The 72,089-nt window shown below is 42.3% G+C and overlaps 2 protein-coding genes and 1 pseudogene across 3 annotated transcripts in view; all 3 read right to left on the bottom strand.

The window, feature by feature from the left end:
- The window catches only part of LOC309569089 (angiopoietin-related protein 5-like), a gene marked incomplete at both ends in the record, with an annotated part of 15,890 nt that extends 12,238 nt beyond the window's left edge, over positions 1-3,652 (bottom strand). The window contains one exon of the mRNA XM_082274853.1: positions 3,596-3,652. Within this exon, the coding sequence (XP_082130979.1) occupies positions 3,596-3,652 (57 nt within the window). The remainder of the gene's footprint in view (positions 1-3,595) is intronic.
- Positions 3,653-9,630: 5,978 nt separating this feature from the next.
- On the bottom strand, positions 9,631-22,416 carry LOC309569944 (angiopoietin-related protein 5-like; the record flags this gene model as incomplete). Its single annotated transcript, XM_082275939.1, has 6 exons — positions 9,631-9,926; positions 12,515-12,700; positions 16,256-16,376; positions 17,343-17,434; positions 22,028-22,043; positions 22,351-22,416. The coding sequence occupies 6 exons, from the start codon at positions 22,414-22,416 to the stop codon at positions 9,631-9,633; spliced, it is 777 nt and encodes a 258-aa protein (XP_082132065.1).
- A 19,436-nt stretch (positions 22,417-41,852) lies between these two features.
- Positions 41,853-50,153, bottom strand: LOC309543453 (fibrinogen-like protein 1; annotated as a pseudogene). Its single transcript has 5 exons — positions 50,081-50,153; positions 47,340-47,431; positions 45,785-45,905; positions 44,747-44,932; positions 41,853-42,148 (listed from the first exon to the last, which is right to left on the bottom strand). The product of its transcript is annotated as a fibrinogen-like protein 1 (transcript).
- Positions 50,154-72,089: the final 21,936 nt, after the last annotated feature.

Below are 72,089 nucleotides of genomic sequence, written 5' to 3'. Positions count from 1 at the left end.
TACCGATATTGCCGATATTTTCGTGACGTCATTGTGCCTTCTTAGGCCGCCTCCCTCGCCTTGGACAGCCTTGTCTGGAGTAGGGACTAGTCTCGCAGCAGTGTATCACAGCAATACACCCACCCACACCCACAGGCCCTGTACCAGCCAACCAGTCACAGGCACTGTACCAGTGAGCCAGCCAGCCACCCACAGGCCCTGTACCAGCCAGCCACCCACATCCCCTGTGCCAGCCAGCCACCCACCACAGGGTGCCAGCCAGCCAGCCACCCACCACAGGGTTCCAGACAGCCAGCCACCCACCACAGGGTGCCAGACAGCCAGCCACCCACAGGCCCTGTACCAGCCAGCCAACCACATCCCCTGTGCCATCCAGCCACCCACCACAGGGTGCCAGCCATTCAACCACAGAGTGCCAGACAGCCAGCCACTCACCACAAGGTGCCAGACAGCCAGCCACCCACAGGCCCTGTACCAGCCACCCACAGGCACTGTATCAGCCAGCTGCCCACAGGCCCTGTACCAGCCAGCCATCCCCAGCCCCTGTGCCAGCCACCCACCCACCGCAGGGTGCCAGCCAGCCAGCCACCCACCACAAGGTGCCAGCCAGCCACCCACCCAACCCAGGGTGCCAGACAGCCAGCCACCCACCACCACAGGATGCCAGACAGCCAGCCACCCACCACAGGGTGCTAGCAAGACAGCCACCCACCACAGGGTGCCAACCAGCCAGCCACCCACCACAGGATGCCAGCCAGACAGCCAGCCACCAATCACAGCCTGACAGACAGCCAGCCACCCACCACAGGGTGCCAGCCAGCCGTCCACCACAGGGTGCCAGTAAGCCAGCCACTCACTACAGGGTGCCAGCAGCCAGCCACCCACCACAGGGTGCCAGCCAGCCACCCACCCACCACAGGGTGCCAGACAGCCAAACACCCACCCATGGGTGCCAGCAAGCCAGCCATTAAGCATTAAACAAAAATTAACATGTTCAGTACCAGATTTGTGTCAAAAATTGTCTTTATTTTTCAAAACTTTAAATGTACAAAATATCAGCCCATATCGACTGATAACGATACGTTGTGACCAAAATATCGGTATCGGCCCTGAAAAAACCATATCCGTCTATCCCTAGTATGTAGTGCTGAAAAGTTCTCAATACATCTACTGCTTTTCCTTCCCAGGCTTGTTTTATGTGGCAGTATAAATATACTGCCTGTCTGGGGTGTGCAGGAGGTGGATGGCTTACTTTTTTCCCGTCCTTGTAGTCCACCAGCGCCGTCCGGCTTCTCTGCAGGCTGTCTGCTGGGCAGGGAATCGCACTGCTGATGTGTACAGGAAACTCTCCGTGGCCAAAGCAGGTGAGGGTATACTAGCAAACGAGCGATGCTGTTCTTGGATTGGCAGCTTGCCTCTGTATAGAGGGCAGATTTACATTGTGTTCTGCCTGACCTGTCATTGCAAGATCGCTCCAACCTTTATTCATTACCGCTCTGCTTGGTAAGCCTGCTTAACTCTTTCCTCTGTGCAGTAGCCCTGATGGGAACTTCTATTTGGTCTTACTGGTTCTCCAGTCCAGTCTGAAGCACTGAAGACACTCATGGAAAGGTGCATATATAACTTTTTGTTTTGTTATTTTTTTTAAAGAGTGCAATCTTCTCTTGATTTGCTGAGAAAAGACTCCAGGGCGGGATAAATGCCTGTGAAGAGGGTCAGATTTGGCAACTCTCCTGTCAAAAAAGTCTAAGCGCCAAAGTGTCTCCCAGCGGAATAAACTTCCGTCAGATCGACACTCCAGATCACCCTCACATGTACCTCTTCTGGTCGCTCCCGAGCCAAGAGATGTTGCATCATCGCAAAAGCCTCCAGAAAGCGCAAGTCAGTTCGCAGGCACAAGGGAAGGTCCTTGTCATCTTCCAGAGCTTCTTCGCCAGTCGGAGTCGGTTGTCGAAAAGAATCATACGAAAATTCACGGCCAACTATCGATGCGTGTGTACGAGGCTTAAGTCGTTCCGTCACAATTCAGTCGACGAGCTAGAGTTGATTTCTTCTGACTCAGAGAATGAGCCAGAATCACATGCTTTTGACTTCTTTTTAATCCCTGCCTTTGTTGAGGCTGTGAAGGAGACCATGAGATGGCGGGAGGAAACTTTGTCACCTAGGAAAAGCGCAAATACTATCTAGATCTGAAGAAATCTATTACCTCCTTCCCTCTCATTTTCAAGATCCAAGAAATTGTGTAAGATGAGTGGGGGTAGCCAGATAAGAGGCTGAATGTTCACAACAGAGTCGCAAAGTTATATCCTTTTTGGTCCAAAGATGCGGATCTATGGGATTCTAGTCCCAAAGTAGCCGCTTCCTTGCAAAGGCTGGATCATCATATTACTCTGCCTCTGGAGGATTTGCTTTCCTTTAAAGACCCCATGGATCGGAGGATCGATATGGATTTGAAGAGGATTTATACAGTAGCCGGAGCAGGATTTTTTCTTGAACCTAAAATTCTTGAATTCCTTTATGAATGTTCCGCCTTTCATTATAGAGTCTTTGGAGACAATCAATTCTGTAGTAAACAAAGTCGCTTGGATGGCTTTGATCAATCTGGCAGATGCCTATCTACATATACCTGTAGATGCAGTTCACCCTCATTTTCTTTGCTTCGCAGTAGAAGGCTTGCCTTTTCTGTTTCAATGTCTACCCTTCGGGCTCTGCACGGCTCCCAGCATCCAAATATTTCACAACTTAGATGACATCTTACCAAATTAGTGCAATAAATCAAATAATATACACCAAGTTGCGCAAAATTATTGATAGATGTAAAAATATGTGAAAAATCAGTAAATCATATAAAATTAATAATCTAGCTGTGCAAAATTCACATATAAACAAACTCAAAATAATGAACACACTGTGAAACAAAAAATATCCTGTAAGATGAAACCCAAGAAAGGGCCTCCTACACGGAAAAAGCGGGCGAAACAATTTCGGGATGGATGCACCCCCACCACTTATACCTTTTTACTGAGCTTTTCTTCCGAACACACTGTGAACATAACATTAAAGTCCCATAATGTGCTCAAAGCGACCACACTGCCTAAAATTGGGCAGAGTCACTATGTAGTGTAATCAAAGTTCCAAAATGATTAAACAAATAAATAACAAGTACTCCTGCTAGTGGGTAATAATCCTGGAATGGTAATCCTTTCAGTCTTTAAAATCCTAATTGGACTCTCCAGGTGTGGTTCCCGTGAATCAGACAACAATCACCTTATTAAACCACCACCAATGTGCACACCAACTCCCATTGGATGGTTCCTTACCAGAGACAGTGGCCCCCCATTTTCATGGTATGGGCAAAAGCTTTGGAAATAACAGTATCGGTAATTCTCTCTCGGTTAGAATGAGCTCAGAGGGACACTTGTGCACGATTCCCATGAGATAATACGGAAGAAAGAAAAAACTCTCCTCGCGTGATACCATTTTAAATTAACAAATTTATTAAACTAATCCTTCTCCCATTGCACTTACATAAAAAGCATAGAACAGCACATTGTTAGATTCACAGTAGGGAGTGGAGCACCCCAGTGGTCCTTACCACCTCCACGCTGGTTGACAGACCATGGAAGCCGTCCTCCAGTTCCTCCACAAGCATCTGCGGGTTGCCGTATAGCCACACCCCTAGATGACATCTTGTTGCTAGCTCCCTCAAAAAGTCTGCTTCAAGAACATATGGCCCTAACCTGCAACACACTCAGTTGCTTTGGGTGGTTAATCAATTATCAGAAAAGCCAGACGAACCCCTTGCAGATTTTGGAGTATCTAGGCATCCAGTTCAATACACTGAAAGGCTGGGTTTTTCTTCCTCAAAGGGAGATTCGGGAGATTCAGAACAAAACCAAAGTAGTGATGTCTAAATGGTTTGGAGTGCATGCAGTACTTGGGCCTTCTGTCGTCAACAATTTCGGTAGTGCCTTGGGTCAGATGGCGGAGAAGGAGGTTTCAATACAGTTTCCTTCACCAATGGGCTCGTTGCTTTCTGACGCAGAAGATCTTCATACCACGGCCGGGAGTGGAACTTGAACCCCCGGAACCGGTAATCGTGACGACGGATGCCAGTCTGTTGGGCTGGGAGCTCACTGTTTGGGCCAACATGTACAAGAATGATGGAGAGTTCCTCCAGCACAAAGTTCAAATCTCGTAGAATTGGAAGTCGTTTGGTGAGCTCTCTTAGTGTTCCAGCATGTTTTAAAGAAACAAGTGGTCAAAGTTCTTTCAGACAACAAAACAACAGCAGTGGCTCGCCAGGGGGGCACCAGAAGTTTGCCACTCCTGAGAGTGGCTTGTCAGATCTTCCTGTGGGCGGAGAGAAATGTTTGTTTGTTAACGGCGACCTATCTGGCAGGGTCCGAGAATCTTTTAGCGGATGTGATAATTCCTAGATCACAATGAATGGGGCCTCATTCCCAAATATTTACACAGGATTTTCAAAGCTTGGGGAACACCGAAAGTAGACCTAATGGCATTGGAGAGGAATTTTCAACTCCTGCGCTACTTCTCCCGGACCTGGCATCCAAGGTTCGCCATCACTGGACTAGGCAACAGCATGCAATGTCAAGCCCTGGGTCAGGATGCTTTTTCCAAACCTTGGAATTTTCCTCTGGTGGAAATTCTGATGGAGGGGACGCCTCCCTGCTGTCAGAGTACAATAACACAGTGGGAAGGATTCCCCCATCCACATTGAGTGTATAGATAGGGGAATCAACTTTTTTTTTTTTTTCTTCAATCAGCTTTTTGAAAGAAAAAAAAGTAATATTGTATGGTGCACTGGAAAGCGTCCTGACATGTCTACAAAATGAATCTGGACAGGAACTGGACAGGGATGTCAAGGAATGTGCTGATCTGATAGGCAAAGGTTCAAAGGCTTTGATAAAGGGTGGATGGGTGGACAGATGACTCTCCTGACCACAAGTTTGACCTAGAAAATGTCTTGAAGCCATTAACAGAAAATGTAAATAATGGTTCCTTCAGTCAGGTGTCTGTCCGATCATTCAGATAGGACTTCAAGATTTGATAACTGGTACCAATAATGTGATAATATAAACCAACATGACCAACCCACAGAACCAGTTCAGAGGCTCTGGTAAGGGTTAGAAGAGGGGACAGCTGACCCTTCTGACCACAATTTTGACCCTATCTTGAAGCCATATTCAAAAAATGGAGATAATGGTTTCATCAGTCAGGTGCCTGATCAATCAGATAGGAATTTACGATTTGATAACCTGTGCCATTCATGTGAAAACATGAGCCAACGTGACCAACCAACATAGCCGGCTCTCAATTATGACTGACATGTTGGCATTGTCCTAAACTTCAGAGTTCAAAAATATTGATATTTACTTTTGGAATCACATTAACATGTTAAATCTTATTTGAGATTTTAGTGTTTAGGCTTACATCGTCTTCAAAACCCAACTCTGGATCCTCCTGTTGTTTTCTATCAATAGAAATAATCTGATCCAGACTTTGTATTGCTTAGGGTCACAGACGGCAATATTAACAAAGCAGACGTCTTTATAGAAAGCCGGAGAAGAAAAACCTGATTATCAGGATCCCCGCAAAGTTGGTCGACTGTGTTGGAAGTTTTTGAACAATTTCCCTTTTGATGCATGATGCATGAACGTAGCTAAGTCCTTCAATATTATTCAAAGCGAGATCCTCAAAATATTTTTTAATGTTTTTTTTTTTTTACTTTAAGTGCAGCAAAAAATAAAATGCAAGGGGCTTTAAAAAAGTATTAAAAAGAAGACTCTAAACATGTACAGGCATACCCCGTTTTAAGTACACTCACTTTACGTACACTCGCAAGTACGGACACAGCCTGGTCAGCTTGGCATGGCATTACTCCCAGTTTTTAACATTGGCGTCTATGGGAAATCTTGGTCAGCTTGACATGGCACTACTTCCAAATCATAAGAGACAGGGATACCAAACTTAGGGAGCAATGTGAGGGGACCCAGGACTAAAACATATCCTATTTGTGGCCAGCCAGCTTGCCTAGGAAATGAAAAAAGGTATTGCTTCACTTTAACCACTTTACCACCGGAGGATTTTGCTGTCTTCCGTCCAGGCCACTTTTTGCGATTCGGCGCTGTGCGACTTCAACTGACAATTGCGCGGTCGTGCGACGCCGTACCCAAACGAAATTTACGTCCTTTTTTTCCTACAAACAGAGCTTTCTTTTGGTGGTATTTGATCACCTGTGCGATTTTTACTTTTTGCGCTATAAACAAAAAAAATAGCTTTTATTTTGAAAAAATAACAATATTTTTAACATTTTTTTATATGAAATTCCCCCCAAAAAGATGTAAAAAACAATTTTTTTAAAAATTTTTGGCCAATTTGTTTTATGCTACATATGTTTGGTAAAAAAAATCGCAATAAGCGTATTTTGATTGGTTTGCGCAAAAGTTATTGCGTTTACTAACAAAGGGAAAGATTTCTGTCATTTTTGGTGTTTTTTTTTTAACGCGTAATGGCGGCGATCTGCAATTTTTTTTGCGGGACTGCGACATTGCGGCGGACAGACCGGACCCCTGACTGACATTTTTGACACTTTTGGGGGTACCAGTGACATTACTGCAGTAATCAGTGCTATAAATATGCACTGTTACTGTAAAAATGACACTGGCAGGGAAGGGGTTAATTTTATTGGAGAGGGAGGGGCTAATGTATGCCTGGTGCTTACTGACGTGTAGGGGGGGAGGTGACTGTGTGAGTCATGGACAGATCGGATGTCCAGCTATGCTGAACAGTCCGATCTGTCACTCCCTGTCACTATGGAGATCCGCCCGCTGTGTTTACACACAGCGGGCGGATCTCCAGACTCGATCCCCGACGATCGGGTAAGAGCAGCGGCGATCGCCGCTGCTCCTCCCCTGGCCCGACTCCCGCTGTGAATGAAAACAGCGGGAGCGAGCCTCCGGCGGCGCGCAAGCGCCGCCCAGAAGGGGGAGTGTCCAATCACGTTAATACTACGTGGCTGGACGATAACGAACCACTCTGCCGCAGTAGTATTACTGTGAGCGGTTGTAGAGTGGTTAAGTACATTTTCGTTTCACATACATGCTCTGGTCCCATTGTGTACTTAAAAGCGAGGTATGCCTGTATTTTTCCCAGAGCTTAGAGAATGTGGTGTAAATTCACTTTGGAAAGAATACCCAATCATGTGCAAGAAAAAAAAAAAAAAAAAACATTTAGCCAGGTGCTGGACTACAGAAACATGGAGAAGGAGAGATTGTCCTCTTTAGACTTTAACTTTCTATTTCTATCCTGGATATGGTGTTGCACTATCCCCTCCAGTCAACAGGGGGAGAGTTATAGCCAGTAAAGCCTATGGACCTCTATGCAGAATGCTGAGGATTATGGGAATTGAAGTCCAGGACATCAACCATAGAATTGGGCTCATGGATCCTTTACAATACAGTTCACAGAGAACACTAAGGCAGAGGGGTAGGGGTGAAATAACTTTTACCGAACTGCTCTAAGAACTTCTTCCACTTGGCAGTGTGGGAGTCCATGTCAGCACATCAGACTGGGTGTACACATCTCTGCGGGAGACCCAACTAACTAGGACTAGAACTTGAGGCCTGAGAGCGATGACACAGCGGTTGGGTTACATTGTTAACTACAGTATCTCACAAAAGTGAGTGCACCCCTCACATTTTTGTAAATATCTTATTATATCTTTTCATGTGACAACACTGAAGAAATGACACTTTGCTACAATGTAAAGTAGTGAGTGTACATCTTGTATAACAGTGTCAATTTGCTGTCCCCTCAAAATAACTCAACACACAGCTATTAATGTCTAAACCGCTGGCAACAACAGTGAGTACACCCCTAAATGAAAATGTCCAAATTGGGCCCAATTAGCCATTTTCCCTCCCCGGTGTCATGTGACTCGTTAGTGTTACAAGGTCTCAGGTGTGAATGGGGAGCAGGAGGGTTAAATTTGGTGTTATTGCTCTCACTCTCTCATACTGGTCACTGGAAGTTCAACATGGCACCTCATGGCAAACAACTCTCTGAGGATCTGAAAAAAAAAGAGTTCTTGCTCTACATAAAGCTGGCCTAGGGTATAAAAAGATTGCCAAGACCCTGAAACTGAGCTGCAGCACAGTGGCAAAGACCATACAGTGGTTTAACAGGACAGGTTCCACTCAGAACAGGCATCACCATGGTCGACCAAAGAAGTTGAGTGCACGTGCTCAGCGTCATATCCATAGGTTTTTTTTGGGGGGAAATAGATGTATGAGTGCTGCCAGCATTGCTGCAGAGGTTGAAGGGGTGTGGGGGGGGTCAGCCTGTCAGTGCTCAGACCATACGCCGCACACTGCATCCAATTGGTCTGCATGGCTGTCGTCCCAGAAGGAAGCCTCTTCTAAAGATGATGAACAAGAAAGCCCACAAACAGTTTGCTGAAGACAAGCAGACTAAGGACATGGATTACTGGAACCAAACACCGACTGTCAGTCCTCCTGTCACTCTAGTGTGTGCCGTGGCCACCGCCCTAGAAGATCATGCCTGCCCTGTGTGAGATGGAGTGCGCTAATGTCTGACGTCATTGTGCACACTACGATCACGCGAGGGAAGCTCCCCAGAGGAGACGCTCCGCCTCCTAATACTCATCACTTTGCACATTTGCTGGCAGTATGAGATAGGAGATAGGGAAATGCAGCTCTTAATGCGCCGCAAACTGATGACGCACAAAAATGCTGGAAAAAAAATCTTGGGCGTCAATTTACCACCCCTCTCAAAGTGCTGCCTGGGTCCATATTTCCCACCGGAACCCAGGGTAGGGCCGGCCCTGGGTAGTGCTACACATACTTGCTTGCACATAATTATATGATGACAGTCAGAAGAGCTTCACCTCATTTACTAAGCTCAGGGGCAAATTCCCTTGCAAAGTGAGCAGTCTTTTTGACTTCGGCATATCAACCCCCCATGTTGCTCTGTTGAGACTGCCATCTTATGCAAAGGCGGGGGCTTTTCTTCCTCATGTGAGAGCTGCCCTTCTGAAGTTTGGTGATCTGATGGGGAATCTGACTTGTTGGGGAATTATCTGACTTGTTGGGAATATAAAAAAAAAAAAGAGGTGGAGAAAGCAGAAAAATGAGCAGGGGGATCCTTGCACTGCAGCTCCTCAGGTACAACTTCCTCTCCAGCAAAGAAAATCTCCAGAAACTAGCAGTTCGAGGAAGCAGTGCCTTAGATCTCACACTGTGGATATACAGCTGTAGGATATAAGGACAATGATAGTCAGCAGAGCTTCCCCTCATTCACTAAGCTAAGGAAAAACGAATGAAAATACGATATGAAATTAAAACAGTTTTTTTTTTTAAAAGATTTTATTGGCATGTTCATAAGTTGGGGAAGAAGGAACAAAAGATGGCAATTTTTCAGCAGATTAAACTTTAGCTTTTAAGCACATACATACAAAAACATTTTTTTCTAGTTTCGCATAGAGCAGGAAGTGTTTAGAATCTCTATCTAAATCTAAAAAAAAAAAAATATTGTTATACATACACTTGAAATAATTACAGAAATAATTTCCCTTGTTTCAGTTCCCCTTTAGTTGCAAATCATTGACATTGTTGTGGATTTCAGAGACTGGTATGACTGCCATGTTGGCCAAGACAAAAAAGAAGTCTGGTACAGATGATTTGGTGGTGTGCGGTACTTTCCATTAAGATTGGCCAATCCACAGGCATTGAACCACCAGCCGGAATTCACTATCAGACTGCAGCTCTTAAATCGCATGTCATCTACAACACATCGTGGAGTGCAGCCATCGTGGGCGGAATCCTGGGTGCTGAAAGCTCTGCCATACTGATTGGTTGAGGCTGAAGTTCCCTTGAATGCGTCTCCTACAAGAAAAAAGTTAGAATAGTTAGGTGTTTGGACTTCGATCGCAATATTTTTTTCGGATCTCAACTTGAATCTGAACTGGCATGGTCATGTCTTTACCATATGGACAACATATGGAAGCTCTTCCTTTATGATAGGTAATAGATGGTTTTAAAAAAAATACCTAAAAAATAAAGATCAGCTATTTGCTACCACGGGCCAAAAACTCAACTAAAACCCTTTCTCCACTAAGATCTTTCTCCTACTTTCTTCCATTTCTAGGTCCTGGGGTGGGATCTTTGTTTGGGAAGTTCTCCTTACTGACTGCTCAACTAGATGCAGCCATTCAAAAGCACTGCTTTCCCCATCCTGTGGCTCAGTTCCAGTGGCAGAACATGGACGTTTTTATAAGTTTTAGCTCAATAAGGAGCGTGGGGGAAGACAAAAATTTTAATTTGTTCTACAAGTTTAGCATTAAAAATGTTTTTCTTGCAGGATACCAGTGCCTCATTCAATGGGCCATGGTGTTCTGAAACTAACTAGAACAGAGGGTTCAGCCCATCATGTGTCAGTGGGAGGAAGAGTGTCCCATCATTGGTATCAGTGGTAGGATTATTGCCTGATCATTGGTATTAGTGGTAGGAATAGTGCTAGATTGTTGGTATCATTTGGAGGAATAATGTCCCATTATTGATATCAGTGTGAGGAATAGTGTCCCGTCATTGGTATCAAAGGAATGAATAGTGCCCCATCATTGGTATCAGTAGGAAGAGTAGTGTCCCATCATTAGTTATAGTGGGAGGACTAGTGCTCCATCATTAGTATCAAGGGGAGGAATAGTGCCCCATCATTGGTGTCAGTGGTAGGAACAGTGCCCTATCATTGGTATTATTTGGAGGAATAGTGTCTCATCATTGGTGTCGGTGGTAGGAAAAGTGCCCTATCATTGTTATCTAGCGTCCCATGATTGGTATCAGTAGGAGGAAAAGTGTCCTATCATTGGTATCAGTGGGAGGAATATTGCCCCATTGGTTGGTATTAGTGGGATGAACAGTGTCCCATCATTGGTATTAGTGAAAGGAATAGTGTCCCATCATTGGCATCAGTGGAAGGAATATTGTCTCATCACTGGTATCAGTGGGAGGAATAGTGCCCCATCATTGGTGTTAATGGAGGGAATAGTGTCCCATCATTGGTGTTAATGGAAGGAATAGTGCCCCATCATTGGTATCACTGGGAGGAATAGTGCCCCATCATTGGTGTCAGTGGAAGGAATAGTGTCCCACCATTGGTGTCAGTGGGAGGAATAGTGCCCCATCATTGGTATCAGTGGGAGGAATAATGCCCCAACATTGGCATCAGTGAGAGGAATAGTGCCCCATCATTGGTATCAGTGGGAGGAATAATGCCCCATCATTGGTATCAGTTGGAGCAATAATGTCCCATCATTGGTATCAGTGGGAGGAATAATGCTCCATCATTGGTATCAGTTGGAGGAATAATGCCTTGTTTCTGTGGGAGACGTGATGCCCCAGGGGCCAGATAAAGGCAAGCAAAGTGCCACAGTTTGGTGACCACTGGCCTAGTGCATGTTTCTCGATTTCAGCTTGATATGAGTCTACAGAAAATTCTTCAACACTTACAGATGTGCTATAGATGTCCCAAATCTTGTGGTTTCAGATTGAAAGTTGTGGCCAGCAAATTAAGGGCTGCTTTCAATGCTATCAAAAGGATTAATAATTAGGGTAGAGTTTGACTTTATCCTCAACGCAACATGTAGTGTTGGCCTGTCGGATGTACAGATCATTATCAAAAATGTTTCCAAAAAAGTTTGCTGTTATCATTCTACTTTTTTGTTACTTGAAAATGCACTGTTGGTGTCTGTGTCCTCCTCACTAAGGGGGTTCACCATGCCTTGGTAACCATTGTTACTGATATTGAAGGTGATGGGAAATCCCAGAACATAAGAACAAGCATAGAGGCAGTGCTTTAAGGGGGCCGGTATGCACTGGTACTCAGTACTGCCACTTCCAAATATGGCTCTTGATACCGCCACCTCTCCGTGCGCCTTAGCGTACCAGTACACTAATTTTGGACATTTGCGCCCTCAATTGCCCCCCCCAAGAATATTTCCCACTCCAGAGCCAGAACAGTCACCACCAGTGAGTCCCCCTGCCAGGGGGGGGTGCTCTGTGGGGACCCTGATGTGGGGTGGGGGGGGGGGGGACAAAATTTATAGGCTATAATAGAGTACCGGCACCTCTTTTGGGCCACTTAAAGCACTGAATAGAGGGGAAATCTTCAAATGGAAAAAAACGTGTCACCTTACTTTAGAATAATATTCTATCACTTCCTGTTGTGTCTAAGGGACAGAAAGTGTAATGACATCTTCCTAATGGAGCACAGATAAAATATGAAATTAGCAAGGGATTTACTCTTTCCCTGTTCCTAAACCTATGGCTTTCATGCTTCCATCCCAAGCTGAATTCAATACGTCCAGCTGCTATATTTTACTGTCTTATTCTTGTACTGATATTGTGTTCGACTTCTTTTTCCATTTTAGCCTAAATACACCTGAAAGAAGGAATTTAAACCCTTGGGCTCTTACCCGCTGTGCCTGAGTAGTTTCCAACTGTTAGCGGATAGAATGTGGAGTTTGGGCCAATGTTGAAGATGTCATATTGTGCATAGGCGGTGTCATTGGAAAAGTCTTGCAGGTTAATAAGTAGTTTACATTTTCTGTTCCTCTGGTTAGTCAGGATGTTCATTTTTTTCAGTCCCAACCAATGCTCACCTGTGTGAATATTAAATTAACAATAACAAAATATAACTAATAAAAAAAGATTGCAAATGAACAATCTGCATTAGCAAAATCGATAAAAACAAAAAATCTTTTAGTAGAGTCGTGAAAGGTTAGAACCCTTGTCAATGTTTTATTTCTGTCTATGCTCCTGTTGCAGATTTTCCCTCAGTTCCTATGACCATGACAGTAAGTGTGGGAAATTGTCCCAGTCCTTCCATGGTGCGGGAGATTCTTATACTTCCCCACCAGTGGGGGACTGGGAACCTTTGGCCCAGGGGGGCAAACACAACCAACTAGCTTTTTTTTATTGTAGGGACAGATTTCTGTGGAATAATGAAAGTCTACAATGCAGAGTGTGCCATGGTGCCCACGATTGGTAGGCATGGTAAAAGTTGGGTGTCCTTTAGGAAATGGACCCCATGTCAAAAAGTCTACAATGCAGAGTGTGCCATGGTGCCCATGATTGGTAGGCATGGTAAAAGTTGGGTGTCCTTTAGGAAATGGACCCCATGTCAAAAAGTCTACAATGCAGAGTGTGCCATGGTGCCCACGATTGGTAGGCATGGTACTGAAGTATTTCTCTTCCCTCCGGCCTGTTTTTCACTCGAGCGCAGGAGAATTGTTCTACTACTTGGCATGCTCACGATTGGTAGGCATGGTAAAAGTTGGGTGTCCTTTAGGAAATGGACCCCATGTCAATGTGTTATTGCTGTCTATGCTCCTGTTGCAGATGTTCCCTCAGTTCCTATGACCATGACAGTAAGTGTGGGAAATTGTCCCAGTCCTTCTCTGGTGCGGGATATTCTTATACTTCCCTACCAGTGGGGGACCGGGAACCTTTGGCCCAGGGGGGCAAACACAACCAACTAGCTTTTTTAATTGTAGGGACAGATTTCTGTGGAATAATGAAAGTCTACAAAGCAGAGTGTGCCATGGTGCCCACGATTGGTAGGCATGGTAAAAGTTGGGTGTCCTTTAGGAAATGGACCCCATGGCAAAAAGTCTACAATGCAGAGTTTGCCCTGCTGCCCACGATTGGTAGACATGGTAAAAGTTGGGTGTCCTTTAGGAAATGGACCCCATGTCAAAAAGTCTACAATGCAGAGTGTGCCATGGTGCCCACGATTGGTAGGCATGGTAAAAGTTGGATGTCCTTTAGGAAATGGACCCCATGTCAAAAAGTCTACAATGCAAAGTGTGCCATGGTGCCCACAATTGGTAGGCATGGTAAAAGTTGGGTGTCCTTTAGGAAATGGACCCCATGTCAAAAAGTCTACAATGCAGAGTGTGCCATGGTGCCCATGATTGGTAGGCATGATAATAGTTGAGTGTCCTTTAGGAAATGGACCCCATGTCAAAAAGTCTACAATGCAGAGTGTGCCATGGTGCCCACGATTTTTAGGCATGGTAAAAGTTGGGTGTCCTTTAGGAAATGGACCCCAATGTCAATGTTTATTTGCTGTCTATGCTCCTGTTGCAGATTTTCCCTCAGTTCCTATGACCATGACAGTAAGTGTGGGAAATTGTCCCAGTCCTCCCCTGGTGGGGGAGATTTTTATACTTCACCACCAGGGAGAGGACTGGGAACCTGTGGCCCGGGGGGGGGGGGGGAAACACAACCAACTAGCTTTTTTATTGTAGGGACAGGCATGGTAAAAGTTGGGTGTCCTTTAGGAAATGGACCCCATGTCAAAAAGTCTACAATTGAGTGTGCCATGATACCCACGACTGGTAGGCATGGTAAAAGTTGGGTGTCCTTTAGGAAATGGACCCCATGTCAAAAAGTCTACAATGCAGAGTGTGCCATGGTGCCCACGATTGGAAGGCATGGTACTGAAGTATTCCTCTTCCCTCCGGCCTGTTTTTCACTCGAGCACAGGAGAATTGTTCTACTACTTGGCATGCCCACGATTGGTAGGCATGGTAAAAGTTGGGTGTCCTTTAGGAAATGGACCCCATGTCAATGTTTTATTGCTGTCTATGCTCCTGTTGCAGATTTTCCCTCAGTTCCTATGACCATGACAGTAAGTGTGGGAAATTGTCCCAGTCCTTCCCTGGTGCGGGAGATTCTTATACTTCCCCACCAGTGGGGGACTGGGAACCTTTGGCCCAGGGGGGCAAACACCACCAACTAGCTTTTTTATTGTAGGGACAGATTTCTGTGGAATAAAGAAAGTCTACAATTGAGTGTGCCATGATACCCATGATTGGTAGGCATGGTAAAAGTTGGGTGTCCTTTAGGAAATGGACCCCATGTCAAAAAGTCTACAATGCAGAGTGTGCCATGGTGCCCACGATTGGAAGGCATGGTACTGAAGTATTCCTCTTCCCTCCGGCCTGTTTTTCACTCGAGCACAGGAGAATTGTTCTACTACTTGGCATGCCCACGATTGGTAGACATGGTAAAAGTTGGGTGTCCTTTAGGAAATGGACCCCATGTCAATGTTTTATTGCTGTCTATGCTCCTGTTGCAGATTTTCCCTCAGTTCCTATGACCATGACAGTAAGTGTGGGAAATTGTCCCAGTCCTTCCCTGGTGCGGGAGATTCTTATACTTCCCCACCAGTGGGGGACTGGGAACCTTTGGCCCAGGGGGGCAAACACCACCAACTAGCTTTTTTATTGTAGGGACAGATTTCTGTGGAATAAAGAAAGTCTACAATTGAGTGTGCCATGATACCCATGATTGGTAGGCATGGTAAAAGTTGGGTGTCCTTTAGGAAATGGACCCCATGTCAAAAAGTCTACAATGCAGAGTGTGCCATGGTGCCCACGATTGGTAGGCATGGTACTGAAGTATTCCTCTTCCCTCCGGCCTGTTTTTCCCTCGAGCGCAGGAGAATTGTTCTACTACTTGGCATGCCCACGATTGGTAGGCATGGTAAAAGTTGGCTGTCCTTTAGGAAATGGACCCCATGTCAATGTTTTATTGCTGTCTATGCTCCTGTTGCAGATTTTCCCTCAGTTCCTATGACCATGACAGTAAGTGTGGGAAATTGTCCCAGTCCTCCTCTAGTGGGGGAGATTCTTATACTTCACCACCAGGGGGGGACTGGGAACCTTTGGCTCGGGGGGCAAACACAACCAACTAGCCTTTTTATTATGGGGACAGATTTCTGTGGAATAAAGAAAGCCTACCAGCAGAGTGTGCCATGGTGCCCACGATTGGTAGGCATGGTAAAAGTTGGGTGTCCTTTAGGACATGGTTTATTGGGAGACAGCTTTAAACATTTTCAAGCATTAGCTTTCCTTTGCAGCTCTTACCATTTATTTACCTAACATCTCAGAGCCGCAAAGAGTTTGAGTGCCCGAAGACTTCCCTCTGCAAGATGTTGTTTTTGAATTAAGCTCAAATTGATGGTGAAGTATATACACCTGGAGTCACCAACTCAACATATCTTCTTAGTACTGGACCAGGGGGTAAATGCCCCCACAGATCAATCTACCCCTGTGTCACACTCCATCAAAAACCAGCATAAAAGCAAAAAAGTATTAGCAACATTCAGATTAACAATAATTATACAGACATCACAGATGACTGTTTACCATTGACATTTCCAAATCCTTGTTCATAGCTGCTCCATGGTGCATTGAAATTCACTCCATTTAATCCATTACGAAACTGGAAAAGAGTCCACCCTCCATTCTGTGTCATTGCACAATAAACCTGCAGGGGGAGCACAAAGAATCATGACAGAGTCTTAAGGGTGTCATAAACCAGTTCATGTAATAGAGAAATTTACAGATCCAATGGGGAGACACGTTGGAAGCTGGAGGAAACCTGACCAGTGACACACAGGCTTTTAGTACTGTCCCAGGGGTTGGCACAAATAATGGTGCATTATGGAACAGGGTACATGAGGTAGGGGTCTTTGGGTGGGAAGCCAGGTCCCAGAAGGAGGCTGGCGGCTGCCTCCTCTTCTGCAACAGCTGGTGGTGGTCACAGGCAGTCGGCCTGGTGAACCAGGGGCATGAGACTGAACCCAGAGGTCCAGGAGAAGCTGACTACAAGAGTTGGGGCACAGCAGAATCCGGAAAAACAGTATCTGTGAGTACAGAGGATCTTGCCCAGGGGTCTGCCCAGAAAGGGGACCACTCCGGAGTGTAGAGTCAGTGGACGGGTGTCAGCTAGCCCAGAGAGAAAGGGGGGTACTTCGGGAGTGCCCTGAAGATAAATGTAATGGAAACACTTACCTCATCTTCATTCAAGTGGCAGGATGAAGCAGTGGCCTTGCCGCATTCTCAAGTTTAGGGTCCTCAGCGTTGTGAATAGTTAACAGTTGGAGTATCCCACTCATCCCTTCTCCCATCCCAATTACAATAAAAACCACAAAAACAAAATCCCCTGGACTGATCTTTCACTGAGCCAAGAACTTAAAGTACTAAGGTTTCTGCTTGCAGTTGCTATGGGTAACCCAGGGGAATCCTTAAAGTGTAATCTTCATCAGCCCTCTAGGGTAGCAGTGCTACAAAACTTATAAAATATTTTTTTTTAAATATATTTACCAACTTGTTGCACATTCTCCCCCAGCTTCCTTGGTCTCATTGCTCTCTCTTGCCCTATATCTCCTTAACTTTCCTCCACCCATACATTTCTATGTGGACACCAAAACAGACTTCCTTGTTGTCTTACCTGAAAAGGGGCATTCGCTCCATCTGGTTGGATTAGATAGACTCCACTAGCTGCATTGTTGTTTTGCTGCCATATATCGGAGCAATCAAGTCCTACAAAACAAGGTAACATGTTTTAACCATAGTTGTATTTCATCTACAAATGAACGAAAGTCTTGATTGCCCTCTACTCTTTGCATTTTTAAGGTGGCATAGTTACATAGTAGTTGAGGTTGAATAAAGACATTAGTCCATCCAGTTCAACCTGTGTAGGGGTGTGTGGCCGTAATCATCATTTCCCATACCCCTGAATGTTTTGATCCTTGAAAAGTACGTCCAAGAGTCTTTTAAGAGTAGCCATACTTCCCGCAGTTACTACCATTTGTGGTAGAGAATTCCACAGTCTTGTAGCCCTTACTGTAAAGAACCCCCCGCATAGCCTGAGGTTAAAACGCTTCTCCTCTAATCGCATTGTATGGCCTTGTGTCCTCATGCATTCCTTGCGCCTGAATAGTTTTTGTTCTATGTTGAGATCACCGTTGAGGTATTTGTAAATCGCAATCATGTCCCCTCTCAGGCGTTTTCCTCTCCAGGGAGAATAAATCGTAAGCGCTCTTCATAATTAAGGTTCTCCAATCCCCTAATTAGTTTAGTTGCCCTTCTCTGGACTCTCTCCAGCTCCAACACATCCCTTCTGAGGACTGGAGACCAGAACTGGACAGAATACTCCAGATGCGGACGGACCAGTGTTTTTTTAGAGCCGGTTCACATAGGAGCGACCCGACTTGCTGGGGCCACCTGTGAAGTCGCGGTGCACAGCGAGCACCGCGACCTCGGAGCGGCATGCACAGACTTCATATCATTGAAGTCAATGCAGGTCGCTCCAGGTCGCCCCAAAGTAGTACAGGACCCTTTTTCTAAGTCGGAGCGACTTGTGTCACTCCTATTAGAACGGGTCCTGTGCTAATCTATGGCAGGTGACTTGTCAGGCGACCAGGTCGCCTGACAAGTCGCCCCAGTGTGAACCGGCTCTTAAAGTGGTAAAAACAGTGGTCCAACCGCATCTTATTTATTTTTAATTTTTTATCACATTATATAATGAAATATTTTGTTTTTTTTTTACATCAAACATGTCAATAAAATATTCCACATAATAACTAATGACTAAAAATTGTAGCATCATCAATCAACCTTACAGGAGGTCTCAGTTCCTCTATTCTCATAATAAACAAAAGGTCAGAATTATTCTTTTTCAGGAAACTCATTTTTGCTCTGATCGATTATCCACTCGGCATATTTAGTATTACCATACATGGATTCCCAATACCTTTTGCCAGTCCAAGTCCAGTAGGGCAATGGTCCTCAACCCTGGTCCTCAGGGCCCACCAACTGGCCAGGTTTGCAAGATAACTGAAATACATCCCAGGTGATATACAGGCATACACCACTTTTAAGTACACAATGGGACCAGAGCATGTATGTAAAACGAAAATGTACTTAAAGTGAAGCAATACCTTTTTTCATTTCTCAATGCATGTAAATACACTAGCTCCATAGGAAATCTTGGTCAGCTTGACATGGCATTGCTCCCAAACCATGTGACAAGGACACCAAGCTTGGGGAGCATGTTAAGGGGATAGAGGACTATGACATAGTAGATTACCTCGGCAAGCTGGCCAGCCAAAAACAGGATATGTTGTAGTCCTGGGTCCTCTCTCTGTGCTCCCTAAGTTTGGTATCCCTGTCACTTATGGTTTGGGAGCAGTGCCATGTCAAGCTGACCAAGATTTCTTATAGACGCCAATGTTAAAAACCGGGAGTAGTGCCATGCCAAGCTGAACAAGCTGTGTCCTTACTTGCGAGTGTACTTAAAGCGGGGTATGCCTGTAATTTGCTGCTCAGTGATTGCAGTACTCTAGTCTGCATCTCCCCAAGGAAATACTTAAAATCTGGCCTTGTTAGTGGGCCCTGAGGACCGGAGTTGAGGACCACTGCAGTAGGGTATCTATGCACTGCAAAAGCCTCTTCCCTATCAAACTATAGAGAAGAAAAAAACTGCTCTGGAGGTTAAGTATCTGTTCCTGAATATCCTACTTGGTGGTAAAACCTACACAATCGCCAATATATATACTTACCCAACCATGACCAACACTCTACTGGTTTCCGTATCCCGAAGGATTTACTGGACTTTGCAAACAGTGTTATATTAAATGGGGGCTTAGATGGAAAAAAAGGCACCCAAAAGGTCCTGGGACTTTGATATGAGTTTATACAAAGCAGGGCTTTTTTTATAGGTGGAACTTGGTGGAACTCCACCACCTCTGGCTCAGGCCCTCCGCTCCCGGCTCACCACTATGACTTGTAAACACAGAAGTCTGGCTTGTCTCCCAATAGTTCCCACAGATCTGATCTCCTGAGCGGCTCTCACTGAGCGCAGGATGGGGACAAGGGGGATTCAGGTGCCGTGCGGATAACGACACCCCCAACTGGATAATGTTCCTGCAAGTGAGAGAGGCAAAGACACCTACAGTGTGGTCGTGGTTGAGTTCCTGCAAGTATGTTCAGGTCACCAGTCCTCAGGAATTATGTGCTGGAGAGTCCAGAGAAGGGCAATTACCCTGATAAGGGAACTAGAGGACCTCAGTTAAATTTATTCTCTCTGGAGAAGAGTCGCTTAACCGGTTGCTGACCACACGCCGCCTTTTTACTGCGGCAGGGTGGCTCTCCCAGGCAAACCGACGTAGGTCTACGTTGGTCGCGTGCCTGCAGCTAGGGGGCGAGCGAGCGCCATTGGCAGCGGGGAAGCCTATGCACGGGTCAGGCAGCTCTGATTGCTGCCTGACACCGGCGATTGGTCCCCGCTGAGAGAGAAGAACGGTCGGATGTTGTAAACACAGCTGACCGTTCTTCTCTCTGGAATGATCACAGAGCTCATGTGATCCTTCTTTATAGGATCACAGGTCTCTATGGTCATTCCATAAGCCCCGCCCCCCCCACAGTTAGAAACACGCCCCTAGGTACACATTGAACCCCTTGATCACCGACACTGTTAACCCCTTCTCTGCCAGTGTCATTATTACAGTAACAGAGCATATTATTTAGCACTGATTACTGTAGTAATGTCACTGGTCCCCCCAAAAGTGGCAAAAATGTCAGTTAGGGGTCCGATCTGTCTGCCGCAATGTCACAGTCCCGCTAAAAATCGTGGATCGCCGCCATTACTAGTAAACAAAAAAAACAATAAAAATTACATAAATCTTTCCCTTAGTTTGTAGACACGATAACAATCAAAATACGCCTATTGCGATTTTTTTTTTTTACCAGAAAACAAATTGGTCTAAAATGTTAAAAAAAATTTAGATTTTTTTATTTATTTTTTTGGGGGGAATGTTACATAGCAGAAAGTGAAAAACGTTGTTTTTTTTTTTTTTTTTTTTTTTAGAATTGTCGCTCTTTTTTTGTTTATAGCGCAAAAAAAATCGCACAGGTGATCAAATATCACCAAAAGAAAGCTCTACTTGTGGGAAAAAAAAAGGACAGCAATTTTATTAGGTCACAGCGTTGCGCGACCGCGCAATTGTCCGTTAAAGTAACGCAGTGCAGATATGCAAAAATATGGCCTGGTCATTAAGGGGCAAATACTTCCAGTCTTAAAGTGGTTAACATACACTTTTTGGGATTTTTTTTTTTTTTTTACAAAGACATGTAGCAGAATTTATTTTGACATAAATTTATGAAGAATTTTTTTTTTTTTCAATTATTGGATATTTTATAACTGAAAGTAGAAAATATTGTGTTTTTTTTTTCAACATTTTCAGTCTTTTTTTATTTATATAATAAAAAAAATTAAAAACCTAGTGGTGATCAAATACAACCAAAGGAAAGCTCTATTTGTGTGGGAAAAAAAAAAAAATACAGTACGTTTCATTTGGGTACACTGTTGTATGTCCTAGCAATTGCCAGTTAAAGTAGCGCAATGCTGAATAGCAAAAAATAGCCTCCTCATGAAGCGAGTAAAAACCCTTCCAGGGATCATTTGGGGATTTTTTTTTTTTTTACAATTACGTTATGTAGCAAAATATATTTTTACATACATTTATGAAAAAAATGTTTTTTTAATATTTGATATATTTTATAACAGAAAGTAGAAAATATTTTTTTAACCCTTTCAGTCTTTTTTAATTTATATAATAAAAAAAATTAAAAACTTATTAGTGATCAAATACAACCAAAGGAAAGCTCTATTTGTGTGGAAAAAAAAATAATATACAGTACATTTCATTTGGGTACACTGTTGCATGTCCTAGCAATTTCCAGTTAAAGTAGCGCAGTGCTGGATAGCAAAAAAATGGCCTCCTCATGAAGGGAGTAAAAACCTTCCAGGGATCATGTGGGGATTTTTTTTTTTTTACAAATACATGTAGCAGAATATATTTTGACATAAATTTATGAAAAATTTTTTTTTTAATATTGGATATATTTTATAACAGAAAGTAGAAAATATTTTTTTTTAACCCTTTCAGTCTTTTTTTATTTATATAAGAAAAAAATTAAAAACCTATTGGTGATCAAATACAACCAAAGGATTTGAAAGCTATACATAAAAAAAAAAAAATTCTACCTCCCAGGTATTTTAACCAGCATATCCAAAAAACCCTTTATACAATATAAACAATATTATATGAGTGAATATAGTTTTTATCTTACCTTGTATTACTTGACTCTATGGTAACAAAATAAAACAAAAAAAAAGGAAAAAAAAATTAATAAACATTCTTATATTGTTATAATAAAAATCAAATGTGTGCAGTGTGCTGCAAATCCTGAAATATTCAACATTTAAATAAAAAATGAATAACATAAAAAATATCACAATATATATTTTTATAACATGTACTATAAATAAATAATAACTTTTTGGAAAACAAAAAAAAAAAAAAAATAACTGCTTGAAACTGCAATTTATTATTAATATATTTTTTAATTAATATATTGAAGTTTGACTCATATAAGTACAAGACCTTGCAAACCTGAGATCTAATTCCTTGGAAACACAAAGTTATTAAAATACAGCCGAAAAGTCTGTAGTCTGCCATACTGTTGCCCTGAAAAAATAAAATAAAAAAAATAGAATAGAATATAAAATTTAATTCTACATCGCTAAGCATTAATCCACCCAATAAAGTCTTACAAAAAGGTAAACTGTTTAAATGAAAAGAAAAGTATGGGAATAAAAAAAAAATTATTATAAAACTTTTTTTTTTTTTCCTTTTATTTATTTTTTTTTTTTTTTTCTTTTGGAGGGAGGGATGGTTATCAGAGGGTTTCTTTTTTTTAGGGGGGAGGGAAGGAGGGGAAAAAAAATGATGAGAAAAAAGAAGGAATGTAAGGAAAGTGTAAAAGAGATGTTATATTATATGTTAAGCTGGAGACGTATTTTGTATCAAAAATGTTATTATGTTTACTTTTGATTCCTGAATAAAAGATTATATTTGAAAAAAATAAATAAATAAAAAAAAAATGTATATTCACCTAGATAAGGTGTCTTCAAACTTTGGTCCTCCAGTTGTTCAGGAACTACAATTCCCATCATCCTAGTCATGTCTGTGAATGTCAGAGTTTTACAATGCCTCATGGGATGTGTAGTTCCACAACAGCTGGAGGGCCGTAGTTTGAGGATCCTTGATGGATGCAGCATCTGTCCCCCTCTGGTTTGGACAGAGAACCAAGTGATCACATGACTACTGATTGCTCGGTTCTCGGTCTGCAGTGAGCAGAGAGCGGTGACTGCCAGTCGTTTGGCTCCCTGTTCTGTCCCCTACAGCGCTCACTGGAGTGCTGGGCTGTAAAGGGGGTGGCAGCGGCTGGCTCAGGCTGAGAGGCTGAGTCAGCTGCTGGTCAGGGATCTGGGTGGATCCCGACAATAAAATCAGGTTCTCTCCACAGTCTGGAGTGATGTCAGCCAACAGCCGGCTTTAGCTTACTGTCGGTTAAATACGGGTCACAGGATTGCAGAATTAAAATTGTATTTTAAAGATGAACTCCACAAAATGAGCAAAAAGGACATAAAAAGATACAGCAAAATAAATTCTTACCTTTCCTAGTAAATATTTTCTTTAGTTTCCTTTGGATCGTCTTCTTCTCCCTCGTATTTTTCTCCTTTCAGTGTCATCCTTTTATATAACACTAGGCTAAAAATGAAGATTAGCAAGAGCCAATGAGATGAAGGCATGAGATCCTTTAATCTGATAATTATATACATTTAAATTTAAATTATGTTTCACAAAAAAAAAAAAAAAGAACTGATCATTATCTGCTTTAATATTGTTCTTATATGCTTTATTTTGCATTTTCATAGGATTTAAACAATTAAACAATAAAATTCTCTTTTGAAAAAAAAATTCTGGTCGGCCTTTGCTTTAATATATGCTTACAGATTTACAATATTTTTATTATATTTTTTATTTTTACAATATTTACAATATTTTTTTATTATTATGCTTTATATTTTTTTATCCATCAAAAAGAATCTTTGAAAAATAAGAAAGGAATTTATTTCTAAATGACATTTTGGATATAATGTATAAAAATTTGTAAAGAACAATTTACATAACATAATATGAAAATGTCGATTTTTGTTGTTTTTTTTTTTTTTTTTTTTTACACTGACATAAAAATACATCAAAAATAAATTATAATGTACATTTTTGGTGCTTTCTCTTTGTGACTTTGATGACGATTTAAAATGTTTCCTTCTAAACAAAAATGTCCTACTTGTGAAAAACTGAAACAAGAGAATTTTCTATTTTTTTTTTTTTCCAAAAGAGAATTTTCTAAATGACATGTTGGATATAATTTATATTACTGTGTAAAGAACAATTTACGTAACATAGAATGAAAATATTAATTCCCCTGTAAAAGTTTAATTTGTGATAATATTGAGTGTAATTCGTTTTTCTAACACTTGGGTATGCACATTTTTTTTTCTTTTTTTTGCAAATATGATTTTGTTAAATATTTTTAAAATATTAAAACCAAAAATGATAATAAACAGTGTTCTGGACATTTTTGCTTAGAATAAACTGACATAACAATACAGCAAAAATACAATATAATGTCAATTTTTGATTCTTTTTTTGTGACTTAACATCTACAAATTTTTTTTGTTTGTGAAACACTGAAACAAGAAGATTTTCTAAATGACTGGACATAATTTATAATACTTTGTAAAGAACAATTTACATAACATAAAAGGAAAATTGACATTTTTGTTGCTTTTTTTTTTTTTTTACACTGACATAAAAATACAGCAAAAATACATTATGTACATTTTTGGTGCTTTCTCTTTGTGACTTTGATGACGATTTAGCATTTTTCCTTCTAAACAAAAATGTCTTGCTTGTGAAAAACTGAAACAAGAGAATTTTCTAAATGACATGTTGGATATAATTTATAATACTTTGTAAAGAACAATTTATGTAACATAAAATGAATATATCAATTCTCCTGTAAAAGTTTAATTTGAGATAATATTGAGTGTAATTCGTTTTTCTAACACTTGGGTATGAACATTTTTTTTTTTTTTTCGAATATGATTTTATTAAATATTTTTAAAATGATTAAAACCAAAAATAATAATAAACAATATATTTATGCTTAGATTACACTGACATAAAAATACAGCATAAATACATTATAATGTCAATTTTTGATTCTTTTTTTTGTGACTTTAACAACAATTACAATTTTTTTTTTTTTGTGAAACACTGAAACAAGAACATTTTCTAAATGACATGTTGGATATAATTTATAATACTTTGTAAAGAACAATTTACGTAACGTAAAATGAATATATCAATTCTCCTGTAAAAGTTTATTTTGAGATAATATTAAGTGTAATTAATTTTTCTAAGACTTGGGTATGCACATTTTTTTTTTTAAATATTACTTTGTTAAATATTTTTAAAATATTAAAACCAAAAACCAAAAATTATAATAAACAGTATATTTACGTGTTCTGGACATTTTATATTATTGTATTATTACAGTGCAGTTTGCAATACATACAAAATAAAATTAATTATTATTAATATACAGGATGTACAAATTTCCTTTACATTATGTTAAGATTATACTGACATACAGTAAAAATACAGCAAAAATACATTATAATGTACATTTTTGGTGCTTTCTCTGTGACTTTGATGACGATTTAGCATTTTTCCTTCTAAACAAAAATGTCTTCCTCGTGAAAAACTGAAACGAGAATTTTCTAAATGACATGTTGGATATAATTTATATAACTTTGTAAAGAACAATTTACGTAACATAAAATGAAAATATAAATTCTCCTGTAAAAGTTTAATTTGAGATAATATTGAGTGTAATTCGTTTTTCTAACACTTGGGTATGCACATTTTTATATTTTTTTTGTCATTATGATTTTGTTAAATATTTTTAAAATGATTAAAACCAAAAATGATAATAAACAATATATTTATGCTTAGATTACACTGACATAAAAATATAGCATAAATACATTATAATGTCAATTTTTGATTCTTTTTTTGTGACTTTAATGACAATTAAAAAAAAATTTTCGCCACAGGGGAAGCCAATTTGCGGGCCCGGCGGCCACAATTGCCGTTGGGCACCCTCGTTTGCTCCCCGTTGAGACAGAACGGTGGTCTGCCATTGTAATCAATGCACGTCGCTTCCCGGGACTGCTAGCAGGGGCGCGCCCATTCGCCACAGGGGAGGCCAATTCGCGGGCCCCGTCGGCCGTAATTACCGCCGGGTACCCGCGATCGCTTCCCGTGGAGACAGAACGACCGTCTGCCATTGTAAACACAGCAGACCGCTGTTCTGTCATCAATGAAAACAGGGATCCTGTGTTTCTCTTATTTAGGAACACATGTCTCTGTGTTCATGCAGCAAGACCATCCCCCTACAGTTAGAAAGCACTCCCTAGGGACACATTTAACCCTTTGATCACCCCTACTGTTAACCCCTTTCCTGCCTGTGTCATTAATACAGTGACAGTGCATATTTTTAGCACTGATTACTGTAGTAATGTCACTGGTCCCCCCAAAAGTGTCAAAAATGTCAGTTAGGGGTCCGATCTGTCCGCCGCAATGTTGCAGTCCCGCTAAATAAATAAAAATAAATGAAAAATATATGAAAAAATAATGAAAAAAATAGATTTTTTTTTTAAATAGGAATGTTATATAGCAGAAAATAAAAAATATTGGATTTTTTTTTTTTCAGAATTTTCACTCTTTTTTTTTTTTATAGTGCAAAAAATAAAAATCACAGAGGTGATCAAATACCACCAAAAGAAAGCTCTATTTGTGGGGAAAAAAAGGACATCAATTTTATTTGGGTAACAGCGTTGCACGACTGCGCATTTGTCTGTTAAATTAACATAGTGCCGAATCGCAAAATAGGGCCTGGTCTTTGAGCAGTCAAATCCTCCGGGGCTTAAGTGGTTAATAAAGTGCTCAAAAAAAAAAAAATATATATATATATATATATATATGTATATATATTCAAAACCCTCCTTTAAAATAATATATATATATATATATATATATATATATATTTTATAAAAAAAGTTTTCTTTCCCAAAAAAATAAATAAAATGGCTTTTGCTTGTGTCTCGAATCATAAAACCATGTGCATTTTATTATTTCAAATCGTGCTCATTAATAAAATGCTCAAAACAAAAAAAAAAAATATATATATATATATATATATATATATATATATATATATATATATATATATTCAAACCCCTCATTTAAAATAATATATACATGTATATATTTTTTTTTTTATAAAAAAAAAAGTTTTTTTTCCCAAAAAAATAAATAAAATGGCTTTTGCTTGTGTCTCGAATCATAAAACCATGTGCATTTTATTATTTCAAATCGTGCTCATTAATAAAGTGCTCAAAACAAAAAATAAAATATATATATACTCAAACTCTTCATTTAAAATAATATATATAATATATGAATATATATATTTATTTTTTTTGTTTTGAGCACTTTATTAATGAGCACGATTTGAAATAATAAAATGCACATGGTTTTATGATTCGAGACACAAGCAAAAGCCATTTTATATATATATATTTTTTTTTTTTTATAAAAAAAAGTTTTCTTTCCCAAAAAAAGAAATAAAATGGCTTTTGCTTGTGTCTCGAATCATAAAACCATGTGCATTTTATTATTTCAAATCGTGCTCATTAATAAAGTGCTCAAAACAAAAAAAATAAATATATATATTCAAACTCCTCCTTTAAAATAATATATATATATATTTACTGTATATATATGTATATATATATATATATATATATATATATATATATATATATATATATATATATATATATATATTATTTTTTTTATAAAGAAAGGTTTTCTTTAAAAAATAAATAAATAAATAAGAGTTTCTGTATCAGTGAAATAAGCATTTTTTTTTTTTTTCAGCAAGATCAATTTAGTCTAAATCACTGGGCTTATCCTTCACTTGGACACTAAGACCAGGAGTAAATCCAGGAGAGGTCTACAAGATTAGAGAATTAGGCCAATTATTATTATTATTATATAGGATTTATATAGCGCCGACAGTTTACGCAGGGCTTTAAAACTTGAGGGTTGAGACAGTACAAATACAATACACTTTAATACAGGAGGAATCAATGAAAAGCATCCTGGAAATCCTCAAGATGAATCTGGACGTGAGGCGGATACGGACTTTCAAGGAATGTACTAATCTGGTAGGAAGAGGTTGACTCTCCTGACTAAAAGTCTGAAAATGGGGATTATGATTCCATTAGTGACGTGTCTGATCGATCAGATAGGCCTTCAACCAGTGCCATAATCCTGATAACATGACCCAACTCCAATAGCTAATCTTAGTGGAGAAAATCAACACAAACCATCAATGCAATACACTTAAACTAAAAGCAAAGTTTATATTTTATTTTATTTTTTATTTTTTTAGGTTTTTTTTTTTTCGGTTTCATAGTGGAGAGGGATTAGAACCCCTATAAGGTTTTTATTGCTTTTGTCAGACTTTACGGGCCAGATAAGGAGCATACAAAACAATATATATAAAATTCCAAATTTTATTATTATTATTATTTTATTATGCACGTATAAAATCATAGATGCTATATGCATCTCCCATATAAAACATATCCACCAAATAACATGAAAATTGCATACAAAAAGGTTCCTCAAAAATCCAACATGTTTCGCTTAACGTTGCTTCATCAGGGCTTGGGAAGCCAGGAAGTACTCATCTCAAAAAAATAACCACATAGATGCATAGTTCTCCCCCAGCGAGCGCTGAGGTACACAAGGGAATGGTTGACCGAAGAGATCTTTATTTGAAGGCTATGTATGATCAGGTCCCCCTTATTAAGATTAGACAGTCTGAGGAGGAGTCAGGGTGTTCTGGATATTGTGTCTATTGCACGCGATGTTGGCCCAAGGGGGTCCCTCCACATTAGTATGTAGCCTGGTAGATACTCAATCATTCAGAGTCCCTTTACTGTATGGTAGTCCTCTCATCTATTTATACATCATTCCTTTTATGTCACACTTGTAGCACTACTCCCTTGGGAGCTGCTGGTTATGGGTTCCCCTGGGTTACCCTTAGCAGCAACATGACAGTTCAGCATTCTCAAAGTGCTTGGCTCAGTCAGAAAACAGTCTAGGAGTTTTGGGTTTTGTGGTTTTATCGAGAACTTGGATAGGAGAAGGGAATGAGTGGGATACTCCAACTTGAATAAACTATGCACAATTTGCTGGGACGACTAAATACAGCTGAGTGTGGCAAGGTGTGCTTCACCTTGTCAGTGAAGAAGACACTAATGAACTGTAGAACACTCTTCAGGGCCCTTCCTGGCACCCCCTTTGTCCCTATTCTTCAGGGTTCTCTACACGGCACCCCCTTTACTGTAACTCTCTCTCTGTGTGAGCTAGCTCCTTGATCCCCTGACTTCACTGGAGTGGTCCCCCTTCCTGGGCCGACCCTTTAGCAAGTCCCTGAGTACTCATGGACACTGTTTTTCCCGAGAGACTCTGCCAGCAGCTCCACCGTCAGCTCCACCGCACCATCTGCAGCTCAGCTCCATCCCTGGTTCAGTAGGCCGACCGCCTAAGACCACCTTACTCACACACTGCAGGAGGAGAGACAGCCATCCGCCTCCTCCTGGGACTCTGCTTCCCGCCAAAGACACCCTGTCACATGTCCCCTCAGTATTTATGTCAATCCCAGCATGCACTGCGGTGGTGCCCTCCCACTGGGACTGCCATGAAACCTGATGTGTGTAACGCTCCTGCGTTTTACGTATGATGTGGATTTTCAGCTGCAGAAATATTCCACTTCAGTAGTCATGTAGAGAAACGCTGAGACACCATTCCCAACTCTCAATGACTCATCATGTGTGGATGATCTCAATTCAGCAAGTAAATACACACACTCAATAAGATGTTTCCTAGAGTGACTTATGTATATAGTAACACAGTGATGATAGGCTGAAGAGACAGGTTGGGTAGAGATGGTAGATGACAGACACTTGAAAGGAAATGTTCTTGAAAGTAAGATAGTAGCAGATGGGATGCAGATAGGTTTAGCAATCATGTATGGTAGTAGATGACAGAGTAGCAGGTGGACATACAAGAGAGATCAACCCAGTGCAAGAACAGGTGGTAGTAGGCTCAAGAGCTAGCAATCTTAGATAATGCAGATGTAGTAATAGTCCTTAGTATGCAGAGCTAGATAGTGTAAGCTTTAGTATAAAGGTTATAGAGGTTTCCCCTGTGGGGTACTTATCACTAATAGCAATGTAGCAGAGGAGAGGTTCGGCAAGAGCGGATGATCCGGTAGCGGGATACAGGGATCAGCGTAGCGTGGTTCCGACAGCGAGGTATGCTTGCAAGCATGTGAGCTTCAAGACAGTTTAGCATCAAGGCACAAAGCAGTTTGAACGAACACATGTGAGTGAGAGCCGGTGATCTTAATAGCCATCCAGTCCGGCACTCAGTGATGACAGCATCAGTCTTAAAGGTGTATGCGCACCTTACCAAAAGAGAATGGTGGGGCGCATACACTTATGAAAGAGTAATTAGGGTACCCAAAGGTACCAGAACATTACAATGTGTCACTGGCTGGGTGTAAGAGGCGTTCAGCTGGACCCAAACAGGCGTTGGTGCACATACCCAAGCACATTACTGGGTATACAGGAAGAAATGTGCGTATGCGCATGTGCGTGCGCGAACGCGCGAACACGCGCACTTGGCGCCAAACGGCCTATTTAAGCTGAGCAGCTACAGGAGCACATTGCTGAGTGGTCTTTCAGCTTGTTCCTGTTTACCTGTTTTTTGATTACCTGTACTGACCCGGCTTACCCTTGACTCTCCTTTGGATTCCTGCCTGCCTACCTGTGACCCCCGGCCTGTGATTGACCTTGCTCCTGTCTTTATGCCTTTGTACCTCACTGCCAGATTGTATACCGACTTCGGCTCATATCCTGACACTGCTTCCACCTCACGTTCCTGTACCCGCGCTGCCCGGCTGTTGACAACTACTTGGCTTGTCACAAAGTTCCAGTTCCAGGTGCTCATCCCGTGATCCACAGCCATCAGTCTCCTGTCAAGGCACCACCTGCTATACCGGCCCTCATGCCACTCTGTGCCCTACAGCGCCTGTCATCTCTACCAGGGGTGTTGGACAGGAGGTGCAAGAGAAGCCTCCTCTACAGCTCGATCTCCACCAGGTACGTGATACTGGGTTTCCTCCACTGTCCAACAAGCTCCCTCATTGGATGCAGTGGGGGCACTCCCGCAGACCCAGTTAATCAAACCTGGAGACATGAGACAGGCAACCTAACAGATCAGGCTCCCCTGATAAGCAGAAGGATTAGATGCGTTTACCTAGCACCTACCTACCTAGGAGGGTGCTACACGCTTTTAGATCTATAGTCCCAGAACTGTATCTATCTAGCCACATCAATCTCTCTGGTCACCTACAGCAGTGGTCCTCAACTCCGGTCCTCAGGGCCCACTAACAGGCCAGATTTTAAGTATTACCTTGGGGAGATGCAGACTAGAGTACTGCAATCACTGAGCAGCAAATGATATCACCTGGGATGTATTTCAGTTATCTTGCAAATCTGGCCTGTTAGTGGGCCCTGTAGGCCAGGGTTGAGGACCACTGACCTACAGGATAGGACTACCATACAGGAAGCGGGACTCTGAATGATTGAGTAGCTACCATGAGTGGGCTCATCGTTCAGAACGGGTCTAGCCAAGGTTGCCAAATCCTACTAAACTTGTCCTTAGTGTCTGTGAGTTTTGCCGTAAGTTTTTCGTTCGTCAGGGAACCATGCACCATGCACCAGTTGGTATATTCCTTTCAAAGTGTCACATATTGTCATGTCACAACCCCCCATCTACAAACCACTTATTGCTGACACCGGTGTTGGTGCAGTGACATATTTGTAGAAAAGCTTTATCTGTATCCTCATTCTATTTACAAATATTGATAGGAGAATCCAGTAAAGGTTCCACCACCCGTCGAACACGCCGTACTCAGCAAGTGCCCCCTTTTGAAGAATATTTTGATCACTTACTTGAAGAAATGAGAAACCATTCTCAAACCTCTACCTCAAAAGATGATGATGAATTCCTCAAGATCTCGGACCCTGATGAGATGTTTTGCAGAATGTTACTTGTCTGTAATCAGGGAGGTCCCTCTTGATAAGTGTACTGAGGTCAAGGGTGATATACTGAATATGCGTATATTATGTATATAGTTTCTGCTTGCAAAGAGCAACGCCCATTTCCTAGATTTCAGCCCTGGGGATTGGGTTTTATTACACCAAGTGGCTTTTTTACGAAATCACTGTCCGGCCATCATTACCATAACAATACACCTGCCATGAGCCCTTACTCAGGATCCCCACCAATGTACCCACCCTTCTCATCTCATCAGGGTTTTCAAAGAATGCATGAGCAGCCAAGCCCATGTCACCCACCCTCCTCTTTATCTTCCCAATCGGAATCATCCATAGATGTCAGCAGGGAACTAAGCTATTCTTCCCTGCATTCTCCTTACCCGGTTTATGAAAGTTTGTAGTTTTGTTTACTGCTTCTAATTTGTTAGTTATATGCCTGTTTTATTTTTACATTGTGGTTTAATCTGACTGATCCCTTGACTGCCGAGGTGTATATGCTCAGGAAAGACCACTGTCAACATACTCAACCACCCCTTGCCCTCCAGTATAATAAAACACACTTACAACCATTCAGTGCCATCTTAAGAGCCTTATAGGCCCCTGGGCAATGCAGTGCACTGGGGCCCCCTGCCTACACAATCACCCACGAGAATATACTACAAGAGAGTACAACTACCTGGAGTATATACCTTACTATATACATATTACAGGGAACACTATATACTACAAGAGTATCTTGTAGTATATAGTGTTCCCTGTAATATGTATTTAGTAAGGTATATCCTCCAGGTAGTTGTACTCTCTTGTAGTATATATTGGTCCCTGTAATATGTATATAGTAAGGTATATCCTCCAGGTAGTAGTTGTACTCTCTTGTAGTATATAGTGTTCCCTGTAATAGACTATATACACATTACAGGGAACACTATATACTACAAGAGAGTACAACTACTACCTGGAGGATATATACCTTACTATATACATATTACAGGGACCAATATATAGTAAGGTATATCCTCCAGGTAGTTGTCTCTTCTTGTGTCGATCGATGGAGAGAGAGAGTGTGAAAAAAAAAAAGAAAACCAAGCAGCCTGGCAGCTGGCTGCCTTACCTTTCACAACGGCTGCACAAGTGCACATGAAGGGAGACGTTGGGTGGAGGCGGAGCCAGTCTTCTAGGCGCGTAGAGGAGGACGAGCCGACGAGGAGGATCCTCCTCCACTGTGCATCATGGGTCTGCTCTGCTAACGTCACTGGTTGCTAGATGCCAATCGGCCTGGCCTTAGCAACCAGTGTGCAGTGCAGACAGCAGACTGAGACTCGAGCCACCGGCAGACAACAACGGGGGGGGGGGGGACCCGGCAGACAACGGGGGGGCCCTATACCACCAGGTAATCTGGATTCTGGCCTCAGGCCTGTTGACAGTAATTGCCATTGCCACCATGTCCATGTGTGTGGGGCCCCTTGGCAAGTGGGACCCCCGGGCAACCGCCGGGCATGCCCATTGGAAAAGACGGCCCTGCAACCATTAGGTTCGTAAAGAGCAAGGCCACAGCTTTATTTAACTTCTAACACATAACACGAGCAGTAGTCACGATATCAACATGATCGACTGTGGTGTTTTCCGCTTCCAATCAGATACTCCATACCTTGGTGAATTTTTGGGGGAAGCCCCTATTAGTGTAGACTTCTTTGATAAATGGTATGACAGAATCCAGGACCTCAGACCAATACGATTGTAAGGACGGGCAATGCATTGTGAGCATGCTTTAACATTACCTGGTCAAATTGCAAGGGGGGCTGTCCTTACCATAAGTGCTGGACAGATAGACCAATTCCACTTTCAAATCAAGGGCATATCTTTTTACAGCAACTTTAAAGTGCTGGCAAGGTCAAAGCTGTGACAGTCCATAAAGGGGGTGGGGGGCAGCTGTGATCAAAAGAGGCCCAGAATTCCCTTGTGCAGGACTTTCGAGCTCAGGCCCCAGCCCAAATCCCCCCTTAACCAATCCTCTGCGACCACCTAATCCTTCGTTCCTCCACCCATGTCCTGGCCATGCTCCATCATTCAAGGCTCCCTTTCCCAAAGGGATCAAAGGGATCAAGAACCCTTCATTGCTGTAATCAGGTACAGTGCCTTGCGAAAGTATTCGGCCCCCTTGAACTTTGCGACCTTTTGCCACATTTCAGGCTTCAAACATAAAGATATAAAACTGTAATTTTTTTGTAAAGAATCAACAACAAGTGGGACACAATCATGAAGTGGAACTAAATTTATTGGATATTTCAAACTTTATTAACAAATAAAATACTGAAAAATTGGGCGTGCAAAATTATTCAGTCCCTTTACTTTCAGTGCAGCAAACTCTCTCCAGAAGTTCAATGAGGATCTCTGAATGATCCAATGTTGACCTAAATGACTAATGATGATAAATAGAATCCACCTGTGTGTAATCAAGTCTCCGTATAAATGCACCTGCACTGTGATAGTCTCAGAGGTCCGTTTAAAGCGCAGAGAGCATCATGAAGAACAAGGAACACACCAGGCAGGTCCGAGATACTGTTGTGGAGAAGTTTAAAGCCGGATTTGGATACAAAAAGATTTCCCAAGCTTTAAACATCCCAAGGAGCACTGTGCATGCGATAATATTGAGATGGAAGGAGTATCAGACCACTGCAAATCTAAGAAGACCTGGCCGTCCCTCTAAACTTTCAGCTCATACAAGGAGAAGACTGATCAGAGATGCAGCCAAGAGGCCCATGATCACTCTGGATGAACTGCAGAGATCTACAGCTGAGGTGGGAGACTCTGTCCATAGGACAACAATCAGTGGTATACTGCACAAATCTGGCCTTTATGGAAGAGTGGCAAGAAGAAAGTCATTTCTTAAAGATATCCATAAAAAGTGTCGTTTAAAGTTTGCCACAAGCCACCTGGGAGACACCAAACATGTGGAAGAAGGTGCTCTGGTCAGATGAAACCAAAATCAAACTTTTTGGCAACAATGCAAAACGTTATGTTCGGCGTAAAAGCAACACAGATCATCACCCTGAACACACCATCCCCACTGTCAAACATGGTGGTGGCAGCATCATGGTTTGGGCCTGCTTTTCTTCAGCAGGGACAGGGAAGATGGTTAAAATTGATGGGAAGATGGATAGAGCCAAATACAGGACCATTCTGGAAGAAAACCTGATGGATTCTGCAAAAGACCTGAGACTGGGACGGAGATTTGTCTTCCAACAAACCAATGATCCAAAACATAAAGCAAAATCTACAGTGGAATGGTTCACAAATAAACATATCCAGGTGTTAGAATGGCCAAGTCAAAGTCCAGACCTGAATCCAATTGAGAATCTGTGGAAAGAACTGAAAACTGCTGTTCACAAACGCTCTCCATCCAACCTCACTGAGCTCCAGCTGTTTTGCAAGGAGGAATGGGCAAAAATTTCAGTCTCTCGATGTGCAAAACTGATAGAGACATACCCCAAGCGACTTACAGCTGTAATCGCAGCAAAAGGTGGCGCTACAAAGTATTAACTTAAGGGGGCTGAATAATTTTGCACGCCCAATTTTTCAGTTTTTTATTTGTTAAAAAAGTTTGAAATATCCAATAAATTTCATTCCACTTCATGATTGTGTCCCACTTGTTGTTGATTCTGCACAAAAAATTACAATTTTATATCTTTATGTTTGAAGCCTGAAATGTGGCAAAAGATCGCAAAGTTCAAGCGGGCCGAATACTTTCGCAAGGCACTGTATATCCAAATTCCTGCAGATTATGTATGCTATCTCCACTAAAGACAGGTTTTCATCATGGCATGGTCAAACTGCTTCTATTTTACCTTTTCAACCCCCCTATTTATGTCCTTAGCTCCAGCAATCTTGTCTGCACACAGCCTGCTAAGCCAGAATGTGTCCAGATAAGATGAATGACAGTATACTTTTCACAAATCCTGTTAAATCTTGCCAAACCAGTTCCGGATTTCTTTTTTTTTTGTAAATGAAGTGGAGGAGATGAAGGAGAGGTTGCCAACACAAAATCACAACACACAATTTAATGATGCGTCTTACATGGGGGCATCTCTCAGCAGAAGGTTGGACACACTTTGAAGTTTGTTCATTTCAGAACCCCTATTTTTTTTTATTATTATCTTTTTTTCAAGCAATATTTGTGGCCACTGTAAGCCCTGTATGTACCATTCAGTACACACAGTACTACACAGTAGTTGGTAATAAAGTTGTGAAGATCTCAGATAATTATATACAATTCCAAGGTGGGTGGGTGATGTCCCCTTAGTTCCAGTGAAGAGGAACTCTTAAGGCGTCAGCATACCAAGACATTTTGGACAATTTCATGCCCCCAACTTTGTGGGAACAGTTTGGGGTTGGCCCTTTCTGTTCCAACATGGCTGATGTCACTATCAACCGATATCATTTTTCTATTGCCGATACCGATATTTTGGTCATCGCATATCAGTATCGGCCGATATTGGCCGATATTTTCGTACATTAATAAAAAAAATTTGTGGAGGGATCTGGGGGTCTAAAAGACCCCAAACCCCTCCTCTGCACTTAAAAGCATTCAAAACGCCAAGTTCTTCTTTTAACTGAAGCCATGATGAAGGGGGAATTTTTTTTGACCCCCAAAACATGTTGGCTGTTTTTTAGTATAAACTTATAAATTAGTTTGGACTCTCTTATCCTTTGGTCTTGTGCTCCTTTTATAAGTGTACTTTTTTCTGGTAACCTGCTTGGGTACCTACTGTAGGGTAACTTTGTCTTGTGTGATAGCCTAACCTAAGCCAATGATTTCAATGTTTTTTGTCTTATCGCTATTTTTTTATGAGCTTGTATCAAAGCCCCAGTGCCTCTTGGATGCTTTTTTCTTTATCACAGAAGAATGGTGTTATCAACAGAGCCAGAGTTCAGCAACAATGGCAGCCCAGTCCTCCTCTTCCACCTGCCAGACCAGGAGAAGATGGGAGTAGAGCCGCATCTATCCTGAACCCCAAGCCAGGACTCTCCCATAACCCGTATCAACAGAGCCAGAGTTCAGCAACAATGGCAGCCCAGTCCTCCTCTTCCACCTGCCAGACCAGGAGAAGATTGAGTATACCAGCATCGATCCTGAACCCCAAGCCAGGACTCTCCCATAACCCGTATCAACAGAGCCAGAGTTCGGCAACAATGGCAGCCCAGTCCTCCTCTTCCACCTGCCAGACCAGGAGAAGATGGAGTATACCCGCATCTATCCTGAACCCCAAGCCAGGACTCTCCCATAACCCGTATAACAGCCACTTTTGTTGAGTATGCCAGCAATATCCCAGGCCACACATTTCGGGGGAAAGGTCTCCTTTTCTCAAGTCTGATGGTACAAGGTTTCCCTATACCCTGTATATATAATAACATTTTTAGAACAAGTAATAAACTGATTGACCTTATAAAATGTGCCCTCTTGGTCATAAAAGTTCTCTTGTATGCTAGGCACCTTTTTTTCTTAGACTGATAAGTACCTTGAATGTTACATAGATACATAGAGGTTGAAAAAAGACACCAGTCCATCCAGTTCAACCTATGATGTGTGTGTGTGTGTGTGTTTATGTCAATAGTACATTGTATACCCCTGTATGTTGTGGTCGTTAGGGTGCCCATCTAATAGTTTTTTTTTAAACTACCAATGTTCCTCGCTGATACCACTGCTTGTGGAAGAGAATTCCACATCCTTACTGCTCTGATAGGAATAGAACCCTTTACACAGTTTAAGGTTAAACCGCATCTCTATTTAGCGAACAGCCATGAATTATTTTATATTCCCTTTCACTGAATAGTTTGTTTCCTTTGCTTTGGTCAGCAGTACGATATTTGTACATTGATATCATATCCCCTCTCAAGCGTCTCTTCTCCAGAGAGAATACGTTCAATGCTTGCAGTCTTTCCTCATAGCTCCAGTCCAGCCCCTTTATTAGCTTTGTTGCCCTTCTCAGGACTCTCTCCAGTTCCAGCAATTCCTTCCTGAGGACCGGTGCCCAGAACTGGATGGCATACTCCAGATGCTGCTGGACCAGAATCTTGTAAAGTGGGAGAATTATGGTTTTATCTCTGGAGTGAATCCCCTTTTTAATACATGCCAATATATTGTTGGTGTTGCTAGCAGCAGCTTGACATTGCGTGCCATTGCTGAGCTTGTCGTCTACTAAGACCCCCAGGTCCTTTTCAATCTTGGATTTCCCCAAGGTTTCTCCCCCTAGTGAGTAACTTGCGTTCATATTTCTAGCACCCAAATGCATTACCTCTCATTTTTCAACATTAAACATCATTTGCCATGTAGATGCCCACCCCATTATTTTGTTCAGGTCATCTTGTAAGATTTCCACATCCTGCATAGAAGTTATTGCCCTGCTTAATTTAATATCGTCTGCAAATACGGAGATTGTGCTGTTTATCCCATCCTCTTGGTCGTTTATGAATAAATTAAATAGAATTGGTCCTAGGACAGATCCTTGGGGGGGACCCCACTTTCCACACCAAACCATTCCGAGTACTCCCCATTTATCACCACCCTTTGGACTTGCCCCTGCAGCCAGCTTTTAATGCAGGTACTCATCCTATGGTCCATACTTACGTACCTTAGTTTGTACAGTAAGCGTTTGTGGGGAACTGAGTCAAATGCCTTTGCAAAGTCCAGATACACCACAGGCATTAGATAGCAGATCACTTCTTCATAGAAGGTTAATAGATTGGTCTGGCAAGAGCGATTGTTCTTTCTCGCTCTCTCTCTAATTACGGTTTTGTTTTTTTAGGTGGAGACAAAGGGTTCTTTCACACAGGCGGACTGCTCAGATCCGCCTGTCCGTTTTTTTGGCGGATCTGAACGGTCCCCCCATGCATCCCTATGGGGCGTCGGATGTCAGCTGAGACATGTCCGTTGACATCGGATCCGTGAAATCTGGATGGATGGAAACCCTATTTTCCATCCCTCCAGCCGATGGAATCAGATGAGAACGGACCGACGGTCCGTTCCCATCTGATTTCCCCAAGAGATGCATGGGGAACTGACAGCTCTGTCTCCGCACACAGCGCGGAGACACAGCTGTCATCCTCCTGCTCAACGGGGGATCGATTTGCCGACGGACGGAGTGTGTGAAAGGGGCCTTACTCTGACTAAAGGGAATTAATAGTGTTTTATCACACATTTTCTTTATTAATTTAAAAAAAAAAAAAAATTTTTGATAAATATTTTTCCTCTTCCATTCAAACTTTCAAATATTGTTGTTGATTTATTTAAAGGCAAAAAGGGTGTTCGCTTTGTAAGGGTATTTTTAAAAGAGTTTAGTGAATGTGGTATAAAATACCTTTGGAAAGAATAACCAATTACACGCAAGGAAAATAAATCCGAAAACATATGTAGCCAGGTGCTGGACTACAGAAACACGGAGGAGGAGACATTGACCTCTTTACAATCAATCTTATCTTACCTTCTACTGCTATGTTGGATGCGGTGTTGCACTATACTCTCCAGTCAACAGGGGAAGCGCTATGGACTTTGATGCAGAACTCTGAGAACCATGGGAATTGAAGTCCAAGACATCAACCCTAGAATGGGACTCATGGTCCCTTTACATTCGTTTTCAGAAGACATTGAGATGGGGGGGGGGGGGGGCGGGGTTGGTGAAATAGCTTTCACTAGGCTGCTCAAAAACATCCTCCTCTTGGAAGAGTGGGAATCCATGTGAACACATGATCCTGTGTGCCTAAATCTCTGTGGCAGATCCAACCAGTGGAGACTACAGCTTGAGACCTGAGAGCAGTGACACAGGGGCTGCACTGCACAGGCCTTGGCGAATCCATCCATTTTGCCCTTACAGTAGGGAGACCTGATCATCTTCTCACTCTCCCCTTATTCATTTCAGATCAACGGAGACAAGGGACCCCTTTCCTACAGTGGGAGCCTACAGCTGCACCACAGGGACTGGTGAGAGGGCGCACTGCCCACTTTTTGCACACTGATAGAGACTTAGTTACTGGAAGCAGGATACTTAAAGTGTAAGATTAGGCAAAAACAAACTAATTGTGAACTTGTTCTCTGCCACTTTCTCAACCTAATCTATCTAACCCTGTAAAAAAATCTCTATACTTACCTATTCTGCAGCCAATTTGGTACTGTTCTAGCATCAGCTGTCAGCGGCGGCTTCAGTGTGTAGGCGGGTACAGAAGAGGCAGCCGACAATGGAAGCCCCATAGTAAGTCTATAGGTGACATAATTTCCCAGCCATTGTTGGTCCTCTCCTTCACACAGCTTCCGCTGCTGGAAACCGGACCGGACCAGCTGCAGAATAGTTAAGTACAGCGATTTTTGTCTTACAGGGTTAGATAGATTAGAATGTGGCAGAGAGCAGGTTTACAGTTTGTTAGTTTTTGCCTGAACTTACACTTTAATACTTAGCAACTACATTGCATGCTTTTTCACCAAGACTATTGTTAAGTGCACCAATGCTGCTTATGGGCCCCAACTATAGCCATCAAAATAACACAGTAAAAGCCATTCTACAAGCCCCAACTCATTAATTTAAAGGGTACCTCCATTCAGGGAGCCTAAACCTAGCATAGTCACCAGTAATGTGCTTTGGCAGTATAGTCCTCTGAACGCATTTATTTCAACCAGATTGCGGTCCATTGCTACACTGACAGGGATCAGTCTATGGTAATCTTGGTGCATAGTGTTCTCTTATCCTTACAGCTGACTATTGATCTTACTGTATGTTAAGTTGCAGCACTACCATTGCTAATCCACTTTAATGTCTTTATCATTGCCAATCATCTTGTGTAACAATATATTGAAACTTTCCTTTACTAGTCCATTTGGCGTTTCCTAACACAGCATCATTATTGTGGATATGATACTGCCTTCAATGGTTTATGTGATATTGCAAACTGTATTCATTTAACCTGGTGTGTCAGAGAGGCTGAGGTTGTTCTTGGAGTCGAGGCGCAAACCAGAGAGTCCAAATTACCAAGCTGCTTTTTCAGGGGTAGTGCTACACATATTTGCTTGCAAATAATTTGACGATGACAGTCAGAGCTTCACCTCATTCACTAAGCTCCAGGGCAAATTCCTTCGCAAAGTGAGCCATCCATTTGCTTTCGGTATATCAACCCCTATGTTGCTGTGTTGAAACGGCCATCTTATGTAAAGGCAGGGCCTTGCTTCCTCATGTCAGAGCTGCTCCTCTGATTGGTGATCTGATGACTGGTTGGGGAATACACAAAAAGCAGCAGGAGAGGTGGAGAAAGCCGAAAAAAGGAGCAGGGAAATCCTTGCACTGCAGCTCCTCAAGTACAGCTACCCCTCCAGGAGGGAAAACCGTGACATTACCAAATCTCCAGAAACTAGCAGTCAGAGGCAACAGTGCCTTAGATCTCACATTGTGGATATACAGCAGTAAGAAATAAGGATATAAGGACAATGGCAGTCTGCTAAGCTTCACCTTATTCACTAAGCTAAGGGAAAACAAGGTAATGAAGATAAGAAACAGTTTTTTTTTCAAACATTTTATTTGCATGTTCTTGAGGGGGGGAGGAACCAAAGGCGGCAATTATCAGCAGATTAAACTTAAGCTTTAAAACCACATACAAAATTATTTTTTCTAGTTTTGGATAGCCTAGGGAGGGTTTAGAGTGTCAGGTTTTCCACTACTCTATCCCAATCTAAATAAAAATATTGTTATACATAAATTTCAAATAATGACAAATAATTTCACTTGTTTCAGTTCCCCTCTAGTTGCAAATCACAGACATTTTTGTGGATTTCAGAGACTGATATAACCTCCATGTTGGCCAAGACAAAAAAGACGTCTGGTACATATGATTTGGTGGTGTGCGGTAGTTTCCATTGAGATTGGCCAATCCACAGGCATTGAACCACCAGCCGGATTTCACTAACTGACTGCAGCTCTTAAATCGCATGTCATCTACAACACATCGCGGATTGCAGCCATCATGGGGAGAATCCTCAGTGCTGAAAGCTCTGCCATACTGATTGGTTGAGGCTGAAGTTCCCTTGAATGCATCTCCTGCATGAAAAAAAAAAATGTTAGCATAGTTAGGCGTTTGGACAGTAATCATAATATTTCAGGACCTTGAATCTCAACTTAAATTTGAACTGCTTTGGCCATGTTTTTACCAATGGACATACAAACATATTGAAAAGAAGCTCTTTTATGATGGGTGATAGATGGTTTTAAAAAATACCTAAAAATAAAGATCAGCCATTTGCTACCACTGGCTAAAAACTCAACTAAAACATTTTCTCCACTAAGATCTTCCTCCTACTTCCTTCCAATTTTAGGTCATGGGGTGGGATTTTTGTTTGGGAAGTTCTCCTTCCGGTCTACCATTCGATAGCACTGCTTTCCCCATGCCGTGGCTTAACTCCAGTGGCAGAACATGGATGTTTTTAGCTTAATAAAGAACACGCGGGGGGAAGAGAAAATTTGAATTTGTTAGCATTAAAAAAAAAGTTATTCTTGCAGGATACCAGTGCCTCAAGCTCTAGGCCATGGTGTTCTGCAACTAAGTAGAACAGGGGTCTAGCCCATCATTGGTATCAGTGAAAGGAATAGTGTCCAATCATTGGTATCAGTGGAAGGAATAGTGCCCCATCATTGGCATAATTTGGAGGACTAGTGTCTCATTATTGATATCAGTGGAAGGAATAGTGTGCCATCATTGGTATTCGTGGTAGGAATAGAGCCCCATCATTGGTATCAGTGGGAGGAATAGTGTCCCATCATTGGTATAATTTGGAGGAATAGTGCCCCATCATTGGTATTAGTGTTAGGGATAGTGTCCCATCATTGGTATTAGTTGGAGAATTAGTGCTCCATCATTAGCATCAGTAGGAGGAATAGTTTCCCATTATTGGTATAATTTGGAGGAATAGTGTTCCATCATTGGCATCAGTGGGATGACTAGTGCTTCATCATTGGTATCAAGGGGAGGAATAGTCCCCAAACATTGGTATCATTTGGAGGAATAGTGTCCCATTATTAACATCAGTGGTAGGAATAGTGTCCCGTCATTGGAATTAGTGGTAGTAATAGTGTTCCATCATTGGTGTCAGTAGGAGGAATAGTGTCCAATCATTGGTATCAGTGGGAGGAAGAGTGTCCCATCATTGGTATCAGTGGGAGGAATAGTGTCCCAACATTGGTGTCAGTGGGAGGAATAGTGCCCCAACATTGGTGTCAGTGGGAGGAATAGTGCCCCAACATTGGTGTCAGTGGGAGGAATAGTGCCCCAACATTGGTATCAGTGGGAGGAATAGTGCCCCAACATTGGTGTCAGTGGGAGGAATAGTGCCCCAACATTGGTATCAGTGGGAGGAAGAGTGTCCCATCATTGGTGTCAGTGGGAGGAAGAGTGTCCCATCATTGGTGTCAGTGTGAGGAATAGTGCCCCAACATTGGTATCAGGGGAAGGAACAGTTTCCCATCATTGGTGTCAGTGTAAGAAATAGTGCCCCATCATTGGAATCAATGGGAGGAATAGTGCCCCATCATTGGTATCAGTGGGAGGAATAATGCCTTGTATCAGTCGGACAAGTTTGCCTCAGGGGCCAGCTAAAGGCAAGCAAATTGCCACAGTTTGGAGACCACTGGCCTTGAGCATGTCTCTCAATTTCTGCTTCATATAAGTCTATGAGAATTCTTCAACACTTTAAGATGTGCTAAAGATGCCCCAAATTGTGGTTTCAGATCGAAACTTGTTCCCAGCAAATTAAGGGCTGCTTTTAATGCTTTCAAACAAGTTAATTAGGGTAGAGTTTTTGACTTTATCTTCAACATTACATGTAGAAGCCTGTTGAATGTACAAATGATTATCAAAAATGTTTTCCAAAACGTTTTCTGCTATTATTCTACTTGTTTGCTCATTAAAAATGCACTTTGGTGTCCCCATTACAGGGGTTCACCATGTCTTGGTAACCATTGTGACTGATTTTGAAGGGGGTGGGAAATCCCAGAACACAAGAAGAATAGAGGGGAAATCTTCCAATGGAAAAACTTGTTCCCTTACATTATAATTATATTCCATCACTTTCTGTTGTGTGAAAGTTTTTAAAAAGTTGATTACTGCGCTGGACTGACCTATTCAATAGAGGGTCTGTGAGTGGGTGATAAGAGGGGGCTGCTTGGGTAAATTTTCTCCCAATCAACCTGGCCCGACTGAATGAAAATTTAGCGATGGACCCTTTTAGAGGGTCTGGGCTGCTACCTTAATGGCCATACGGCCTAGTGGTCATTTCCAAAGTTTCTAGTAGTGGTAGGTTAAAGGAAAGCCCAATGTCAAAAATAAGAATCCAACTTGGATCAAAAGATCGTCGTTTTAATGATAGTAACAGAACACGTTAAAGCCACTTTAACATGTTATGTCGAAGAGACAGAAGGTGTAAGGACATCTTCTCAATGGAACACAGATGACATAAAACTGGCAAGGGATTTACCGCTACCCTGTTCTTAAAAAAATGGCTTTAGATATCATTTAAGCTTTTATGTTTTTATCCCAAGTCAATACGTTCAGTTGCTATTTTTTTATGACTTTTTTTTCCTACTTCAATTAGATTTTTCCCTAAATACTTCTGAAAGAAGGAAACTTAAACCTTGGGCTCGTACCGGCTGTGCCTGAGAATTTTCCTACTGTTAGCGGATAGAATGTAGAGTTGGAGCCAATGTTGAAGGTGCCATATTGTGCGTAGGCGGTGGCATTGGAAAAGTCTTGCAGGTTAATACGTAGTTTACATTTTCTGTTCTTCTGATTAGTCAGGATGTTCATATTTTTCAGTCCCAACCAATGCTCACCTATGTGCATAAAAAAATAAAAAATAAAATACTAACTCTACTTTACAATATCAAACCAAAAAAAAAAAAAAAAAAAAAAAAAAAAAAAAAAAAAAAAAAAAGAGATTACAAACATTCTCCAACAGCATAACAGTCATGAAAGGCTAGAACCCATATCAGTGTTTTATTGCTGTCTATGCTCCTGTTATAGATTTTTCCCCATTTCCTACGACCATGACAGTAAGTGGGAGAAATCTCTCTAGCATGGCCTTTAATAGAAGTTAAAGCCCAACAGGAATTCTAATACTTTCCCATCAAGAGAAGCCGGGGAACCTTTGTCCTGGGTGGGAAAACCCGACCAACTAGCCAACAAACCAACTAGCCTTTTCATTGTAGGGACAGACTTCTGTAGAAGAAAGTCTACCACACAGAGCGTGCCATGGTGCCCGCACTGATTGGTGGGCATGGTAGAATTTGGGTGTCCTTAAAGGACATGGTTTTATTGGCAGACAGCCTTGCATATTGTTTCAGCATTGGCTTTCTCTTGCAGCTCTCAGCATTCATGTACATAACATCTCGGGGCCTCAGAGGATTTCTGTGCTGGAAGATTTCCCTCAGAAGGATGTTGTGCTTCAAGTCTGAATGGGGAGCAGGTAGTTGTATTATGCCCACTTTATGTCTCTTTGGATTAAGCCCAAATTAATGTCTGAATGGTGAAGTATATACAGCTGGGGCCACCAGCTCAACATATCTTCTTAGTACTGGCCCAGGAGGTAAATGTTCCCCAGCCCAATCTATCAAAAACAAGCAATAAGGTTTTAGCTGCATTCAATTTAATAGTAAAATATACAGACAGCACAGTTGACTGCTTACCGCTGACATTTCCAAATCCTTGTTCATAGCTGCTCCATAGTCCGTTGAAATTCACTCCATTTAACCCATTACGAAACTGTATAAGAGTCCAACCTCCGCTCTGTGTCATTTCACAGTAAACCTGCAGGGGGAGCAGAAAGCATTCTATCGTAATGGGGTTATAAACCAGCTCATAGAGTATGGAAAGTTTGAAAAAATATAAAATTTATATAATACACTGTATATAATGCCAACATGTACTGTGACATACTGAAGCAGAGCATTATCGCCTCTCTTCGGAGACTGGGCCACAGGGCAGTATTCCAACATGATAACAACCCAAAACACACCTCCAAGAAGACCACTGCCTTGCTAAAGAAGCTGAGGGTAAAGGTGATGGATTGGCCAAGCATGTCTCTAGATCTAAACCCTATTGAGAATCCTCAAACAGAAGGTGGAGGAGCGCAAGGTCTCTAACATCCACCAGCTCTGTGATGTCATCATGGAGGAGTGGAAGAGGACTCCAGTGCCAACCTGTGAAGCTCTGGTGAACTCCATGCCCAAGAGGGTTAAGGCAGTGCTGGAAAATAATGGTGGCCACACAAAATATTGACACTTTTGACACAATTTGGACATTTCCAGAAGCTTCCTTCTGGGATGACAGCCATGCAGACCAATTTGATGCAGTGTGCAGCATATGGTCTGAGCACTGACAGGCTGATCTCCCATCCCTTCAACCTCTGCAGCAATGCTGGCAGCACTCATACGTCTTTTTCTCAAAGACAACCTCTGGATAGGACGCTGAGCATGTGCACTCAACTTCTTTGTTCGACCATGGCAAGGGCTGTTCTGAGTGGAACCTGTCCTGTTAAACAGCTGTATGGTCTTGGCCACCGTGCTGCAGCTCAGTTTCAGGGTCTTCGCAATCTTCTTATAGCCTAGGCCATCTTTATGTAGCGCAACAATTCTTTTTTTTCAGATCCTCAGAGAGTTCTTTGCCATGAGGTGCCATGTTGAACTTCCAGTGACCAGTATGAGAGAGTGAGAGCGATAACACCAAATTTAACACACCTGCACCCCCATTCACACCTGAGACCTTGTAACACTAATGAGTCACATGACACCGGGGAGGGAAAATGGCTAATGGGACCCAATTCGGACATTGTCACTTAGGGGTGTACTCACTTTTGTTGCCAGCGGTTTAGACATTAATGGCTGTGTATTGAGTTATTTTGAGGGGACAGCAAATTTACACTGTTATACAAGCTATACACTCACTACTTTACATTGTAGCTAAGTGTCATTTCTTCAGTGTTGACACATGAAAAGGTAGAATAAAATATTTACAAAAATGTGAGGGGTGTACTCACTTTTGTGAGATATATATTATGTATGTATATAATTATCTATCTATCTATCTATCTATCTATCTATATATATATATACACACACACATACATATACATACACACACACTCCTCTTTCTTGATCCCAGTGGTCTCTCTTGCCCTATATCTCCTTTACTTTCCTCCATCCATACATTTCTTTTGGAAACCAAAAGAGGTTTGGTTGTTACCTGAAAAGAGGCATTAGCTCCACCTGGTTTAATTAGATAGACTCCACTAGCTGCATTTTTATTTTTCCGCCATATCTCGGAGCAATCACGTCCTACAAAACAAGGTAAAATGTTAATTATAACCATAGTTGTATTTCAGCTACAAACCAACTAAAATCTTAATTGCTGACTAAAAAAAAAAAAAAAAAATGTAGCACCATCAATCAACCTAATAAAATGTGTCCCCGATCCTCTATTTCAGCCTTTCTCAACCCTTTTAACACAGAGGAACCCTTGAAATAAATTTTGACTAAAAATCTACAACTCATGACACATTAGTGTGACAGTCAGTGGGAAGAACGTTCCTTACTCTTGTCATTATTACATAGTTAGTCAGGTTGAAAAAAGACAAGTCCATCCGGCTCAACCAATTAAAAAAAAAAAAAAAATGAACAGTAATGAAAACCCAACCATACAATCCCATATACACAATCCTATACCCGCAGTTGATCCAGAGGAAGGTGAAAAAACCCCAGCAAAGTATGATCCAATTTGCTACAGCAGGGGGAAAAATTCCTTCCTGATCCCCAAAGAGGCAATCGGATATTCCCTGGATCAACTTTACCTATAAATATTAGTACCCAGTTACATTATGTACACCTAGGAAAGGACTTTTTTAAAGCTAGTGAGCTGACCAGAATCACCTCTGGAGGGAGTCTATTCCACATCTTCACAGCTCTTACGGTGAAGAAACATTTCCATATTTGGATACAAAATCTGTTTTCCTCTAGACGTAAAGAGTGCCCCCTTGTCCTCTGTGATGACCTTAAAGTGAACAACTCAACATCAAGTTCACTATATGGACCCCTTATGTTATTATCACTGGGAAGAATAACCCCCTTACAGATATCTAAAAGGAACAATGGCGTCATTGGGAACTTATGTGAGAGGCAGAAATTGCCCATTTCTCAAGGAAACCCCTGGCAACCTCAGGAGGAACCCTGGTTGAGAAACCCTGCACCATTCTTTTCATAAACAAATGGTCATGATTATTCTTTTTCGGGAAACTAATTTTTGCTTCTATTATTTACCCATTTTCCATAATAAGAATTACCCTACATGGATTCAAGGTACCTTAATCACGTTACATAATGGAATAATTTCCATTCCGTTCCAATTTCCAAGTTGAATCTTAAATCAACTTTTTAATAAAATACTCCACATATAATATATAAAATTGCTGACTAAAAAAAAAAAAAAAAAAAAAAAAAAATTTAGGTAGCAGCATCAATCAACCTAATAAAATTCTCTTCATAAACAAATGGTGAGGATGGCCATGGGGTATCTATAGCACTGTATAAATCTCTCCCCCATCAAATTAAAGACCAAAAAACTGGAGGGTCACTATCTGTTCCTGAATAGCTTGCTTGGTGTTAAAACCTTCACAACCGTCAATGTATACTTACCCAACTACAGCCAATGCTCTTACTGGTTTCCGTATCCTGATGGATTTAATGGACTTTGCAAACAGGGTCATTAACTGGGGGCAAATGACATTTTATGCTTAACCCAGACCGAGATACAACCACATCCAGGGGATCCCAAATCAAGGCCCAACTTGATAGGTTCAAACGTTTCCTGTTACAACATCAACTGGGCGATCATAGCAAGAAGGACTATTCCTTCTAGTCACCCGCTCATAACACATACCATAGGCTGGACTTCTTTGTCATAAGTCAATACACATTGACTCTCTCTCCCCCACCCGAAGAGGCCAATCAATTTGGTCAGACCATGCCCAGGTGTTCCTTTTATTACCCTACCAGAACTTCATTAAGAATCATGGTCCTGGATGATAAATTATAAAATCTTATATGATAAACCCTCGCAGATACCATTTAAACAATATCAGAATTTTCATTAGATGACGCGATTGATCCGAACGCCCCCCCCCCCCCCCCCTCTACTCAATGGGAAGCTTTAAAATGTGAACTTTATCAAACATTACAAATGTCTAAAAAAAAAAAAAATTACCACATGACCACATTTTTGCAGTCCATCGTGGATTTGAAAACTATACATAAAAATAAAAATCCCCCTCCCCAGAAATCTTAATCACCATATCGAAATAATCACATACTGGGTGACTAAAGATTTTAACTTACCTTTAACTACTTGACTCTTTGGAAACAAAACAAAAAAAAAAAAAAAAAGAAAAAATTATTAAACATTCTTATTCTGTTATAATAAAGCCTAAAATGTTTGCAATGTGCTAGGATTCCGGAAATATTCAACATTTAAATAAAATACTATCAATAAAGAATACCTGAAAAAAATACCACAATACATAATAATATAAAATGTAATATTATTAAAGAGTAACTGCTTAAAACGACTATTAAATATTTTATATGTTTTAATGAATGTTTTTACATTTTTGACTCTGGAATAAAAGTAAAAAAACATTTTACCCATATAAGAAAGTTGAAAGATCCAAAGAAGGAACGAGTAAACGAATAAAGTCTTAAGATCCCTTCTATCCACTTCTCAGTTCCTGCTCCACAGCCCCAGCTAGATATTGACTACCCATGATTTGACGTGTATATTATCATCTGCATATGCGAGACTATTTTATAGTTCTGTTTCATTCTCTGTAAAATCTCTGTTATTGTATCTGAGATGCTGTTCATGAAACCAATAAATATTCAATATTGGAAAAGAAAAAAAAAAGAAAAGAAGAAGAAAGTTGAACGAGACTTTACAAACCTGTGATTGAATTCCTTGAAAACACAAAGTTATTACTAAAATGCAGCCGAATAGTCTGTAGTCTGCCATACTTTTGCCCTGAAAAAAATAGAATGAAAAAAAAAAAAAAAGAAGGAAGGAGGAAAAAGGAAAAAAAGGAAGAAGAAGGAAAAAAAGGAAGAAGGAAAAAAAAGGAAGAAGAAGGAAAAAAAGGAAGAAGAAGGAAAAAAAGGAAGAAGGAAAAAGGAAAAAAGGAAGAATACATAAACTGATGGAGCTTTATAAATCCTAATAATAATAAATAGTATTCTTATTATAAAATGTAATACATAGCTAAGCATTAATCTATCCAACAACATCTTAGAAAAAAAAAAAAAAAAAAACTTGGAAAAAATATTTTTTATAATATATATATATATATATATATATATATATATATATATATATATATATATATATATATATATATATATATATATATATATAAAAATCAAAAAAAGAAGTGCGCGATTTAAAAAAAAAATACAACATTTATACTCACCTAGATGGATGCAGTATTGCACCCTGCCTGCTCCAAGACCGCTGATTGTTTGGCTCTCGGTCTTCACTGAGCAGAGAGCCGGCGATTGCCAGTCTTCACTGAGCAGAGAGCCGGCGATTGCCAGCCTTCACTGAGCAGAGAGCCGGCGATTGCCAGCCTTCACTGAGCAGAGAGCCGGCGATTGCCAGCCTTCACTGAGCAGAGAGCCGGCGATTGTCAGTCACTGGCTATCTACTCTGCCCCTCCAGTGCTCATTGGAGTGTCTGGTTGTGGAGGGGGCAGGAGCTGTTGGCTCAAGCTGAGCCAACTGCCAGTCAGGCATCTGGGTGAATCCCAATATTAAAGTCGAAGATCTTTCCGAATTCCTAAGTCTCTCAGTGATGGAAGCCAACAGTAGGAGTTAGCCCACTGTCGGCTAAATAGAGGTCACAGGACTGCAGAACTAAGTGCACTCCGGTGACCCACAGGAGAAGTTGAGCCAAAAGAGCTTTGACCCTACCTCTCCTTTAATTTTATTGCTAAAACATTTTTAAATATCTACAGAAAATACTCATTTAAAGATGAACTCACAAAAATGAGCAAAAAAAAAAGAGCAAAAAGGAAATAAACAGATACAGCAAAATAAACTCTTACCTTTCCGGAAAATGTTTTATGTAGTTCCTTTCAGTTCTCCTTTCCCTGCTTCTCCTTTCAGTGTCGTCCTTTTAAATCACTCTAGGCTAAGAATGAAGATTAACAACAACCAATGAGATGACTGTATGAGACTGGTGTTTAAGGCTAGAAAACCTTTAATCTGATAATTACATGCATTTAGACTTAAAAGTTGTGGATTTTATCAATACTTTTATTAATAGGTTTTGTATTGTTTTTTAATTAGATTTAAATAATTAAACAATGATGCACAATAAAATTCTGATCTGTCTTTGCTTTATTTTACAAGAACATATTTACAATATTTTTATTATTAAGCTTTATATTTTTGTCTCTATCAAATAGGATCTGTAAAAAAAAGAAAAGATCTCTCTTAATTACATAATCATTTTTAAAGAACAATTTACATAATAAAATAAGGAAAGAAATTATTTCTTAAATACGTGTTTAATTTATGATTATTTTTAAAGAACAATTTACAAAATAAAATGAAAGAAAATATTTCTTAATTACTTGTTTAATTTAGGGTTATTTTTAAAAGAACAAATTTACATAATATAAATTCTGCAGTAAAAATGCAATTTTAGATAAATTTAAGTGTATTTAGTTTCTCCAATACTTAGGTTTGCAATTTCTTTGGGGGGGGGGGGGGGGAATAATGATTTTTAAAACTATTGAAAAAAAAACATGATAATAAACAATATATTTATGCTTGGATTACACTGACATAAAAAAACAGCAAAAGGAAAATTGTAATTTTGCTTTCTTTTGTATGACTTTAAGGGCAATTTTACACCGGAACCCCAGTATAGACACATACCATATCTACTCATTACTTCTTGTGATATATCTGTTGTAGATATCCTTGACAAGTGGACATCTACCCCCAAAAGAAGACTTTATGTTGAAACACGTTGGGGGCTTCGGTGTCCACTATCCTCAACATTTGTGTCTATACCGGGTTCTCCCCACATATTCATGTCAATTTGTACGTCCTCATGGCTTTTACTAATCTCCTAAACACTGTTTTTTTCATTGAGGTGTTTTACTGCTTTTTGTATCAAAAGTCTTATTTTAGAATACTACTTTTTTCATTTTTAAGTGTAATTCCCTCATTAGAGAAAAAGAGAGGAAAAAGAGAAAAAGAGAAAAAGAAGAAAAAGAGAGGAAAAAGAGAAAAAGAGAAAAAGAAGAAAAAGAAGAAAAAGAAGAAAAAGAGAAAAAGAAAAAAAGAGAAAGAAAGAGAAAAAGAGAAAAAGAGAAAAAGAGAAAAAGAAAAAGAAAAAGAGAAAAAAAGAGAAAAAGAGAAAAAGAGAAAAAGAGAAAAAAAAAAAAAAGGAGAAAGATCAAAAGAGAGTAAAAGAAAAAAAAAAGTTGTAAAAGAGAAAGAAAGAAAGCGAAAAAGGAAAAGGAAAAAAAAAAAAAAAAGAAAAAGAAAAATATGCATAATATATGCAAACACTTAAATAGACCAAACTATTAAAAATAATTACTAAAAGCTCAAAAATATTTCTTCAAAGCTCTCCATTTAAATAAAAGAGATTTAAAAATATTTTATTTCCAAAAAAATAAAGCAAGGAAAAGAGTTTCTGTATCAGCAATCAGCATTTTTTTTCAACACAGTCAATTTAGCCTAATTCACTGGCTTATTCTTAATTTGGACACTAAGACCAAGAATGAAGGAGCAGTCTCTAAGATTGGAGAATACAATGAAAAGCATCCTGAAAGAGATGAATTCGGATGTGAGGTGGACATGGACTTTAAGGAATGCACTTATATGGTACGAAGAGGTTTAAAGGCTTTGTTAAGGGATGTCTCCTGACCATAAGTGTGACCCAGAAAGGACTTGAAGCCATAATCAGAAGATAGAGATAATGACTCCATTAGGCGGATGTCTGATCGATCAGATAGGACTTCAATTGATACCAGTAACGTGATAACACGAAGAAGTACAACCAACCCACATAGCCGTTCTCAATGTTACCTGAGATATCAGCCCCATCCTAACACAAACTAGCAATGCTAAAGAATACCAAAAAGGGAAAACTTTTTTTTTTTTTCTCGTTTTGGATAGAGAAGGATTTGAACCCCCATGGTTCCTATGGAATAGATTTATGGAGTTTTTATTGTTTTTACAAGTAATAGCGGTGGATCAATGTTTTTTAGCGGGTCTACTACAGTGCAATGGACAAATCTGACACTAAATAACACTTTTTGGGGACCAGTGACACCAATACAGTAATCAGTGCAAAAGAAAAAATGCACTGTCACTGTACTAATGACACTGGCAGGGAATAGGTTAACATCAGGGGCTATCAAAGGATTAAGTGTGCTTCTAAGGCTCCATGTACACGGGACGTTAGAAAAAAACGTGCTGCAAAGCTAGTTCTGATGCCGGGGAAAAAGCAGCCGTTAACGTGCTTTCAGTAGCTTTTACCATTGGCGTTATTGCACGTTTGGCCACGTTGCTTTTAGCAGCGTTTTTTCTGCCTCCATTCAAAATGGTTCCCTATGGGAGCCTATTGATTTGAATGGAAGTCGCACCGCAAGTCGGATGAGGATGATCCGACTTGCGCTGTGAGAATCTTGAGGGGGAACTCCACGCCAAAAATGGGCAAAACACTGCGTGGGGGTCCCCCCCAGGTTCCAAACCAGGCCCTTCGGGTCTGGTATGGAATTTGAGGGTAGCCCCACGCCGTGGGGACCCCCCCAAAAATACATACCAGACCCTTATCCGAGCATGCAGTTCGGCAGGGCAGGAAGGTGGAGGGGACGAGCAAGCGCCCCCCCCCCGGACCATACCAGGCCACATGCCCTCAACAGGGGGGGGGTGTTGGTGCTTTGGGGCAGGGGGCACTCTGCACCCCCCACCTCAAAGCACCTTGCCCCCATGTTGATGAGGACAAGGGCCTCATCCCCACAACCCTGGCCGGTTGTGGGGGGTCTGCGGGCAGGGGGCTCATCGGAATCTGGAAGCCCCCTTTAACAAGGGGGCCCCCCAGATCCCGGACCCCTCCCTATGTGAATGGGTATGGGGTACACTGTACCCCTACCCATTCACCCCATAAAAGGCAGTGTAGGTAAATAATGACAGGAGACGTTTTGGAAAATGTATTAAAAATCTTCATTCGGACTTCTCCGCTCTGGTCTTCTCCCTCTTCGGTCTTCTTATCTTCTGCTCTTTTGCTGTCCGCTCTTCTGCTGTCCAATCTTCTGCTCTTTTGCCTCCTCTGGTCGTCTTCTTCCTCCAGTCCTCCTCCGACGCTGTCCCCGGTGATTATGCCGGTCTCCGGTCTCTGCAGCTTGTTATATAGCCATTAGAGGCGTGGCCTCCCGATGACATCGGGAGGCCCCGCCCCCTCATGTCACAGATGCCGTCATCGGGAGGCCACGCCTCTAATGGCTATATAACAAGCTGCGGAGACCGGCATAATCACCGGGGACAGCGTCGGAGGAGGACCGGAGGAAGAAGAAGAAGACCAGAGGAGGCAAAAGAGCAGAAGATTGGACAGCAGAAGAGCGGACAGCAAAAGAGCAGAAGATAAGAAGACCGAAGAGGGAGAAGACCAGAGCGGAGAAGTCCGGATGAAGATTTGGCCCTTTAGGGGGCGCTTTTTATTATACACATTATATTATACACATATTACATTATACACATTATATTACATTATACACATATTATATACTATATATTTTAAACCTTCGCATTTTTTTTTTTTAAAATAACATTTGTTTGTGAGTTTATACTGTACCATGAAAGTCCTCAGTGTCTCTAGCCCATTTGCTCTTTAGGTTTTGCGAAAAAAAAAAAAAAAAAAAAAAAGTTTTATATAATAAAAAAAATTTTTTCTTTTAATATATATATATATATATATATATATATATATATATATATATATATATATATATATATATATATATATATATATATATAATAAAAAAATAATAATAAAAAAAAAAGTACATGGCTGGAAATTTAATTAAGCACACTTTAAATGTGTTCCTTTAAATGATCTCTATCTTTCCCTCTCACAGAAGGGTGGTCTACCTTGTTTACGTAGGCAGACCCCCGTTCTGCCTCTCCTGATCGGCTCCTGCTGTGTCCAATCACAGCGGGAGCGGGTTGCTGGTGGCGCCCCAGACCCAGTGCATGAAATCACGTACCGGTGCCAAGGAGGGCCGCCCTGCCGCAGGATTATCTGCATGGGGTGGTCCAGGAGGGGTTAAAGAAAAAAGCAGCTATAGCCAGAAGCACCCAAGGAGAGCCTCCTAATATTGTAGAAGACCGAGCAGCACATCTATTGTTTCCTTAATTATAACCCAACTAAGACAGGAAGACCAAGGGATCTACAAAGAAAATCCTCAAAGGTCCGAAGATAAAGGTCTGTAATTTTCAGCTCATAGTCTATAACAAGTTTCAATGGAATTTGGTTGTCTTTGTAATGTGTGGGATCTTCTGTCAAATGTCCAACATCGTGAAGTAGATATGGAGCTCTGGGAGTAGAATCTCATATTTTCTTGTACAATTTCTTTACAATCGGCTTTAAGATTTACCTTCAACTATGTTGTGTGTTGCTTAGGTTTGACCTCATATTATAGCTTTTTTGGAAAATCCAAAAGGATATACTGTCTGATTTTTTGTTATATAAATGTTATCAATGTGCAATCAACTAGAAGTCCAGTGCTCCGAATATCAGTGAAAGCACAATATGGTTTCTAAGCCGATGGGAGAGATCGACATGGGAAGAGATCGACATGGGAAGAGATCGACATGGGAAGAGATCGACATGGGAAGAGATCGACATGGGAAGAGATCGACATGGGAAGAGATCGACATGGGAAGAGATCGACATGGGAAGAGATCGACATGGGAAGAGATCGACATGGGAAGAGATCGACATGGGAAGAGATCGACATGGGAAGAGATCGACATGGGAAGAGATCGACATGGGAAGAGATCGATAGATAGATTCCCAGCCGTTTTGCTGGATATGGGTCCACCAGGGTTTCCTCTAGCAACAGCAGCGCAGTTAGGCGTATTCTCCAAGTGTGAGCACTGAGACAGGAATCAGTCCGGTATCTTTGGGTTTTTAGGTTTATTGAGAACTTGGATGGGAGAAGGGATGAGTGGGATACTCTTCTGGCTCAAATATGCACAATATTAGTGGGGACAACTGAAAACAATTTCGTGCTGACGTTGACTTGACGCTGGCTGAATGCCGGTCAACGCTAATGAACGCTGACTTGCGGTCTGTTAGCACTGAACTGACTCCTGTCACTTTCTTGTGGCACAAAGTCCTTGTAGAAGCTTCCTTATCACTTTCCTTTGAGGTAGCTACTTGTACATCTGCTGCAACTCTTAACACTTCAGGGCCCGCACCGGCGGCCTCTTTACACACACTTCTCTTCAGGGCTTAGACTTGGCACCCCCTTTCTAAGCTTCCTCCTGGTTAGCTGGCTCCTGGATCCCTCTGACCTTCTGGAGTGGTCCCCTATCCTAGGCAGACCCCTGGGCAGTTTACAGTACTCACAACTCTGCTTTCCTGGAAACCTCTGCCCCAGCAGCTCCACTCGGTCCACAGCACACTGGATCCCTCTCTGTGGCTCAGCTCAACCTTCTGTCATCTAGGCTAGGGTGACCAGACGTCCCCGGTTTCCTGGGACAGTCCCCGGATTGAGGACAATGTCCCCGGGTCAAGTCTGTCCCCGGATTCAGGGCCGGATTATTGTAGACAGGGCATCCCATGCTGGCTGAGAAACAGCATGTTGGCTAAGATGCAGATGCCCCCTGCTGGACGATCTCACTGCCGCTCCTGTGTATTGTGCAGTCCTGTGCCCAGTACTCTGTGTATTGTGCAGTCCTGTGCCCAGCACTCTGTGTTATTATGCAGTTCTGTGCCCAACACCCTGTGTATTATGCAGTCCTGTGACCAGTACCCTGTGTATTATGCAGTCCTGTGACCAGTACCCTGTGTATTATGCAGTCCTGTGACCAGTACCCTGTGTATTATGCAGTCCTGTGACCAGTACTCTGTGTATTATGCAGTCCTGTGCCCCAACACTCTGTATTATGCAGTCCTGTGCCCCAACACTCTGTATTATGCAGTCCTGTGCCCCAACACTCTGTGTATTATGCAGTCCTGTGCCCCAACACTCTGTGTATTATATAGTCCTGTGCCCAGCGCTCTGTGTATTATGCAGTCCTGTGCCCCAACGCTCTGTGTATTATGCAGTCCTGTGCCCCAACACTCTGTGTATTATGCAGTCCTGTGCCCCAACACTCTGTGTATTATGCAGTCCTGTGCCCCAACACTCTGTGTATTATGCAGTCCTGTGCCCCAACACTCTGTGTATTATGCAGTCCTGTGCCCCAACACTCTGTGTATTATGCAGTCCTGTGCCCCAACACTGTATTATGCAGTCCTGTGCCCAGCGCTCTGTGTATTATATAGTCCTGTGCCCAGCACTCTGTGTATTATGCAGTCCTGTACCCAACGCTCTGTGTATTATGCAGTCCTGTGCCCAACACCCTGTGTATTATGCAGTCCTGTGCCCAACACCCTGTGCATTATGTAGTCCTGTGCCCAACACCCTGTGTATTATGCAGTCCTGTGCAGTCCTGTGCCATTTTCCATTAAAAAAAAAAATATATATGTCCCCGGATTTTATTTAAAAAATCTGGTCACCTTATTCTAGGCCGACCGCCAAGGACACCATCCCTCACTGACAGGACGACCGACAGCCGTCACCCTCCTCCTGGGACTCCGCTTCCCACCAAAGACCCGTGTCATGTGCTCCCCTCAAACTAATACCCCATCCCAGGATGCACTGCGGCAGGTTCTGCCCTCTGGGATAGATACAAGCCCTGGTGTGCTATTGGTCAGGTTTCCTCCACTGTCCAATGAGAGCCCCCATTGGACACAGTGACTCCCCAAGCTCACCAGACACACCTGGAAACACATGACGGCCTGCTGAACAATCAAGGCCCCCCCTGATAAGCAGGCAGGGCAACCCATATACTTTTCCTAGGACCTACCCAGGAGGGTGCTATATATATTATACACACACATATATAAGCTTGGGGACCTTTACTGTAATTTGGTCTTCTTATCAGATCTCTCCTATTCTTCATCAATGAGCTTTTTACTCTGTCATAGGAAAAGACGGCCCTTCCTTTCTCACATTTGGAAATATCTGCGTGGTTTCGTGATGTTGGGCATGCGTCTTGCCTGTGGCATGGATATTTGCTGCATACTTTCCACTACAGCCTCTAGGTTTTTAACCAGTTGCCGACCGCCGCAAGTACATATACTGGCCAGGCAAAGTGAGGTATGGGTACGTCACTCGCCTGTCACTTGCATGTGAGCCAATAGCGGGCGCGCGCCCGCCCCGGCTTGTTTGCGGGGAAGTCAGTACGTGTGACCTGCGGACCCGATGTCCGCCGGTCACTCGCTATCGTCCGCTGTGAAGGGAGAAAGGCAGGCGACTAATGTAAACACAGCCACCTGTCATTGTCCCCTGTGTATGAATGGTGATCATACGGTTCTACTATGTAGGACCGTTATCACTGTTCCTACACCAGTAGCCACAGCCAATCACAGTTAGAAGCACACCCCTAGGGACACACTTAACCCCTCCTTCCCCAATAAAGTTAACCCCTTCCCTGCCAGTGTCATTTTGCAGTAACAGTGCATATATATAGCACTGATTACTGTAGTAATGTCACTGGTAACCCCCAAAAGTGTCAAAAATGTCAGTCAAGGGTCCCATCTGTGCGCCACAATACCGGAAAAAATAAAAAAAAATCGCAGATCGCCGCCATTACGCGTTAAAAAAAACACCAAAAATTACAGAAATCTTTCCCTTAGTTAGTAAACGCAATAACTTTTGTGCAAACCAATCAAAATACGCTTATTGCAATTTTTTTTACCAAAAATATGTAGCAGAAAACAAATTGGCCTAAAATGATGAAAAAGTTTTGATGTTTTATTTTTTTTTTTGGGAATTTCATATAAAAAAATTTGAAAAATATTGTTATTTTTGCAAAATTGACGCTCTTTTTTTTTTTTTTTTTTTTCCAAAATCGCACAGGTGATCAAATGCCACCAAAAGAAAGCTCCGTTTGTGGGGAAAAAAAAAGGAAGTTAAATTTGTTTAGGTACAGCGTCGCACGACCACGCAATTGTCCGTTAAAGTCACGCAGTGCCGAATCGCAAAAAAAACCCTGGTCGGAATGGGGGTAAAATCTTCCAGGGCTTAAGTGGTTAAGTTTGTGCATCCGCTTCCTTATCCATTATCATTTGAGGCAATCCATGCAAAATTAATTTTCCTGTCACTGCAGACTGCATGCAGGGCCAACATGCATCCAGGGCTCGGCGAGGCATTTTCGATTGCGCTGATTTAAACGCAGGTGAGCCATTGCCACGTGAGCTGCTTGAGGAGCATGAAAGCCGCCCTGTGCAGGAATCCGAGGAATGCAGACTGTCCTGGTCAGGAGATGACCAGTGCCGGGTCTATGTTTTCTTGATTGTTTGCGTTTCTGCTCCTAAAATAATGCAAAACACCACACTGAGCATTCCTTGAGCACTCTTAAAATTATGTCCCATGCTCCTACCTTTGCTAGTCTTCTGTGCCCTGTCCCTTTAAAGACCCATCTGCTTTCAAATACTTACTTCAGAAGCAGCAGCCCTTCCAGAAGCAGACACAGAATCTGAGACAAAGACCATTCAGACTGTCTAACCCCCAGGAACACACAGCACAGCAGGGAAGCAAACAAATCTTTACTGCACAAGAATAAACTGGCAGGACTGCAGAGAGAGGGGAGAAACCAGTTCATCTGCCAGCTCGGCCAGGGGCGTCAAACTGGTGGCCCTCCAGCTGTTGCGGAACTACAAGTCCCATCATGCCTCTGCCTGTGGGAGTCATGCTTGTAACTGTCAGCCTTGCAATGCCTCATGGGACTTGTAGTTCTGCAACAGCTGGAGGGCCGCCAGTTTGACACCACTTGCTGACCGCCTATCGCAGATATACTGCAACAGGCTGGCTCGGCTGCGCGAACCGAAGTCAGAAGCACCAGTGATGACCGACTTTGGGGAGCTGGCGTTGGGCGAACGTAGGTCCCCGGGGTCCCAAAATTGTATCTTAAGTAGCTGAGAGTCTCCCCTACATGTGTGCCAAATTTGGGGTCCATGGGCGCTCCCATTAGGAGGTGGGAAAGCCGATCCACTGGGCCAGGGGCAACCGCTCCCTGCTGAGAAAGAACGACGGTCTGCTGTTTTAAACACATCTGACCGTTCTTCTCCCTGGAATGGACACAGAGCGCCTGTGATCCTCCTATTTAGGAACACAGGGCTCTGTGTTGATTCCACAAGTCCCTCCCCCAGTTAAAAAGCACCCCCTAGGCTCACATTTAACCCTTTGATCGCCCCTGGGTTAACCCCTCCCCTGCCAGTGTCATTATGACAATAACAGCGCATATTTTTAGCACTGATTACTGTAGTAATGTCACTGGTCCCCCCAAAAGTGACAAAAAATGTCAGTTAGGGGTCCGATCTGGCTGCCGTAATGTCGCAGTGCCACAAAAAAAAAAAAAAAAAAAAAAAAAAAAAAAATCGCAGATAGCCGCCATTACTAGTAAAAAAAAAAAAAAAAAAAAATATATATATATATACACACACACACTGTATTTTCCGGCGTATAAGACGACCCCCCTATTACATGATCTACCGGTAATACTTATACTTAGGTTACCTTGGAGATATTATACTCGGCGTATAAGACGACCCCCCATTTTTGGGGGATTTTTTTGAGGTTCAAAAGTAGTCTTATATGCCAGAAAATACAGTATGTGTGTGTATATATATATATATATATATATATATATATATATATATATATATATATATATATATATATAGTGCCATTAATCTTTCCCCTAGTTGGTAGACAAGATAACTTTTGCACAAACCAATCAAAATACTGCCTAAAATTATGAAAAAAAATTTTTTTTCTTGGGGGGGGGGGGGTAGAATGTTATATAGCAGAAAGTAAAAAAAAAAAAAAAAAAATATATATATATATATATATATATATATATATATATATATATATATATATATATATATATATATATATATATATATATAAATAAATAATTTTTTTTTTTTTTTTTTTTTATTATTATTTTCTTCATTTTTTTTTTCTCCTCTTTTCAGAATTTCCACTATTTTATTGAAAAAAAAAAAAAAAAAAAAAACACACAGGTGATCAAATACCACCAAAAGAAATCTCTATTTGTGGGGGAAAAAAAGAACATCAATTGTATTTGGGTACAGCATAGCACGTCCGCGCAATTGTCTGTTAAAGTAACGCAGTGCCAAATCGCAAAAAGTAGCCTGGTCATTAAGGGGGCAAATCCTTCCGTCCCAGAGGTGGTTAAGCTGCTGCTTGGCGACTGGCGTTCCCTACCCAGCGCCGCCGCATCTCCCCGCCCTCTGTGACATCATCCACTGCCGCTTTCAGACTGAAGACAAAGCCAGGAGAGCAGTGCAGCACACCGCGCCTATACAAGACAGGAAAATACCCCCAATGGTGACATCGCAGAGCTTACTAATACCACACCTGTAGAATATTTGTGCTGTTTAAGCAGCATTGCCCGCGGGCCGGCACAAAGGGCACCCAGTTTCAGGAGGGTTTACCATCCAACATTCAGGGTCTTCCAACTCCATGAGAGGCCGAACATGGAAGGTAGGTTCGACAGGGACGGGATATACTTGCAGCAAACAAAGTACTTACCATCTGCAATCCACAGGTGGCCTGGAGCATGACCAAAAAAAAAGAGCACTTCAGTGGGGGAGGGGCTGTCTTTTATTTAGCTAGGAAGAGGTGGTCCTGTGGGCTCCAGAGGAGGTGTTAACCCATCGTGTGCTGACGTGAGGTAGGGCCAGGATATACTGTATATATATATATATATATATATATATATATATACACACACACATATATATATATATATATACATACACTATATTATCAAAAGTTTTGGGAGGCCTGCCTTTACAAGCACCTTTGGGATAAATTACAGCAGAGACTGCAAGCCAAGCCTTCTCATCCACCATCAGTGCCTGACCTCACCAATGCACTTCGGGAACAATGGTCAAACTTTCCCATAGACACACTTCTAAACCTGCTGTCCACAAGGTTTAGGAGTGTGTCTATGGGAATGTTTCACCATTCTTCCAAAAGCACATTTGTAAGGTCAGTCACTGATGTTGGATGAGAAGGCTTGGCTTGCAGTCTTCCCTTCCCATGATAACGACCCCCAAGCACACCTCCAAGGCAACCACTGCCTTGCTAAAGAAGCCGAGGGTAAAGGTGATGGACTGGCCAAGCATGTCTCCAGACCTAAACCCTATTGAGCATCTGTGGGGAATCCTCAAATGGAAGGTGGAGGAGCGCAAGGTCTCTAACATCCACCAGCTCTGTGATGTCATCATGGAGGAGTGGAAGAGGACTCCAGTGGCAACCTGTGAAGCTCTGGTGAACTCCATGCCCAAGAGGGTTAAGGCAGTGCTGGAAAATAATGGTGGCCACACAAAATATTGACACTTTGGGCCCAATTTGGACATTGTCACTTAGGGGTGTACTCACTTTTGTTGACATTAATGGCTGTGTGTTGAGTTATTTTGAGGGGACAGTAAATTTACACTGTTATACAAGCTGTACACTCACTACTTTACATTGTAGCAAAGTGTCATTTCTTCAGTGTTGTCACATGAAAAGATAGAATAAAATATTTACAAAAATGGGAGGGGTGTACTTACTTTTGTGAGATACAGTGTGTGTATATGTTATATATATTTACACACACATTAGTGTGTATGTGTGTGTGTGTATGTACATATGTGTATGTATATATATATATATATATATGTATAGTAGATATACAGTATATATACAGTGGTTATAGAAAAAAAATCACCCCACTCTCCTCTTTAAAAAAAAAAAAATTTTTTTGTATTTACTCTTATACTGTAACATCCAAGTAAAAGATATAACACCAACATTTCCGGGGGGGGGGGAAAAAAAAATCAAAAACGGAATCACTGAGTTGGAAAAAGGACCCCCCCCCCTCCTAATAATGAATGAGATGAATTTGTGTTGACTTCAATCATTCAATCATGTGCAAGCAAACATCGATATTGGGTATTCCTGGCAAAGTGACTTTTCACATTGTTTTTCCTTATTCACTCGCCCTGTACATGGTTTCTATAAGCCCATTGTTTTGTATACCCCAAGTTTTGGGTAGTAGAGAAAAGTCAAAATGCCTTCCAGGTAATTTTTTTGCTACCTAACATTGGGGAAAACTTCATTCCCTTCCTGTCCCAGAGACACCACAGGAAATAAGTAGAAATTTCCCAAAGCGATCAGAATTCCCTTCTAAGACAGCATTTAGCATTCCCTGGAGCAGGTGTCCCCATTGGAAGATTTTCCTTCTCTTCTTATTCCGAGCTTCTTAAGTCTCAATGGTGACCAGTATGGATGGAGAGCATGGATCTCCTCAATTCAAACAGCAAAAAACATGAATGCTGTGCAAACAGGGTAAAATAATATGATATCAGGCTATTTTCTCTACAGGTTGCAGGTTTCTCATTCATGAAAAACAAGTGGTTCGGGAAAAATACTGCATTATGACCTCTAGATGGTGCTGATGTGCACAGTGAATAAATACTTGATCTTCATCGCCATCTAGTGGCCAAAAAGCAGTGTTGTCCCCAACCTCTCGTTTTTCATCTGATTACATTAACCACTTTACCACCGGAGGATTTTGCTGTCTTACGTCTGGGCCACTTTTTGCGATTGGGCACTGTGCAAATTTAACTGACAATTGCGCGGTCATGCAATAGCGTACCCAAACGAAATTTACGTCCTTTTTTTCCCACAAACAGAGCTATCTTTTGGTGGTATTTGATCACCTGTGCGATTTTTACTTTTTGCGCTATAAACAAAAAAAGAGCGACAATTTTGAAAAAATAACAATATTTTTCACATTTTTTTTATATGAAATTCCCCCAAAAAAATGTAAAAATCAAATTTTTTTTATCATTTTAGGCTAATTTGTTTTCTGCTACATATTTTTGGTAAAAAAAATTGCAATAAGCGTATTTTGATTGGTTTGCGCAAAAGTTATTGCGTTTACTAACTAAGGGAAAGATTTCTGTCATTTTTGGTGGGTTTTTTTTAACGAGTAATGGCGGCGATCTGCAATTTTATTTGCGGGACTGCAACATTGCGGCGGACAGATCAGACCCTTGACTGACATTTTTGACACTTTTGGGGTTACCAGTGACATTACTACAGTAATCAGTGCTATACATATGCACTGTTACTGTAAAAATGACACTGGCAGGGAAGGGGTTAATTTTTATTGGTGAACAAGGGGTTAATGTATGCCTGGTGCTTACTGACGTGTGTGGGGGGAGGTGACTGAGTGACACAGGGACAGATCGCAGGTTCAGCTATGCTGAACCCTGCAATCTGACCCTGCCTGTCACAGAGGAGATCCGCCCGCTTTGTTTACACAAGTGGGCGGATCTCCACACTCGATTCCCAGACGATCGGGGAAGAGCGGCGGTGATCACCGCCGCTCCTCCCCTGGCCCGACTCCCGCTGTGACTGAATACAGCAGGAGCGAGCCACCGGCGGCGCGCGCGCCGCCAAGGGGGGGGGGGAATGTCTGGCAACGTAGGTCTACGTCGTCAGACGTTATCGAGCCACTTTGCCGCAGTAGCAGCTCAGTGAGCAGCGGTAAAGTGGTTAATTCAGATTTGTAAAGATGCCATACGTTGTTTCTATAACAATTTTATTACACCACTACGCCTCCAAGGTCCACTTTTATCAGCAGTTTGAATAGAGTGGATTATCAGAGGATGATGTATAAGGTTTCCTGAGATGATAAGTCAGACGGATGACTAGAGCATTGGGTTGAGTCTCAGATGTCCTGCTCAGGTACCAAAAAAAAAAGTCTGGGGGCACCGGCTAATTGTGCAGCCTGGAAGCTCCTGCTAGCATAAAAAGGTACCCTGGACTGGGTTGCAAGTGTCTCGTACCTGGTCGGTGAGCCTGACGGATGTGTAGAGGATGGCCTCTCGTACAACTCCGGGTCGTGGACCACTGATAGTGAAACAGCAGCCACAAGAGCACGGTGGCATAGGAGTGCCTGTAATCAGTCCAGGAGTTTGCGTGACCGCAGTGAACAGGCTGGTAAAAGAAAGCTGGAAGCAAGACTTGCTGGGCTGAAGTTGTAGCAGGCCGGATGAGCAGGGTGCAGGGTCAGACAAGCCGGGTCGGAAATGGACGGGCAGGATGGACAGCAGAATGGTCGGGTCACAAGCCAAGTCGGTACCAGGAGAGCAGCAAGGCAGGATCAGGAGGCAGAAGCGAAATCCAGAAGACAAGCCGGGGTCAGGGTATGAAGCAGACAAGCACAGGTTAGGGAAAAGCTCAGAGGTCACACGGAGTCAGGAACAGTACACAGAAGCTGCAGACCAAACCGCAATGAGTCCATGCAGGGAGTCAGTTTGAATAGCCAGCCTGGCGCCAACTTAGTGATGGGCGTGCGCATTGATGTGCAAACGCGCGTTTGCCAATGCGCGAGTGCGCATGTGTCTGCTTGACCAGTTGCTGGTCTGCAGATGCGCGTATGCATGCTCTGAGAAACTCCATCTATCCTATGGACCAGACTTCTCTGACAACAAGTTTTGATGTTTCTCCCCTTTGCTTCAACACGGAGGTCTCCCACTCTCTAGGACTAGAGCCTTACTCTATAGCGTTGGGTTGAGTCTCAGTTGTCCTGCTCAGGCAGCAAGAAAAAATTCTGGGGGCACTGGCTAATTGTGCAGCCTGGGAGCCCCTGCTGGCATTTAAAGTTGCCTAGGCTGGGTTGCAAGTGTTGATGTTTCTCCCCTTTGCTTCAACATGGAGGTCTCCCACTCTCTAGGACTAGAGCCTTACTCTAGAGCGTTGGGTTGAGTCTCAGTTGTTCTGCTCAGGCAGCAAGAAAAAATTCTGGGGGCACTGGCTAATTATGCAGCCTGGGAGCCCCTGCTGGCATATAAAGTTGCCTGGGCTGGGTTGCAAGTGTTGATGTTTCTCCCCTTTGCTTCAACATGGAGGTCTCCCACTCTCTAGGACTAGAGCCTTACTCTAGAGCGTTGGGTTGAGTCTCAGTTGTCCTGCTCAGGCAGCAAGAAAAAATTCTGGGGGCACTGGCTAATTGAGCAGCCTGGGAGCTCCTGCTGGCATAAAAAGTTGCCTGGGCTGCGTTGCAAGTGTTGATGTTTCTCCCCTTTGCTTCAACATGGAGGTCTCCCACTCTCTAGGACTAGAGCCTTACTCTAGAGCAGGCATGTCCAACCTGCGGCCCGAGGCCGCATGCGGCCCGGAGCCTCAGGCAATGCGGCCCACTGCCACCTGACAATTTTTTTTCTTTTGCTGGGGAGGAAGGAAGTCAGGTCGGGGGCACGGTCAAAGCAGCATCCAACTAACGGTGGGCAGAGGCTGCCTTGGGGGGGGGGGGGAGCGGAGCATATGCAGTGTTTCTGACTCCTACCACCATGATCACTTCAAATCATTGAAGTGGTCATGGTGGTTAGAGTGTTCCTTTATTATCGCTCAGAAGAAGTAAACCTCTGTATACTGATTCAATTTCATTTGAGCATCCTCTAGTTGTGTTAAATTGTGTTAAATTAGTGCAGGGGCGAGGGAAGGGCGCAGCTGCATTTTATTACTTATACTGTATACCTTAACTATAGTATATATTTTATATGCGGCCCGAGAAAATTTCTCTACACTCAATGTGGCCCAGAGAAGCCAAAAGGTTGGACACCCATGCTCTAGAGCATTGGGTAGAATCTCAGTTGTCCTGCTCAGGCAGCAAGAAAAAATTCTGGGGGCACTGGCTAATTGTGCAGCCTGGGAGCTCCTGCTGGCATAAAAAGGTGCCCTGGACTGGGTTGCAAGTTTTGATGTTTCTCCCCTTTGCTTCAACATGGAGGTCTCCCACTCTCTAGGACTAGAGCCTTACTCTAAAGCATTGGGTTGAGTCTCAGTTGTCCTGCTCAGGCAGCAAGAAAAAATTCTGGGGGCACTGGCTAATTGAGCAGCCTGGGAGCTCCTGCTGGCATAAAAAGTTGCCTGGGCTGCGTTGCAAGTGTTGAGGTTTCTCCCCTTTGCTTCAACATGGAGGTCTCCCACTCTCTAGGACTAGAGCCTTACTCTAGAGCATTGGGTAGAATCTCAGTTGTCCTGCTCAGGCAGCAAGAAAAAAGTCTGGGGGCACTGGCTAATTGTGCAGCCTGGGAGCCCCTGCTGGCATAAAAAGTTGCCTGGGCTGCGTTGCAAGTGTTGATGTTTCTCCCCTTTGCTTCAACATGGAGGTCTCCCACTCTCTAGGACTAGAGCCTTACTCTAGAGCATTGGGTTGAGTCTCAGTTGTCCTGCTCAGGCAGCAAGAAAAAATTCTGGGGGCACTGGCTAATTGTGCAGCCTGGGAGCTCCTGCTGGCATAAAAAAGTTACCTGGGCTGGGTTGCCAGTGTTGATGTTTCTCCCCTTTGCTTCAACATGGCAACATGGAGGTCTCCCACTCTCTAGGACTAGAGCCTTACTCTAGAGCATTAGGTTGAATCTCACATGTCCTGCTCAGGCATAAAGAAAAAATTCTGCAGGCACTGGCTAATTGTGTAGCCCGGGAGCCCCTGCTGGCATAAAAAAGGTGCCCTGGACTGGGTTGCAAGTGTTGATGTTTCTCCCCTTTGCTTCAACATGGAGGTCTCCCACTCTTTAGGACTAGAGCCTTACTCTAGAGCATTGGGTTGAGTCTCAGTTGTCTTGCCCAGGCAGCAAGAAAAAAGTCTTGGGGCACTGGCTAATTGTGCAGCTTGGGAGCTCCTGCTGGCATAAAAAGTTGCCTGGGCTGGGTTGCAAGTTTTGATGTTTCTCCCCTTTACTTCAACATGGAGGTCTCCCACTCTCTAGGACTAGAGCCTTACTCTAGAGCATTGGGTAGAGTCTATAATGCTATAAGCATGGGAATGGGGGACTCCAATTTGAAGGTGTGATGGGGGGAGTCTCTAATGTGAAGAGGGAACTATGGTGTGAAAGGCGTCTGGCGTGATGTGGGGACTCTAATATGAAATGGGAACTATGGTGTGATGGAGCCTCTGATGTGATCTGGGGACTCTAATGTGAAGAGGGAACTATGGTGTGATGGGGCTTCTGGTGTGATGTGGGGACTCCAATGTGAAGAGGGATCTATGGTGTGCTAGGGCCTCTGGTGTGATGTGGGAACTCCAATGTGAAGAGGGAATTATGGTGTGATAGGGCCTCAGGTATGATGTGGAGACTCCAATGTAAAGAGGGAACTATGGTGTGATGGGGCTTCTGGTGTGATGTGGGAACTCTAATATGAAGAGGGAACTATGGTGTGATGGGGCTTCTGGTGTGATGTGGGAACTCTAATGTGAAGAGAGAACTATGGTGTGATGGAGCCTCTGGGGTGATGTAGGGAACTCTAATGTGAAGAGGGAACTATGGTGTGATGGGGCCTCTGGTGTGATGTGGGCACTCTAATGTGAAGAGGGAATTATGGTGTGATGGGGCCTCTGGTGTTATGTGGGAACTCTAATGTGAAGAGGGAACTATGGTGTGATGGAGCCTCTGGTGTGATGTGGGGACTCTAATATGAAGAGGGAACTATGGTGTGATGGGGCTTCTGGTGTGATGTGGGGACTCTAATATGAAGAGGGAACTATGGTGTGATGGGGCTTCTGGTGTGATGTGGGAACTCTAATGTGAAGAGGATACTATGGTGTGATGGGACTTCTACTGCCATGTGGGAACTCTAATGTGAAGAGGGAACTATGGTGCGATGGGGCCTCTGGTGTGATGTAGGCACTCTAATGTAAAGCGGGAACTATGGTGTGATGGTGCTTCTGGTGTGATGTGGGCTCTCTAATGTAAAGAGGGAACTATGGTGTGATGGGGCCTCTGGTGTTATGTGGGCTCTCTAATGTGAAGAGGGAACTATGGTGTGATGGGGCCTCTGGTGTGATGTGGGCACTCTAATATGAAGAGGGAACTATGGTGTGATGAGGCTTCTGGTGTGATGTTGGAACTCTAATGTGAAGAGGGAACTATGGTGTGATGGGGCTTCTGGTGTGATGTGGGCACTCTAATGTGAAGAGGGAACTATGGTGTGATGGGGCCTCTGGTGTGATGTGGGCACTCTAATATGAAGAGGGAACTATGGTGTGATGAGGCTTCTGGTGTGATGTGGGCACTCTAATGTGAAGAGGGAACTATGGTTTGATGGAGCCTCTGGTGTGATGTGGGGACTCTAATGTGAAGAGGGAACTATGGTGTGATGGGGCTTCTGGTGTGATGTGTGGACTCTAATGTGAAGAGGGAACTATGGTGTGATGGGGCTTCTGGTGTGATGTGGGCACTCTAATGTGAAGAGGGAACTATGGTGTGATGGGGCTTCTGGTGTTATGTGGGCATTCTAATATGAAGAGGGAACTATGGTGTGATGGGGCTTCTGGTGTGATGGAGGGACTTTAATGTGAAGAGGGAACTATGGTGTGATGGGGCTTCTGGTGTGATGTGGGCACTCTAATGTGAAGAGGGAACTATGGTGTGTTAGGGTCACTCTGGCATGATGGGGGTGTATGGTGTGATAGGAGGGGAGGGGCCCCAATTTAAAGGGGAGAATGTTGAGGGTAAATGCTAATGCGAAGAGGGAGTGCCAAGGAGCTCTTTACATCATTATCTATTGCAGATGTGTTCTTCAGTCCAATAAATACAGCTCGGGACTGGGATGACGTGTGGTTTCGCATACTTTTAGAGGACCTAAAGCTGACTTCTCAGGGATCCCATAGGAAGTCACGTGATCATGTGACGCAACACGTCGGAAGGAGCAGGGTGACTTGTAAGTACAAAGCAATACAAGGACCATTATTCGGTCCATTTGAGCATACGGTACTGGTTACAGAAAAATTCTAGCCTACAACATGCAACCTATAAATAAATAGACATGTGCAGAATAGAAAAATGTGTTTTGTTTCGGATAGATTCATTATATTACTAAATTTGTTTTGACGAAGGTTGAGGTTTTGATTTTTTCTTTCGGAAATTCATTTTGTTTCCTTCAATTTAGTTTTGTTTATTAATTTTCTAACAAATTCAAAATTTTTAGAACGATTCGAATTCGAATCAGTCAAAAAATGATCGACCAATTGGAATTCTGTGTGAACAATAGTTAGTCGTTAAAGCGGAGTTCCGGCCTCAAATACCTTTTTTAACTAAAAATACCCCTATAATACTAATCCATCGCCCTTTACAGAACCGCTATTCTCATACTTACAACCATGAACCATGGGGGACCTCCAGGATCCTGCAATAGAAATCCTGACTGCACTAAATATAAATACGATCAGGCGTCTCACACATCCCGGTGTTCCCCTCAACCAGCTTCACTAAAAGGCCTGTTGTGGAGTCTTGGGTAGATTCACTTGGGTGAGGGAATAGATAAAATGATATGTGTGGATCCAGAACCGCCTTACTTTGCGGCATGTCCACCAAGTATGGAGGACTGTTCCCTCCAGACCACAGCCATGGAAAACCTCCAGAGAAGGCCACCGGATAGATTCACTTGGGTAAGGGAATAGATACAATTATATGTGTGGATCCAGAACCCCCTTACTTTGCGGCATGTCCACCAAGTATAGAGGACTGTTCCCTCCAGACCACATCCACGGAAACCTTCAGAGAAGGTCCCCGGAATAGAGGACGCCAGGCTGACTGGTACTCCGTACCACTGTTGGAAAACGTTATAATTCGCCTCGATCAGAGAGGTATTGATGTAACATTCCAACTCTTCCCCCAAGTCTTGTTCCCATCTTACCATATAAGATAATTCAGTAGGACCTTCATGACGTTTTGTGCATATCTTAGATATGTCACCAGTATGCTTATCTACAGTTCTACACAGATACTCATCGGGGTCGAGGAAGTCAGATCATTATGGCGCTTTTCCACTGCATGGAACCGTACCGGTTCAGCACCCTTTTGTGCTTTTCCACTGCTGGTACCGCATGGTATAGGGTCGGAACGGTTCGGTACGGTACGGTATAGGTTTGCTTTTCCACTGCATGGAACCGAACGGTACGGTACGGTACGGCCCTGAAAAAACAGTACCTACTCGATTGTGGTTCCAACAGGTACCAAACTGGTACCATATCCCACAATCCTTTGCATGCAGTCACTACTAGCCACTGATTGGTCAGAGAATCCCACCCACCCCGTTGTTATCCCACCCACTTAACTTTAGTACTGCTTTAGTGGAAAAGCAAACCTATACCGTACCGAACCGAACCGTTCCGACCCTATACCATGCGGTACCAGCAGTGGAAAAGCAAACCAGGCCAAGCAGGGCCGAGTAGAGCCGAGCCGGTACTAGCCGGTACTTGCAGTGGAAAAGTGCCATTAGTGTGCTTAAGTTCTTCTATTTTTTTTTTTTTATCTAAATAGTGCGTTATCAGTATAGTTTCTGGAGATAAAATCCACCATGTGTGTCTATAAACACCGAAGACAAGAAAGCAGTTTCCGTCCGGTTTCAGGTTCATTCAAAACTTTATCTTGCATAGTTGTTATTCAGGATTGTTTTGTGTATTGTGAAGTTTCATCCTCCTTTGATAAGCACATGTCTAGCCGCACAAGAGTTTTTACACACAGGCCAGAGAGTCCACATGAGACGGGCAGCACGCATTAATGATG

The sequence above is a fragment of the Pelophylax lessonae genome (assembly GCF_965119305.1).
Source record: "Pelophylax lessonae genome assembly, chromosome: 13".
NCBI classification, from domain to species: Eukaryota; Metazoa; Chordata; class Amphibia; order Anura; family Ranidae; genus Pelophylax; species Pelophylax lessonae.
The sequence above is the reverse complement of the archived record's forward strand: the minus strand, read 5'-3'. Positions and strand labels throughout refer to the sequence as shown.